The 57204-nt window shown below is 40.8% G+C and overlaps 4 protein-coding genes across 6 annotated transcripts; 3 read left to right on the forward strand and 1 right to left on the reverse strand.

Moving 5' to 3' along the window:
- Window positions 1-3347: 3347 nt before the first annotated feature.
- On the forward strand, window positions 3348-10145 carry LOC139910247 (neuroepithelial cell-transforming gene 1 protein-like). 2 transcript variants are annotated; one of them, XM_071897475.2, is made up of 12 exons: window positions 3348-3589; window positions 4690-4756; window positions 5066-5125; window positions 5417-5524; window positions 5636-5803; window positions 5906-5968; window positions 6068-6164; window positions 6273-6349; window positions 7358-7615; window positions 7832-8002; window positions 8125-8311; window positions 9068-10145. In XM_071897475.2, exons 1-12 carry the CDS (start codon window positions 3444-3446, stop codon window positions 9394-9396), a joined length of 1731 nt encoding a protein of 576 aa, XP_071753576.1. In that variant the 5' UTR covers window positions 3348-3443; the 3' UTR covers window positions 9397-10145. The 2 variants fall into 2 exon arrangements, with proteins under 2 accessions (XP_071753576.1, XP_071753578.1); XM_071897477.2 differs by lacking the exons at window positions 3348-3589; window positions 4690-4756 and adding an exon at window positions 4803-4875.
- Window positions 10146-14480: 4335 nt separating this feature from the next.
- Window positions 14481-20251, reverse strand: LOC139910230 (ankyrin repeat and SOCS box protein 13). Its single transcript, XM_071897453.2, has 6 exons — window positions 20072-20251; window positions 17986-18185; window positions 17055-17205; window positions 16232-16366; window positions 15826-16017; window positions 14481-15716 (listed from the first exon to the last, which is right to left on the reverse strand). The coding sequence occupies exons 1-6, from the start codon at window positions 20112-20114 to the stop codon at window positions 15559-15561; spliced, it is 879 nt and encodes a 292-aa protein (XP_071753554.1). The 5' UTR covers window positions 20115-20251; the 3' UTR covers window positions 14481-15558.
- A 6401-nt stretch (window positions 20252-26652) lies between these two features.
- On the forward strand, window positions 26653-46425 carry tasor2 (transcription activation suppressor family member 2). Of its 2 annotated transcripts, none has more exons than XM_071897451.2 (22): window positions 26653-27052; window positions 27358-27506; window positions 28078-28173; window positions 28273-28345; window positions 30858-30949; window positions 31461-31598; window positions 32106-32239; window positions 32380-32396; window positions 32850-32949; window positions 33053-33147; window positions 33247-33350; window positions 33507-33579; window positions 33981-34052; window positions 34225-36423; window positions 36855-37602; window positions 37816-38302; window positions 38932-42606; window positions 43430-43555; window positions 43651-43804; window positions 43901-44006; window positions 44206-44387; window positions 45532-46425. In XM_071897451.2, the coding sequence occupies exons 1-22, from the start codon at window positions 27019-27021 to the stop codon at window positions 45627-45629; spliced, it is 8952 nt and encodes a 2983-aa protein (XP_071753552.2). In that variant the 5' UTR covers window positions 26653-27018; the 3' UTR covers window positions 45630-46425. The 2 variants fall into 2 exon arrangements, with proteins under 2 accessions (XP_071753552.2, XP_071753553.2); XM_071897452.2 differs by having other exon boundaries at window positions 37287-37602.
- Window positions 46426-48024: 1599 nt separating this feature from the next.
- Window positions 48025-54556, forward strand: taf3 (TAF3 RNA polymerase II, TATA box binding protein (TBP)-associated facto). Its single transcript, XM_071897485.2, has 7 exons — window positions 48025-48367; window positions 48872-49114; window positions 49238-51060; window positions 51176-51258; window positions 51818-52088; window positions 53168-53274; window positions 53512-54556. Exons 1-7 carry the CDS (start codon window positions 48202-48204, stop codon window positions 53624-53626), a joined length of 2808 nt encoding a protein of 935 aa, XP_071753586.1. The 5' UTR covers window positions 48025-48201; the 3' UTR covers window positions 53627-54556.
- The last annotated feature ends 2648 nt before the right edge of the window (window positions 54557-57204 follow it).

The following is a 57204-nucleotide window of genomic DNA, read 5'->3' on the forward strand; positions in this document are numbered from 1 at the left end:
GGAAGAAAAAAGTGAAACATGATACGTTCTTGTAATGCCAAAAAAGTAGGTCATATTTGTATAAATTGCTGTGCTCTCCTGCTCTGAGTTTCATTCACTAAACCGGCTACAGCTGCTGTCCTGCTTCTTGTTATTCCTGCTTTCTTGTAGCTCCCTCTGTGCACCTCCCACCGGCCTGTTGACGCATAAATCATGAATCCACCTTAGCCTCTCTGTGAATTCAGTTCCCATGAGCTCTACCTGAGTATTGTGTAAACCATTTCTAAAGTTGAAGGCCGAATTCATGACAGGAGTATGGCACCCCCTATTGATGCACTGTCCATCTCATTACTGGCTTTATATAATCTCACTAGTCAGATTTCAATGTGTTTACATAGTGATTCATTCGACTGGATATATAAATTTCACTCTGAAATTTATTGTCTCAGCTTTAAACAAAAGGAGAGACAGTATGTGACAGCTGAACACGTGTTTTACATCATCCTTAGTTTTACATTACAGTTTTTAGAGGTTATTTGTAAATATTGGAGTAACCTATACTTTTTGTTATGATGGATTAAAAAACATCCAAAAATGATTATGTCTGTGTTTGTTATGTCTTTAATTAATGTCACGGCACCTGACACAGGTATAATATTTGTTTATTTACACAATAAATCGTTTCCATGCTAACTACATTTCTCTGGCCTCCTTCATTTCACTCCTCCCTGCCCTGCCACCCTTGTGGAGAGGACTGCCTTGTTTCTTCTGGCTCCAAGAGCACTCAAGGCTTTCTAGCACCATCTGAAATCAATTATAATGACTGGAGATCAAACCATCTGTTGCTCTAAGCTAACTCACAGTCAATCACTGAACTGTGTCTCAAAATTAAACAAGTTTGACGTCAATGTGCTTGTGCAAAATTGGACATAAAAGTTATTTTATAGCAGATACAGATACAGATACTGCTTTTATTATCAGACACTCTGATGTTTATATAACATTTTTTGAAGTGTCATCACCTTAAAGTTGTCACTGAAAAGTCAAATAAATGACTCAAAATATATACCCATGTGTTCATCTGTTTTTGTTTTTTTTTGTACTTTGACATCTTTGTTGCTGACCATGAACTTGTGCCACCACAGATTGTGTGACTTCTCCTTAACAGCTCCTCACAAAACCACATGATATCAGCCATCATGAAGCTGCCTGTCCCGGCCTACAAAGTGCCTTGGTGGCCGTTGTATTTGCCCTCCGCTACCTGGCTTTATAAAGACGCTCCTGTAGTGATGTCAGGCGCCGTATTTCATGTGACTGACAGGTATCCTGATTAAAGTGGAACGGATGGTGATGATGTGCTCATGAAGGACGGAGCTATAGGGTCCAAGGACCCATCGTGTCCCGTGTGACTGATGGTCAGGTCGCGCGAAGGTATGGCAGTGTGCCTCTAGAGCATAATCCTGACCTGTACAACAATGTAAATTATTAAACTGATGGTTTTATGGCATAGCGCCAACTTGTCTTCCTTTAAACTCATTGTTTATTCTTGATGAACAGTTGAACAGTTTGATGCAGGGTTTGAGCCAAGAAATTTGGATGGAAATTAATCTCAGTTTAGTTCTCGACCTTTTTGACTCGTGACCCCTTAATGAAGTAATGCCTACTCGCAACCCCCGTTACAGGCTACCTAGAATGATTTTGTCTTTTCAGGTTGTTCCATTTGATTATCAGAGTCATAGAGGCTTAAAACTATTCAAAATCTCTCAAGAAAAAAAAACAAAAAATAGAGAAAAGCCACAAAGAAATAGACTAATAATAAATCTGTATCGTAGAAATGTGTTTTTCCTATCCCATAAATCATCTCACATATCCCCCCCCAAATAAAATGATTTAGCGATCCCCTGGGGGGTCCTGACCCCTAGGTTGAGAACCACTGCTCTAGAGCATAATCCTGAACTGTACAACAATGTAAAAACTGATGGTTTATGGTTTATGGTTACAGCGCCAACTTGTCTTCCCTTAAACTCATTGTTTATTCTTGATGAACAGTTGAACAGTTTGATGCAGGGTTTGAGCCAAGAAATTTGGACGGAAATTAATCTCAGTGTGGTTTGCATCCAATATATTACATTTTATATACTTTTTTCCCCTTTATAATCAATTCAAAATTGTATCTGAATTGTAGATGTCAAATGTAATATGCGTCAGATGCAAAAAAATAAAAAATAAAAAGTTACAGGCAGGCATTCTGATGTAACATTCATAAGGGTAATATTCATATTCATAATATTTACATTTCTGTCTCTGAGCACAAACAAGTTTATGAATTCAAATGAGACATTTTTCACATACTGTATGTTCTCTGCAATCTTACACATAGTTGTATCCTTTGATCCCTCCATGTTGGCTCATGAACACTGACATTTCATATTAGACTGTGAGGATTTGTGCAATCAATCTCCCTTTAAGTGTTGACAAGAAATTGTAAATTGTGGTAGTTTCAATTATATTATTGATTTGAGCTGCTCATGACCAACTAAAATCTGTCTCAGAAACACTACTGCTATAGTGATAGGCCTAAAAACTCAATTAAACTTATTAATTACTCAGACTTATAAGTAGATTAAAGGCTTAAGAAGCCCTTTTTTTCACTGTTTTCGTTCTAGAAGCTATAAATAATGTGATGGTTAAGACATCAGACACATCCATTAGTCAGTTTTCACATTAAATTTCATTCTAATTCTGTTCTACTATTCCACTTCCATACTTCATTGGCCTACTTTTTGCATTCAGAAAGCACACTCACATTTTCTTCAGAAAATGCAAACACTATTTTATTCTTTCTCTCTTTTGGGGATAGTTAATAAAACAGTGGTTATAGAGGAATTTTTCTCCTGCATGAGCAACATCACTCCCATTCAAAATATGTTATCATGACTGTTTGGGGCAAGGAAATATAGAGATTACGCTGATCTGTCTCATGCACGAATTTGATAGCATATCCCTTGCTCAATCTCACCGTCCCACACAGACTTTATACATATTTTCCAATGTTTACACTGAAAAGATTGGCTGGATTTTCTGCAATGTAGTGAAATTCAGTCATTCGCTGATAACAGTTATTTATAAATCATATCTACTTGGAGTTATGTAGATACACAGTTGAATTCTTTCTCCTCAATCCCCATGCTTTACAAATGTCTCGCTAGCCCCTCCCACCTCACGGTATCCTAGTAACAAGTGCCCCGAGCCGTCTCCTCATTGGTCCGTTTTCAAGAATCCGCCATATTCAAACTTCCGCCGTCGTTGTCGTCGTTTCGATTGTGTTTGTGCAGTTGTTGTCATCGACCCTCTGTTTTCTTTGTACATGTCGGGCCAGTTTCCAGACACATCGACTCTGTCTTGATTGTTTAGCTATATTGCAGTTGTAGTATAACTGTTTTTAAAAGGGAGCCCACCACAAAATGGAAGAAACCGAGGAAGTTATTGGAAGCGCGACGGAGAACAAAAAGCAGAGACTTCGCAGGGTGCCATCGAGGACATCCACCACCAGTATTATCAGTGCGGCGGAGCCGTCTCCTGAAACAGCACGGAGAAACAACTCCAAAAAGTACGTTTGTGTCTACAAATATGAAAAATGTTTATTTTGGCAGCTCCCTTAGCGATATAGCGAGAGTTTAGCCACCCCGAGCTGCTTTATTGTTATGATTAGCCGGTTAGCTAACTGACAGGGGCAGTGCTGGAAACTGTAACGTTATTTACCAGTAACGTTATAGTGGGATGTGCAGCAGTGTGACCGTCCTTGGCCTTAGCAGCAGCCTCTCTACGTTTACCAAGAAGAAGACATTGTTACTGTCTCTGTAACTGCTTTGTTTTGTCACTGTAACGTTAACTGACTTTCAGGGTTGGAGTCATTAATTAATTGAGTTGAGAATGCATGGTAAATTCCAATTTAATTTCTGGAGTTGGAATTGCACCCAGCTGTAAGGAAACAGAACTGGAATGGAATTGGAATGACAGGAAACAGAATTGAATTCCATTAAATTGCATGAAATTCCACTTCTAAGAGAGGTGTTGTCTTGACTTGCTAAACATTATAAATTAGGCTAAACATTATGAATCAAATAAAAGACTGTTAAACAAATAAAATACATTCAATCATAATGCACAGTATGCATTACAATTAGGCTACGTTATGCATCAAATTCCACCTGAAAAGTACCTTTAACATTTTATGATATTTTAATTCAATCTCATTGAAATTTGGTAATGGAAATTTGAAAAGGGGTTATGGAGAAGTCATGGAAACGTTTTGGAATTTAATCAGTGAAAAGGTGTGGGAACCCTACACCTTTCCCCCTGTAGCAACAGAAACCAGTCCAGCTCCTCATAATCACTCAAATCTCAAAACTAGTCAGATGCTTATCTTATTTGAAGTATAGGGGAGATGACATCCATATTATTGACAGATTGTAATGCAGTCCCTATAGATTTTGGGGCTAATGTTATGGAAAACAGTGTTTTCCCTGTCTCTCTACCTTCACCATTCAAATCTGATTGAATATATTATCATAAGCTAGTTACAAAGAATTAGTTACCCGTAGATGAGTTTGATTTAAATTAGGCTATCACTAGCCTACAAGTGAATAAACCCAGTTTTCATTGTGGACGGCCATTACTTATTTCCCTGACCTGCCTCATCTCCTGTAGACCTCCACTGCAGAGAGGCAGCTCCTTCACCTTCCTCACTCCAGGGACACCATGGGACTTCAGTCTAGTGAGTCACTATTGACAACATAATGCCAACATGTTAGACTTCAGAGAATCAGCCCTCGCACATTATCTATTTGTGTATTGGATGAAAATAATGTCATGACTGTCATAAGGAATTCTCATGTGATTTATTAATCAACATTATTATTATTATTATTATTATTATTATTATTACTAGTCATAGTAGTGGTAGTTTAATTTTTGGGGGGTATGACAGTGATTATGAAATTTATATTATTAGACCTTGCTGCAAATCTCTTATTTGAAAGCTCATCTGACTTAGTAACCGGTGTGTGTTGTTACTTTGCCACAGAAGAGAAAACGCAAAGAGAAGGACGATGACACAGTCAGCCTGTCCAGCTTTGACCTTAAGGTGAGAGTCACGTCAGCCTCCTCTCTGTCCCTCAGTCCAGCACCCTTGAATGTGTCCTGACGAGAAACTTAAATCCCTCAGCATGACTCAGGTTCTAGCAGCAGACGGCCATGAGCGCTCTGGGTGTTATGAGGTCAGGATAATCCCGCTCTCCTCAGACTGACGGTGCAAGTGCATGTCTGAAGGCGTGAGAGTGAAGAAAATTAATCTGAGCCGGTTTGTCCCTAGTCATGCACTCAGTCTTACCTCAATCAAGTGGGACTGAAAACAGTTTGTTTCTTTGATTTCCAGGAACCTAGTAACAAGCGTGTGCGACCGCTGGCCAAGGTCTCATCCCTGGCCAACTTGATCTCTCCTTCAAAGAATGGGGCAGTTCGGCGCTTCGGCCAGACCATCCAGGTACATTTCCCTCGACACTGAGTCTAACAAGTTTACCATCAACTACTTTAAATAAGTATACTTTCTCTCCATTGTGTCTGATTATAAAACAATTCAAATTGTGTTCCCTAGTCAATGTCGTTACGCGGTGATAGCAAGTCACCGGGGATTTCCCTCAAAGCCAGCAGCAAGGCAGCAGGCCCCACTCCCACTAAACGCAGAAACAGCACACTGTGGTCCGAGACGCTGGATGTCCATCAGAAGAGTACATTCTCCACCAAAGAGATCAAGAGACAAGAGGTTGTGCAGTTCGGTTGTTTTTAGCCCTCATACAGTGAGCTTAAAAGTGCACAGAGCACAGAAAAATAATGATTATATTTCTCTTTTAATATTTCTCTCCAGGCAATTTATGAGCTTTACAGAGGAGAGCAAGATCTCATCGAGGATCTCCAACTTGCACGAAAGGTTAGAATATTAAATTTAAAATTAGACAGAAGAATTAAAATATTAATGCTCCCTTTGTCCACCCTTTGGCACTCATATTGCTGCTTTGCATACATTCAGGCATACCATGATCCCATGCTAAAGCTTTTCATCATGACTGAGGAGGAACTGACTCACATTTTTGGGGACCTGGATGCGTACATCCCCCTGCATGAGGGTAAGCCATCACTACCCAGTCTAGGAGTCACACTGCTCCAGTTGTTACCTGTTCATTTGTGCTTGTTCACAGGGGTTTGTGATCATGTGTGTGCTTTTGTCTCTGTAGACCTACTGACGAAGCTGACAGAGGGAACTGGCCCCAATGGGACAGTGGGTCAGATTGGACAGATAGTAATAGACTGGGTATGTACGGCACACAAACGCAGCACATTACGAGAACATATTCGTTTTATGTTTATCACACAGGCATAACATTCTAAAATTCTGTCAGAAAATAGTATGTGGACACAATTTCAGCATGTACAGGGAATAATTGTAACTAGAGCTGACCAATTTAAAAAAAAAAAAAAAAAAATCAAAATCACAATATGAACTATTGCAATTTCCAAATCGCAGAGGCTGCAATTAATTGCTAAAGAGAGGGACATCCCAAATGGACTAATAAACAAGGCATTTTAGAGCTGCAGGTAGTCGTTGGTCCATGAATCAAGTATAACTAGTCCCTACCCGGGGATGCGCGTGCCACAACTCCGCACAAATAACCGGGGATGCGCGTGCCACAACTACGTGCAGACTTCCAGGGATGCGCGTGCCACAACTCCACGCAGATAACCGGGGATGCGCGCGCCACAACTACGTGCAGACTTCCAGGGATGCGGGCGCCACAACTCCGCACCATGCTCTGCACAGATACCTGGTGATGCGCGCTCCACAACTACGTACAGACTTCCGGGGATGCGCGCGCCACAACTCTGCGCAGACTTGCTAAAAAGGCGCAAAAACAGCGTAAATTTGGGAAAATGGAAAAATCTGCTCCGTCAGTCCCTGCCTATGCCAATGCTCAATGCCCATGTGCAGTTTGAGATTGATTGGCCAACCCGTTGAGGAGCAAAATGGATGCGGACAGACAGACAGACAGAGATTTCCTCATTCTATAGTAGGATAGTAGGATATTGGTACCTTTCATCATACTCAAAGTCAGCAAATCCTGCACACTGACATCTTTTTTTTTTTTTTTTTTAACAAAATCACTTTTCTTTAAGCAATTTTAAAGTTCTAAAAAATGTATGACAAGAAAAACTTGTGATATTAATCGCAGTTTAAATCGCAATTACAGTATCCTGTCAAATAATCGCAATTAGATTTTTTTGTCAATATCTTTCAGCCCTAATTGTCACTGTGTCTTCTCAGTTGCCTGGTCTGAATGCTTACAAGGACTACTGCAGCAACCAGCTGGCAGCCAAAGCCCTGCTGGACCAGAAGAAGCAGGACAGGCGGGTACAGGACTTCCTGCAGCGCTGCCTTGAGTCGCCCTTCAGCAGGAAGTTGGACCTCTGGAGCTTCCTGGATATCCCGCGTTCACGCTTGGTGAAATATCCACTGCTGCTGCGAGAGATCCTCAGACACACTCCTCCTGATCACCCAGACGTAGCCAATCTGGAGAGAGCAGTATGACATCTATGTTACTGATTGTTGCAGTCACACACAGTGTTGTTATTTACATTGAGCCATTGAGACTGATAAATGACATGGCTGTAGCTTAAAATGTTATAAATTAATCAATGATAATATACTGTTTTTGTAGTAACAGCACATTTCACTGGTTATTATCTTCTTGTATGTTTGCCAAATAGACAACTGATAACAATCCTTTTAATTGTCCAGATTACAATAATCCAGGGAGTTCTGTCTGACATCAACATGAGGAAAGGGGAGTCAGAGTGCCAGTACTATATAGACAAGCTGGAGTACCTGGATGATAAGCAGCGGGACCCTCTCATAGACAACTGTAAGACCCTTCTGTGTCATGGTGAGCTGCGGAACAAGAGTGGCTCGGTGAGAATTAGGGTTATCCTCCATCATGTGCATCTATACATAATTACATACATAATTCATGTATTATATATGTTTATATAAATATACATAATCTCATTCTCTATTTTGATGTTGCACCGCAGAAGCTGCATGTGTTCCTCTTCTCTGAGCTGTTGGTTCTGACCCGGCCGGTGACTCGTAATGAGAGGAGCTGCTTCCAGGTGTACCGGCAGCCCATCCCGGTCCGGGACTTGGCTCTAGAGGACCTGCAGGATGGAGAGATCCGCATGGGGGGTTCCTTCAGAGGGGCTTTCACCAATGGGGAGAAAGGTGGGTTGAATCTGCGCCTTACCTGCAGCCAGAGTGTCTGTAGTGGCTCAGCGGTGCCCTTTTCTGTTTTGATGCAACAGATCTGTTTTACAATTTGAAGGAGCTAACATTGAAAGGTTTCTATATACTAGTAATGACTTTGCAACCTTGCGTGGTGAACACACTGATCTCTTGCCTTCTACTGGAAATTCATTCATTCCGAATGGGAGACTCTGTTTCTGTTGCGTTACTGCATGAGGTTTGCATTGCAGTTGCAAGTGTTGCATGTGTTGGATGTATCCTACTTTTGCATTATAAAGACATGCGTCAACTAAACCGGATGTTGTCAAAATGTCAGCAAAAGTAGTAATACATATAAATAAATATTAAATATAAATTAACATTGCATGGTAATAAAGTCATACACAAAACATTAAGATTCAACATTTATTGTTGAATATCCATACCAAAATATTAAATGTTAAATAAAATAAATAAATCATTTTCCCTCCATAATAGTACTTCATTGGAGGGAAACTAGATAATAAAGCCCATACAGATCTTTGTTCATATAATTCGGGAAATCCCAAAACCACGGCTATGAGACACTCATCTGTCCTTGTTGGACAACTTGTCAAATGCAGATAAACCTTGCGTGCTGCTCTGCACAGTCTGTACGTAAAGACAGTGCAAACAAATGTATGTTATGGAAACGGTATCTGTTCACGCCACTAGGAGAGTCTTTTTTATTAACCGACTGTGTTCCTTTGCCTTTAGCTAAGAATATATTCCGTGTGAGCTCTGTGGATCCGTCCCACGGCCAGTCCCACACCCTGCAGGTCAATGACATCTACCACAAGCAGCAATGGCTCAACTGCCTACGCAGTGCAATGGCCCAGCACCAGGCGGCTCCACTCAGGGTTCAGGAAGAAGCCGTCAGAGCCAAGCGGCGCTCCTCAACTATCTCAAACGGCATCTATGACGAAGAGGCGGATGAGAACTGTCCCCATGTCTCGGGCGCTGGACTCGGCCTCCGGACGCACTCCAAGACCAGACTGGATAAGAAGTTCCGTGGCTCGCTAAAGAGGAAGGAAACTGGGGTGTAGACAGTCAGCCGGAGCAGCGGCTGTGGGGTCTTCTCAGACAGGCACATGGACAGTGCATGTGGAAATTTGTCCTGGACTTGGGTCATGTGGGTATGCCAATGCATCTCCATGCAACCACTGTTTTAGTGCTTTTGCTCAGCAACAAGCCGTTGACAATAAGTCGGTGTCTTTGTAGCAGCAGCAAAAAAACCTATCCAATCACTTCCGTCCAGCTGTATATCAAATTTTAGTCTTATCTCATTAAGAAGGTGTATTTAGTTTACAAAAAAGTGAGATGTGCCAATGTGACTGAATTGTATGTTTACAGCAGTAAAATGTGTGTGGAATTAGGGTTTTAAGTGTTTTCGTAAGTTAAAACAATTAAATTTTTTATACCACCTGTAGCTCTTAAGAATTTGTTTCATTGTTGATTCCAAACTCAACACAGTGATTCTTCAGATTCTCAGTTTTTTTTGTAATCGAAAATGTCTGTACATGGTGTATCTATCACATAGACAGCATGCACAAAATTGTCAGTTGAAGTGTATCTTTCAAGATAAGGGGAACAAGAACTTAATGTGACAGTTCAGCTGTAGGGGTTGTGATGCGCAGTGGAGGAAGCACCGTTTAGTGATGTGAGAAACAGTAAGTTCCTTTCAGATCTAGATATGAGATGATGAGCAGAACACTAGTGAGAACTGACAGACCTGGGATTCGATGAGGCAAAAACATTTCTTTAAAAAAATGACTGAAATAGATCTAGTTGTATGTGGTGAAAAGATGTTAAATGAAAATTAAAAAAAACATCTTGTAATCTGTACTTTGAATCATGAGTGATTTCATTTCCTGGGTATGATCGACTGCAAACTTGCATGTTAATCCTCTCGGCAACATCCTCTCAATCGCACTTCGACCCCACTGAGTCACTAAATCATGTAGACTGCTCACTTCCCTTTACAGCCTCCAGATAAGTGTTGAACATTAACCCATTGCAACATACGTCAGGCATACACAGGAAGCTTAGGAAAACTCACTAATTTCCACGTAATGTTAAAAACTTGACCTAGATATAATTTACTCCATTTGTTGATTTAAATGTTTTCCATTAATCTGACATACTGTCTTCAAACAGCAAAAATTACGGACAAAATAAAAGGTATGATGTAATGATGAAAGTAATGATTCATAAATTTATAACATAACCTACTATATTTGCATTATTGTATTAATGTCTTGACAAACATCTTCCAGTTTGGCTCAATCACACTATACTCTATACTATGTGAGTTTGACTCATTTTAATCCTTCTTAGTCCTTATTATCAAATGCTAAATCATGGCTTGGTAAGAGTATACTTATATTTGTTTGTGTAATATCATGTGGGCTTAAGCTGCCCTCCAGTCAATGCTGATGATGGCCTACAAGGGCTTTATGAAGAGTGAAGAGGAGGCTGCGAATGGATCTGCATTGAAACGTTGACTTGATATGCCTGTAAAACTAGATACATCTAGATAACTAGATAAACTAGATTTACATCTCTCTTATTCTGCTGGTGGTTGTTGGGTGAGTTTCCTGTCACGCTCATCGTTGCGAAACCTGTGATTGTCCACTTCTGCTGCATCTCCTTTCCTCTCAAAAGTAGAGGAAAGGAGATGTACCTCCTTTTTTTATGTGGAGGACTATAATCCAGTGTTTAAAATCTATACGGTAAATTAAACAAAAGGACCGTTTAATGGAGTGTCATTAGGAAATCAAGGTTCTTAAGAAACAAAAATAAATAAAGCTGCACAAAGAGCTAATAAAGTGGATGCAGTCATTGAATCCACTCTGCCCTGGAGCGGGACAGTCCTCAGATATGACAAAGGTTTCCCCCCTTCACCCTGGAAGCAGCTCCAGGAGGAGAAGAGACATAGGCGTACTGACTAATACCACCTGGCTTAAAAGTACTGCTGCAGCAGCACCCAGCACATTCCCTGGAGCCCCTGGTAAAACTCTTACTGTGGACTTTGACAAGGGCCTACAACCCTATACGTTTGTATTTTTTTTTTCTAGTTAATTTTGATAGTTTGGACTGGGTGGCGGGTTTGCGTCTCTTTGTACCAACCATCAGTTCTTCAACGAAACCGGGTCTCTTCGTACCAAGCAGCAGCTCTTCAGCAAACCGCCATCGCTGACCGCCAGACCACACCTTTGGAGCGGCTGGCAGGTTGGCTTCAGCGGGACGCAAACCACGCCTCAATTGTGACCGCCAGACCACCGTTTGGCTCGCAGGCTTGCTTCAGCGGTAGGCGAACCGCGTCTGTTCGTACCAACCACCACCTCTTCAACGAACTGCCGTCGCTAACCGCCAGACCACACCTTTGGAGCGGCTGGCAGGTTGGCTTCAGTGGGACACGAACCGCGCCTCTTTGTACCAACCACCAGCTCTTCAATGAACTGCGTTCGCTAGCCGCCACACCACCTGGTCCAAACTATCAAAATTTACTAGAAAAAAAAAAAACTAAAGAGAAAGTTTCCAAACACGCCCATCAAGTGTCCAATAGCTACTGGTCTGAAATGACATGTAAAAAGGTTCCCAAAGAGAGCCTCAAGCATCAGCTTTACCAGCACCCTGGGGAGCATACCTTACCGTAGTAAGGTATGAAGCTCAAGACCTTAAGCGGGGCCTTTTATGGCCTGGGCTGCTGCGAACATGTCAGAATTCTGATTGTGATGTCATCAGTGCAGCTGAGACAGGCTCTGATTGGTAGAGCAGAGTCCAGCTCTATCCAATGATGTCATAATCGGTTAGAATGGCGAAGTGAAGCCGATTGAATGCCAAAAATGAGTTTGGATTATTTGAAATTATATTTTGCCTATTACGTTACCTTTTCAGTACGAATGTATGTGAAATAAGTCAAAATGTATGTGCAATTGGATGTCACATGCTTCTTAGGTGTGTGTGTGTGTGTGTGTGTGTGTGTGTGTGTGTGTTTGTGTGATATAGGCCTAAATGTTATCTAACAGTCTTGAAGCATAAACACGCCGCCAAGCCTCCAGCCGGTCCAGCTGCACCGGGATGAAAGTGGCGAACAACAAGAGAAATTAGAGAAATTGTGTGGCTGAGTTCAGAAAATAAATAAAAAATAATACATGTATTTGAATAGAGTTAAGCTATCCAAGTAGTCCATTTTGTCCAACAATGTCTGATAGGAAATAATTGAAGTATTTGTGTGAAGAATTCCCTCTAAGTCTCATTTTTCTGCGGCCGTCACACTCTCTCCTCTTTCTTGTCCTTCCCAATTGCGCAATCCTTATAAGCAGCTTGGATGCGCGGGCCCCCAGCCCCTTGACCTTCAGTTGCCCCCCCCCCCCCCCCCCCCCCCCAATGTTTTAGACACAATTACGCCACTGCAGTGAGAGGTAACTGAATTTTGTGGACTTCAAAATGCAGAAATCATGTGAACTAAATTTCTTCATCTTACTGGCTGGTGGGGGTGGAAGGGTTGGTGAGTCCAGTCTGCGTTTCATTAGCCATTTAACCAGCCCTCCTTCACTTCCCCTCGGCACTTTAATACGTAGCACCATAAGTAATGCGGGTGGCCACTTGCAGAGCAGGGGGGCAGGGTCCGTGGGTCCGTGGGTCCGTGGGGGAGCAGAATATTTTAAATGGAATGCACTTGCCCTTAAGCAGGCCTAATAATTAATAATAAGAATAAGTAATAAAAATGACAGAACAATGAGTAATGAAATATTGCAGATGAGTTCATTTCATAAATATGTCTAAATCCTCTAAATATTGTTTGTTTACTTGCATTTATATTTATCACCTGTTCGTGCACCGGAATTGACGGACGATCACAATGCATCCTGGGAAATATGCGCTTGTGAAGTCTACATCGTTGTTGACTCGCTCCCTCGGCCCTTGAAGGGTCGATCTCAGAAAGTTAATTTGAGTTATCAGAGTAATGGGACGATACTTAAGATGGCGATGGGGAAGTGCCGAGGGGAAGTCGACGAGGGCCGGTTGAAACGACTAATGAAACGCACCGCAGCTTTCTCTCAACGGAGTGGTTGTTCGCTGGTGTTTAGGAGATGGTTTTCTACTCGTTACTTCCTGGGTGCAGAGATGTCCTGCCAGTGACCATTCCCAACACCAGAATTTCATTTGGGCAAATCAGGCAAATGTACGCTGCCTTAAATTACATGAGATGCAGTTCTCCGTGGCTCTTCTTCATTTAGGCTGATAATATGGGTGTATTTTTAAATAATAATCACATACTGGCTCGCAGTTCAGCCAGATGTGACTTCAAGGTGCTTCTGCTAACATATACAATATTACATGAGCTTGCACCATCCTATTTGTCAGACGCACCATACGTATATACCACCACATTCATCACGCTCCCTTTCTTTGGAAGTCTACCTGCTGCGATTAGAGGCAAATTCTACTCATGTATTTAAATCCAGGCTTATTTATTTTCACTATCATTTGGTTAACCTCAGCTTTGTACAATTACTTCATAGGGGAAAGTTTGACTAGTTAGCACTAGTTCAAGTTGATGGGAATTTAGTTTGTCTTGTTTCCCTATCTGTGTGCACCTATTCATGTTGATATGTGTGTTTGTGTGTGAGTGGGAGTAAGCGAATGAGTTCATCTGCTGCGTGCAGGTGCGTCTCTTATCTCTTATTTCAGGTTTTAACATGTCTTCTCATCTTGATTACTGTAGCTGTAGTCGGACTCAATATTGTGCAACATGCCACATAAAGACTTCAGAGGAAAAGTGATCACATTACACCAATTTTGGCATCCTTGCATTGGTTGCCTGTCACCCGCGGTCAAGGTTTTCATAACTTTTAAGGCTGTCTGACTTTTTAAGCCCATATGTGTCGCAGGCCACAGCCTTGAAGTGATAATGAAACAGCATTTTGAGAGCATCTTGCTTCCTTAATTTGATGCATTTCCTGTTGAAACAGGATATGTAGGTGGACATAATGTGGGGAGGGATCAGTCAAAACTGTAAACCAATGGGATATCAGTTAGGGAGAACAGCAGTTTTATTTGATGGGAGGGGTGGAGGGGCAGCATTGTTAAAAAAAAATCTGTGATGGTTTTATTGGTTGGAATTTTTATTTACACCCACTGGTACAGCATGAGGTCACCATTAAAGATACAGGAAGTAAATGTAATGGGATTCTGATACGAAAACACAAGAAAACATTTTTTGTACATTTTATTTGGCATTTATTGTTAAATAGGTGCATATTATTGTATGGAAAATTAGCTAACGATGTGAAAAAGTCACTTCTATTTCTTTTTGTAGAATTTTGATGTTTGGGGTCCAATAACACTGTTATAAACTCCACTTGTTTCCAGCAAGTCAAAGTAAGTTGGAGTGCTTAATTTCTAAACATTAAACAATTTCTCATGTATTTTTGAGTGTATCACATTAAAACTTTAGTTGTAGCAAATCAGCTTTGACCTACTAATAGTCAAAACAACAGGATCACTTACAAGTTAAATCTTGTTAAATCTATAGGACAACTTGCATATCAGAAATTCTGAGTGCATTTTAAACTCCATAAAAGTCCCAGTCTTTGACCGTTTGATAGGTTTTTACAGAGGTCTTTTGATCGGGGAAAAAATTTTCACTTCCCTGAAAAACACTTCTTCTAAAAGTCTGTGCATACGACAACAACACAGAACTAGATTGTTTTAAAATAGCCCTGTATTTATCTACTTATTTACACAAATTCAATTGAGTCAGAAGATTTGAATTATTTACATATTCACATTAAAAATAAATAGTCATGGAATATTTACAAATACATACAGTACTACAATCACAGTGCGCAAACCGCTGCATACCGAAACACTCAAATACTTAGTCAACATAGATTGCTCCCGGGTTACAATGGCTTACTGAACTCACACTTACTTGACCAATATGAGTAGACAAAGTTTACATTTCTACATATTAAAGTGAATGATCAAATGAATTTGTTTGGCTAAACCAGCCTTTATAGTTTGGATATTCAAGCTGATAAAATCTCTGTATGGTCTGGCAGTATTTTCAAGAGTTTTTGTGTTACACTTCTGCCAAATTTAACATCCTGTTATATGACTTCCTGGCAGAATAGCAGAACCAGCGAAAGTAATCAGTCTCTTTGATCAAGCCTTCTAAGGACTGCACCTGAAGTTTGTTATAGGTGATGAAATTCAATAACTGGAGGTGGCATGTAAGAAAGAAAGCTTATGATGCGATTGGGCAAGCCAAGTTTGGAAACAACTTCAAGCGCTCTTGTGCCGAGAGCCATCCTCACAGCCACTCTGCTGATCTGCTGGAGACTGAGAGGCGTATCTGAGGAAGAGAAAACATTACAGGTGATATTTTAATGCACTAAATCACTCCATGTTTTATATGCCTCCAGTGACAGAACGCATACTATATATACTGTAAATGAACTCACTCTCATAGAACTCAAGGCAGAGATAAGACGAAGATCCTGAGTTGGTGTAGTGGATAGGTTTTTTGCCCAGGTTATCCCTGGCATACACACTCCCTCCAAACTCCACAAGTAGGTCAATCAAGCTGATGTTCTTGGCTTTGGCTGCATGATGAAGGGCCGTCTCATGTAGCTTGGCAGCATTCACATTTGCACCTTGGGGACAGAAAGAGAAAGCTGTATTAAGTGAGAGAAGTAGCTCTGTTGTCGCCAGCATTCCTGCTTATAAATGAAGTATAAATGCCACAGTGGCTTGATGAAGGAATAAATGATCAGTTACGGTAAACATCAAGAAAACAACTTTTATAAAGGCATACATCACGGGCGCAAAGCCACTTTCATAGTTTGCAGAAGACAAACATGGGCCCACCTGCATTGAGGAGTACTTTGGCGCAGTCATAGTGTTGCCTGGCACAGGCTACATGGAGCGGGGTTCCAAAGTGACAGTCATGGGCCTCCATGAAAGCTCCTTGATCAATCATGAGTTGGACACAATCTGAATTACCTATCACAAAACATATGTAAAGAGACAGGCAATAATTATATCACAGTTTAGAAAAAACATAAATGTACGCTTTGGTCTTGGTGATCAGCATACTATTGACCTGATACTGCAGGGACAACAGAATTCCAGGGACCCACACCAAGATAGAGATAAGATAAGGTAAGATAAGATAAGATAGCATTTTATTGATCCCCTAGGGGAAATTCGGGTGCCACAGCAGCAATTAACAGAGCAATGTCAAGGAAGTACAGGAAAGGTAATAAAAAATAAGCAATAATAAGCAAATAATACAGAAAAGGTCATAGGAAAGGTAATATAAATAGAGCTATAAAATGATAGTGCATAGTGTCTAAGTGGTGTTGAGCATTAATCCTGTGCAATAATTGGACTCCTGTGCCCAAGTCACAGTTTGAGAAATGTCGGTTTAAAACTTTCGTGATATTCAGTTAAACTTTCAAATCAAAACTGCAACATCCTGAAGCCCTTGTAACTTTTAATGGCCTCAGAGTGATCACAGCCAGTGCAACGTGTGCTAGATATGGATAAGGTTTTGTCTCACAGTCCCTCTTATCATTGTGTTGTTCGTTTCATTGCTACATCATGAATGGCTGTGAAGCAAATATATCTTGGTAGACAGATGCATGAAACACAACACATCTCTGTGTACGTGGAGTGTAACAAGACACACCTCCCATGCAAGCCTCATGAAGGGGTGAGAAGGTGAACAGCGGAGGGTTAACTGTCGCTCCATACTCCAAGAGCAGCTTGACACATTCGAGACTCCCGGCCGCACAGGCATCACACAGCGGAGTGCTGCCATCGATGTTACGCGCATCCACCTGTGTGGCACAGAGCCCGAATAAGATCACACCCATGTCCCACACAACCAAAATCATCGCCGGCCAAGAACAGCAACAACTAGGCTTGATTCTTCTGTGAGGCATTTTTGTGGTGGGAACAATCCTGGCAACCACTGTCCACACAATTCTCCTCCATGCAGAGCTGTCACTAGGGATGGGAATTACGTTTAATAATACTGCCAATTAAACTTAAGTTATATAACAGACTACCCTACTAGTCTTAAAAAAATAAAGAGGCCAAGATGGTGTAATTTGAGATCTATTTCATAATGTTTATTCACACACGCACATCAACATGCATACACACTCAAATACTGCTAATCTAAATTTCAATTAAAACATGTTTCCTATTTTAAAAACTGAATGTAGGCCTACGCTCAATTTGCAAAAACACACTGAAACTAGCTCATGGCTTAGTAACGGTATAGACTTATCATTAATACTTTTACATTTTGCCATCTTATATTAACATATATCTCATTCAAAATTATGAGTAAACACTAAAATGTTTGCTCAATTTGAAGATGAAAAATGTGCATAAAATTATGCCCATATTTATTGAAAATCCACATTGCATTGCCTAAATACCGTGGTAAGTAAAAGTAGGCCCATCTGATCAAATCATATTGATTTAGCCTCCACAAATTTTCAGTCTTTCAGTTCACTTGAATGGTCCGTTTTTGTTAAGGGACATAAGCCTATGAGTTCAAACGACTAGTCGGTTGAAGTCAACCATCCCTAGCTGTGACATTATCTCACCTGTGCACCAGCATCCAGCAGCAGTCTGACACACTGGGTCTGTCCCTGTATACACGCCTCATGCAGGGGGGTGATGGAGTCCACAGCCACAATGTTAACTGCTGCACCTTCGCGGATCAGCTGCTGCAGCTGCAGCGCCCTGCCTTGTGCGGCAGCCTCATGCACTGCTGACCGGTCCGTCCAGAATCCTAGACCATGAGCTGCAAACATGAGAAACACAACAAGAGTACCATTTTCATTCATATGAAAGATAACTTAGCAAAGGGTGTCTTCATCAGATGGATATGATTTAATTATCTCCATAATGCACTCTTGCTTTGTCTCAATTGGAAAATGGGGACAATGAGCCATGGAGCAGAGCTTTTTATACAATGTGGCCTCGTAAGTCATGAGTGCACATGATCACAGGTGATTGATCTTTAAGCAGGTATTGACAATGTGCAATAAAGACATTAAGCCATTAAACAGCTACATGACTAAAACATGATGTATTTCAATATTTAAAATGTATATAATTTACCTCAGGTAAATTAGCTGCTTACCACTCATAACCAAGTTGAGAACATGCAAAGTAACCAGGGGCTGGAAAGGAGCAGTGGTTAGCTTTACATATACTTTATTGCAAAAAGCAAATATGATGACTTCTTAGAAGTCAGCCTGACGGAACATTCAAAATGTATTTATCTAGTGTTTTGTCTCAAGGAACTTGATAACTTGGTCCAAAAGTTGCAACAACCTATAAATGTGATGGAGTGAGCAGGGAGTGTCCTTCAACTGAAAGCCCTGGGTTTGGGTTAGTAAGCATACTGCCGGCTGAAATGCTCTCAAGCAAGACATTGAATCATTTCCACTCCAGGGACCCTGAGCTCTGAACTCCCTGTGGAGGAGGGCAAGCAGAAAGAGAATCTCCCCTTCAGGGATCATTTGACTTCACGGAAAAAAACTTAAATGGCTATCACGTCAAAATGAATACATCTTTAAAGGCATCTTGTTTGCCAGCCAGTACAGACTGTGTTAGAGGAGACTCTTAAGGTGTGTGTCAAAATATGAGGTGAGCTGGCTATGTAATATGACATCCTGCCAATGTTTGGACAACTTCTAACATGTCTACGTAGTTGCAACATAGCCTACTACTTTGATTGTATGTTATTTATATGTAGTGTAATATTGAAAATAAAAGTACAGTAATTTTTCAGTATCGCATAGAAAAGTTCGGTTTGGCGTTGTATCCCATTGATTCTCTGTTGTCTGAAGCCGCTGTTCTGACAAACCGAGCTAGAAGATCTAGAACCGAGTGACTCTGATGGGACAGGATGGCCTACCCTATAGTCTTTACCACATTTACACAGGTAGTAGTCTATTCTGACACACTTTCTTACCCAACAGGATGGGCTACCCTAGGCTTTACCACATTTATAAGATATCACTTTATTAATCCCCTTGGGGAAATTCGGGAAGTAGCCTACAGGTAGTAGTCTATTCCGAGACACTTTCCTACCCAACAGGATTGGCTACCCTAGGCTTAACCACATTTATACAGGTAACTTAGTAACAAAGACTGATGGATGTTTTTGACCTGACAGGCTGATATACAAAGATTTTTGTTAGGGTAGGTCATTATGAGTGAGAAGCTCAGTTTGTCAGACTAGTCTGACTATATGAACTACTGGTAGCTCATCCTGAAGCAGTTTGTCAGAACACCTGTGCTAAAGCCAACTGCAATACACACCTTGCAAGTGCGTGTTGCAGATATTACACAGAAAAGTATCAAGGTGTCTTAGGTTGGCCTAACAAGCTTAGCTGCCATGCTCTCAAATTAACGTCAGCTACTTTAGGAAAGCTTGCTAGCTAACGTAACCTCCGCTTTCTTGCGACAGTTACTTAACCTAGCAACAACAACTCTAGTTAGCATAGCTAACGTTGACCCGTATGCACTTAGATACAGTTGACGAAGGACGAAAGCTACAATTCATTTTTTATGTACCCACTTCATCATTGATTTTACTCCATTTTACATTGTGATCATGCTTCTTTAGCTACAGCCAACACACGAGTTTGTCATCCAACTGTTAGCTAAGTTACTTACCGATGTCTCCAAACAAGGACGGTCTGGCCCGAGTGATCTCCATTTCATGACACCGTCTTATTCTCTCTTGACTTAACCACAGGTTTGATTCATTTCGAAACAACAAAATAAAGACAGCAAGGGCAGCATTGCTGCAAAACGCGTTGAATGGCCAGCTACCTAGCTAGAGCTCTGCGAGGGCTGCTGAGGTTCAGGCGGCGGAAACAAAATAAACAATACCTGAGAATTCTGGGATATGTAGGCGACTGACCTACAGCAGACAGCAGTAAAATGAAAGCATCAAAACTGCCTTAATTGATATGCAGTACAGCCTGTTATATGCTAATTAGACAACAGAACTGTACTGAATAATTATCTTTATGTGGATATCAACCCTAACCATTAGTTTGACCTAGAATTGTTGAAGAGATTAGTCTATTCTTTACTGAAAAGCGCTTGTAAACTCATGGTGGATCACACATTCTTGCTGCATTTATTACCCTTTCTCTGAATCTTTCGAAAAGGAGTTGAATCAATGGAAATGGACTGAGCCACAGGAAAAAAATAGAAAAGTCACAAATCAGGTATAACATGATCTATGTGCAGTGGGCTATAACTGTCCTTAGCCTTTAAAGCCATTTGTTTTTGCACAGTTAATATGGCAGCTTATATTTTTGATCATTTTATTATCATTTTATTTAGCAACACCTTGAAAATATAGGTGGGTTTTTTTTTTTTTTTTTTTTTTTTTTTGCAATAAAATGCTTTAACACCTACACAGTATTGCCGCAAACCTCTTTCCTACCTTCAGATTTTTTTTATACAGGTGACTTGCAGATTGTGATTTTTTCCCCCCTTTGAAAACTGGAGGGACTAAAATTATGTTGCAGTAAACTGGCTGAGTGGTCTTTAAGGCCAGAAGAGCTATGTTTCTCAACAAGCGCGAATTCGCAATAGCTGCGACCGCGTAAGCGCATGCGTACACGCGTGGGGAAATTTATGTAGACCAACCAATCAACCGACCGACCGACAGAGCGCGCTATAGAGCTGCGGGTCGCAGCTAAAAATGTTGAGATGAAATGATTCGACGTTGTTATCGATTGGAGTACATACAGTTTTGATCACAGAGAACTAGTAAAACAACATAATGCATAACTGCTGTTTTATTACAGACAGCGGACCAGCTACCAAAGACGCAGGTAGGAATGATTGTTCTTTTATCTAACTTAGCTAACTTTACCTGGCATGAGCAATCTACACGTAGGTTAAATGTCACTTGCTAATAAGTGTTTTGTGAATTGCTGTGTTTTCCCTTTACCTTTACCGTTTCAACGCGAGCTCCAGCATCATCTTCCCTGGGGACAGTACCATTTTTCAAGTAACATAAACTAGCTGAAAAGTTAGCTGGCAGTGTGTGAGATGGATAAAAACTGCAATTCTGCACTTAGAGGTGGTTTGCCTGCTTGCTTTTGGACTTGCTGCAATTTTGAAAATCCATTCTCTCTAAAATGGCTCATAGTTGAGTCTGGACACCTCATCACAAGGTAAAACAGGGTGGCATAGTGACTAGGGAGAATGCCGTTCAACTGCACACACCCAGGTTCATGATGCCCCGTGTCAGTGAAGCAACCATCTGCCCTGCTGAAGTGTCATTGAGCACTGAACACTGAACCCCTACCAGCTCCAGAGAAGCTGTTCTGCAGCTCTGTCCTGCCCTCTGATCCTCCTGTGGAGGAAGGGAAACAAAAACTTTTCTATGGGAATCAATAAAATATTCCATTCTGTATATTGTAAAATATCCCAAACAGATATTGTTGACCACAAAAGTGGTCGTAACTCAGTTTTGACCAAATGTGTAGTTAGTGTGGTTTTGCTTTGTAAGTAGATCAGTGTAGTTTAATGCTCTGGGAATAAAGGCTAACCAATCTCAATTTTAGGATTGAATACACGTTACACATATTAGGTTAGGCCATATGTTGCCTTTCATGTTGGGAGAGTTGGGAACACTGTGTACGTGGCCGTTGAGGGTTGGGAACACTTAGTGCAGCTAAATATGATACTCCTGGAAGTCCCCTTAACAAAGCATAATGGGCAGGTAGCCTTGTAGCTGGAATTACTATTCTGAGTGGATTGGGTATGACCTGAATGTATTGATTAACATAGCCATGCTGCTGTGCAAATGTCTGTGTGACTCTCTCTTTTAGTAATGTTATCAAAATTCCCACCTTGGCCAGCCCTATGTTCTCTCATCCCTATATGATACTTATTATTGGGGAGTAATGAGTTACAAACTCTGCTTTGTCTTTAACAAGTAATGTAGGCTAAAACATTGAGTCATTATCCAGTTAGCCTACTATCATATCACATGGTCTTGTCCACTACATGTAGGTCTGTTTAAAATATCTAGGATAGTGTATTTTTTTTGGCTGTGGCAGCAGGTGGCAATTTGCCTGGTTCTAACCAGACTCTTTGACTCTTTTTGAGTCTGGAGTCGGGAGTCTCTTTTTGAGGCCTTGCTGTTGCCTGCGGCGCGAGCGTCACTATTGATGAGGTGTTGTGATTGGAGCATTTGCTTTCTGAATTCTGAGTGCTTGGCAACTTAATGACACTACCTACCCTCATTTGAATGACATATCTGGCAACCAGTAAAACTTAGCACTCACAACTTAGCAGTTGAGCACATTATTCAGCTCCATCTCAGGTGTCTAGACGGTCACCTTCCAGCTACAGCTGGATTGGAGGTCTAGCTCAGTGGGCTAGGTGGCAGTAGCTACAGCGACCAGCCCAAGAGGTTTTTGGACTTTTTTGAAAAGATCAACAAAGTGCAGAAAATGTTAAGCAAATTGAAACCCACATGCACCAGCTAGGGCCTGTGATGTCTGTAGGCATGGCTCGTCCAGCAGAGGCATGAGCTGTTGCTTTGCCTCTGTCTTGCTGCCTGAAATGGCGAAGGTCTTCTGGCTATGTTAGCTTAGCATTTGAACAGAAGTTTCATTGTAGGGCGCGTCTTGGTTTGCCAACATACGGTTTTCCACATGGGCATTTGAGTTGGTAGATGACGTTGCATGATGATATCTTGCCTTTTTTCCTGGTTAACGGATGATTGGAGAAGGGACAGTATGAGGTGAATTGTGACTTAGCCTATTATTAGCTCTGCGCCTGTCTAAGAATGTACGTATAGATCTACCTCTTCTGCCTTAGGCTACTTTTTTGGCATTTTCGCTTTTATTAGATCAAACTGGAGAGAGACAAAAAAGATTGGGAAAGAGAAGGGGATTTTTATTTTTTATTTTATTTAACCTTTATTTAACCAGGCAGGTCAATTAAGAACAAATTCTTATTTACAATGACGGCCTAGCAAGAGGACAAAAGGACCTCTCGAAGGGTAAGGGGGAAAAGGGGACAACAACAAAAACACGCAAAAGAAACTAAACAAAGAACAATCCAGATAAGACTATCAGACACAAATGTTACATGCATCGCAGAGGCAGAGAAACCCAACACAGTATGGGAACGGGGAAATAATCAAAACACACACCAAACAAACAACCAAATAAAATTAGGCTACAAGTCATGCAAGTCATGAAGCAGAACAGACAAATTTCTTTGTCAGTTAACATGCTATAAAAGCCCTTGGCCCAATTCAAATCCAGGATGTTGCGTTTCAATGGTTTGCGCAGACCAGCGAGCCACCAGGACACCCCCAAAAATAAGATTTTGTATCGTCAGACACATGGCTATGTTTCCATAACACCCAGTATAATACCCATAGCTCTCACCAATTCCTGACCAATCACACGATCAGAACAGATCTTACGCTCGTTCTGCTGTCACTCTGTCCTCAGCGGCAATTTGACATAGCTATCTCTGTGCTCCGTAACAGCTCTGGTATCTTAAAACCCTGCACGGCTGTTTGAAAACAAGCACAGATCCCGTACAGACCCACGGCACATGTTCAATTTTATGCACTGAAGCACTGCGACACGGTTAAATTACCTAATTCCACTAACGTTACTTAAATACCACAAGGTAACGTTAAAGGCACCAGCCGTTAAAGTTTGTAGGGCAGCGAAGACGAGTTACTGTCTGCAAATCCCCGTTACTGACTGTGGAATGTTAAGTGTCAGTTTTGTTTTCACACCGGGAGACTCTGTGGATTGAGTTCAATGCTGCTGGTCTGCTGTCGGTACATCTCAGACAGACATGACGTGATGCGCACATCAGGCGCATTAGAGATCGATTTAGATCCAATTCTATACAGTGAGCAACTTTTGATTTGTGTGCCTCTGTATGGGAAACACTGCATCTCACAGTCAAAAACGCCCTCTAGAGGCCATCTGACGAAGCGCATCATCTCACTAAGCACTACCTGACTGACTGACTGACTGACTGACTGCCTGACCTGAATTTGCCTTGTGATGCCCTCGGCTGCGCCGTGGGAAAAATGTAATCTTACCATATAAGTCTGATCCACCGTTCTTTCAAGCATTCTCTCTTGGAGAATCTGTAAAATGCTGTACGACGACGCTGTTGCGTAAAGCACTATGGAATTTTCTTGTCTTGTACCAATGATTTTTTTTCTCCTTTCAAAATTTCAAAATGCAAATCCAATTTAGTTTTTTACTTTACTCTTGCATTGTAAATTCTCTGATTGTTTGAATGAGTGGAACCATATGGAACCCAGCTGTTCTCAAATCTGGGTGCTACAAATGAACGGCCAAAACACTTCCAGAACCATCGGGATTACCAGCAGGGCCGAGATCGAAAAGTGGCCACTGGTATGCCAGTCTTATTCCACTGGCAGGTACCACTCCTCACCGGCAGCTGCCACAACAATCAGCTTCTGTCGACATTTAAGTGGTACCTCCGCTGGCAGGCTGGCACGCCCTCTACCACCAGCCCAACTCCAACATACATATTCAAATAAGATATGCCTGAAATATTTAGGTTAACGTTGAATTAGCCTATTTTTAAATATCCTTGACTATGTTGTTGGCCTAGGCTGTTGTTAGCCTGGCTAATAGCTAGAGCTAGCCCAGCTGGCCGGACTAATAGAGAATTGAAAGACTAAGCTATATCAAATTGTCATCCATTATTGTAAGCGCTACACAAAACTACAATCGCTTACAGCTTTACCTGTTGTAAAATCACACTGGAAGAAAAAGCGTATCTTATGAGGTTGGACCGGCAGTAGAGGGCGTGCCAGATGCCAAGAACCTCCTTGGGTGGCATCTGCCAGCAGAAGTGGTATTACCACAGAACTTGAATGGATAGAACGGTCTTTCCCATTCAAATCAACATTACTGGATGGTTGTTCCGGCGGCCATTTTTATGTGTACCGTTGGGCTAGTTTCCGTATGAGCTGACTTACGGCAAGTTGCTAAGGCGAGAAGTTTTGCAGCAAGGACCAAAGCAGTGGAAAACTGGCATTGGAGCTGAATTAAGTTGTCACTCATGCCACCACTAGGTGGTGCTCTTTTACAAGTTGCTGCTGTCTTTTTAACTAGGTCAAAAGTTTTGACATCTGTGCAGTTAGTGGACGTGGTTATAGTTGAATTAAATTGTTTCAGGCCATGTCCATTAGCTGTTTGAAGTTAGCGAATGCTAACTTCTTCTCCACTAAAGGTAGGCTAAGCTATGTTAGTGTGTACCATTTATGGGGCTATATTAAATTAAGTTGATGATGCTTACCAGCTAGGTTTGCTAATATGCTGATTTTGACGAGAAGAGCTAGCAGATGCCATATACCTACCGACCTGCCGCTGGGCCGCTGACTCTGCCTCCAATGGGTTGCCGGTGGCCCACCAACTGTGTGCTATCTGGGGCCTATCCCCATCCCCACTATCTGCTGTGGCCTTGCATGATTTGGTTGAAAAAAAAAAATTACTCACATTGTTGCAAAAAGTCCAGGCTGGTGAAAATTGTATGGCACCAATTAAACTTAATTTGCGTATTCTGTAAACATTTTTGTTGTTTTGTTATTTTTTGTTGTTGTGTTTTTCTTTCTGTCATATAGCCTGTTTGATTTTTAAATGAAATAATGTAAATTTTATTGATTGACTTTGACTACCCATGAAGACTAGTGTTGGAAATTAGCTCTGTCTGTATACACATATAGGCCTGCACACTGCTTTTGCAACGGTCATCTGCACTTCTCCCTTACAAATAAACTCGTAGGCTAAGCTAAACTAAACAAATCTTCATCAATCCAAATTCATTAAAAACATAGTTCAAAATTGACACAAACGTTTGCCTAAAACATAATACCAGTAGGCCTAACGTGTCGATCGAGCAATTTTGCTCAATGATTCACAGCAGCCTAATGTAATCATGCTAAATATGCGTTAAAACCACAGTCTATGGTTACAACTCATAATCTCGCTTTACTGTACATAACCATAAACTGATACACATTGTATATCACACACGGACAGTAACACACCTTTGATGATCAGATTATGCCCGTTTGCACAATTGTTGTTAATATTCACTAAATAGTCACGGGATTAAGGGAGAAAACACACAAATGAGAACTGAACCGGAGGCGCAAGCCTTGGCAAAGCGACAACTGCCTCGACCAGACTGTGGAGGCTTTCAAGATGGATGCGTTCGTTTAGAGAGGTTTCTGTTTCTTTTTCGAAACCACGTATCCAAGCGCTGGGTCGCGACAAGTAATTAGGTGATCGTGAAGCTATCAGTATCAAACGGTTTTAATGGTATAGGACGACAAAAGTGGATTTAACTGGATATATTTCCTACGGGTTGTATTCTGTCGTTAAATTGGTAACTTCCTGGTTGTCGCAGTAATATGTCTGTAGAAACTGTCGCGAATGGTGAACTGACTTTCAAAAGATTGTTGACTACAAGGCATATGGGACGTTACTATTTTGTTGGAATGTTTAAAACCAACGACAAAAGTTTTCATCGAAAGGCAAAGGGAGAGCCACAGATTTCCTAAGTGTTCAGCAATGGAAAATACGAATGGTGGTGCCTCGATTAAAGGTGACGATCGTTCCTGCCCTCGTGTAACTTTCACTTTAAGCTGTACAATAATTTGTGGATTGGGGGGTTTATTTGTTTTGGTCACTAATCTTGAGACGGAGACCATAGGCTACATTATTACGAGAAAGAGCATTTAAATAGGTCGGTTCCCTGTCCAGGAGAACTGCGTTTCTAGGCTTGTGAAATAATCAGGAAACTTTTTTTTTTTTTTTTTCCAGGCAAAAGCGAAAACACATTGGCTTTAAATTCGCTAGTAGCCCACCACTCGTGTTTCATGCTTTTTATATCCCTCTGTCCACTTTTAGGTGTTTTGGTACCTGTGCCAGAAAGTTCAGAGTTATTTCACAACAACATTCTGGCCCCACTTCAGAGTGCGTACTTGTATGAGGAGTCAAAGCAGTCTTTCAGATACAAATCAGCCTTCTTGATCAACAATCCCACACTGGAGGAACAGGTAAATCCATATTTTATTCTCCATGTCCCACCATTTGATTTATACACACTTAGTAAAATGGCCGTACTGTTGTAATTTGATGTTTGCTGTCTTTATGGTCTTAGATTTTGAGGGGGGTCTGGCTGCAGACCTCCACTGTCAGGCCAGCTCCAGGCTCAGGTCTCTTCTTCGTCAGTTATTTTGAACACTGCGTCATTAGAATGAGAGAAGAAGAGACCTGAGCTTGGAGCTGTTTTCATGTGAACTTTGAGATTAAGAGTAATTGTAAAGAGTCATATCACTCAGTCATACCACTTTCAATCAACAGCAGCACTGTTTTTTATGCTAAATGCCAAGGATATTGCTAAATATTTAAGTATGTCATCCTATTAGCAGTGGCTACATTTATGTTTAGGTGATTTAATTTAGCTTGTATGCTTATCAGAGAACCTGGGCGAAGAAGAAAAAGAATGTTACATAATAATAATAATAATAGGAACTAAACCTTTAATGCTATGAGTGAAACCTCAGTGAAATCAAATGAATGTCTGCAATGAGTTTCAAAGTAATTTTTCTGCCTTTTTTATATCAGTATAAAACCTACCGAGCAAAGAGAAGAGATGCAGGATACTCATCAGAGGATCTGAAGGAATCATATGGGTTTTTGCTGTTTGATGACGCAAACAAGGTACAGAAAAATAACTGTGCTGACCATAGAAACATTGTCTCACAGAAGAAAGCCCAATCATTTTGCTTGTATTAAATTTCAATTTTTCTTTGTTTAAAGGCTAATATACTTGGAGAAACTGGTGTGCTCACTGGAAACAGCACAGGCACAACTCTCGGAGATCCCTCTAAGGGTAAATAGTGTTTTCGCTTTTGTTTCCAAACTGACATGTTTCAACCTTGCCAACCCACTTCCACCCCAGTGATTAGATCGAGTACGCAGTGTGCGTACTGTAAGCAGTGAAAAAACAAGATGTCATGTTTCTGTAGAGAAATTACCCAATTATTAAGGTATGCATACAATCAGATTTGTACCATGCAACTTAATAACATTGCTTGCCATATATATTATAGGTTACTTCAATGTGAATGCATGCAAACATTCGTAAGTCAAAAGATCAAGTACAGCAATTCTCTTACCAAGCTAAGGATTGGTCCATGTTGTGTCTCTGGTGTCCCCCTGATTTTGAAAGTGAAACTACGCCCAACAGTTATATCAGTGCATAAAAATGAAACTGGAAGAGAAATTCTGCTGTGAAACATAAACTAACCCTATAGCAAAACAGAATATAAAGTGTGTTGGAGACCAATAGACAGAAGGGGAATAACTAGCTAGTAAAGTTAATAAATTCAGCTTAATTGTAGCATGCTTTCCTGCTGCTCCTGTTTTTTTGCTTATACATCAACCTCAAGTTTTAAAGTGTTACTTAACTAGTCAAGGTCGGATCAGTCCCTGGCTTTGCAGGTGGGAGAGATATGGGAAACAGATTATCTACAACTGTACAAAGTTTTTGTCTCTTATCTCTCTGCCCAGCCTAGGCTGTGATAACTGGCAGTTATAAAGTAAAAACATTGGTCAAAATCCTTTTTTGTTGAGGTGTTACATCTCTGAGCTGTAGTATGAAACCATATTGGAGAACCATATTAAAACAAGAATTCCAGTGTGTCATATGTAATTTAATGTAGCAGTGTTGCTTTGGGATAATCCTGTTCTTGTGCACATTGCAGTACTACTAAAACAAATTCTCATTAAAACACATTAATTACATTAAGAAATAAAGAATATTAGGACTACAATTCTTTATCCTTTAAAGGGAGATTTGGCAAAGTTATACTGATATTTTAATAAGCTTTTTCTCTAATATCTGTGGCAGTTTTCTTAGCTTTGGCAGCGCACTACTGAATAAATACAAAGGAAACACTGAATTTATCAATCCAGTTTTTGGATGTTGGATTTACCTACTTTTGAGATATGAAACTTTTTGTTTTCATTGGAGAGAGAACTTAACAGAACGCCTCTCATTCTCTTATGAAGCAACTTATCCTCTTGAATGTACATCGGCTATCTTGCATACCTTAGGTCAAATCAGTACAAAACTGTATATATACAGCAAACAGTGCTTAACAAGTTGCCTCTTGGACGATTGAAGTCAACCCTATTGGATTTTCTGCCATTTTGATTTTTGGCTGCGGCCACCAGCTAGTTTAAATCACTCTGTCGGCCCAAAAACGTCTCAATCAGTTAAACAATATTGCTGCTATGTTATGAAATTTGTTGGATACAGTCCAGCACTGAGTGTTAGTGAATGTGATCATGGTGAGCTTGGTTTATGTTTGCATATTGTCAAGGACATTGTTAGGCTCAACACAAGCAGGACAGCAGCGGCTAGTGAGCCTATGTGTATCTGACACAGCCACAAATTGAGGGAAACTTTGCAGATGATAGAGAATTAGAGGCTAGTAAGGGATTGGGTCAGTAGCTTACTCGAATCAAAGTAACACTGGGCATATTGATTATTTCAAGACAGCCGTGAGTTTTCATGAAATAATGTCACTGTAGCATTGTATCTTGGCCAATCAGAAGGCACAGCCAGAACTACTTGGTTTGTAGTGGCTCATAGCTCATAGCTGGATTTGCATGGCCATTATGGCATTTGGTTTACACATCCCAACCTCTTGATGGGACATTAACATAAATTACATGCAAAGCTCACCAAAAAGGAAGCCGAATAGCAGCACTTGGAGTGCTTTGCCATTTGTAATTATGTAAGTACAAAGATGGAGGCATATAGGCCTTAACTGCCACTGTTTCCATGAATGTCAAAAGCTAATCTTTGAACTTAAATATTAAGCTCTTGACCCTTGTTTTAAAGATTTAACTTCTTGCTTGAAACCTCTTGTGGCTACAGTATGTGTGTCTTTCTTGGTTATGGCCTATTAGACCATATATAGTGTTGTTCCTGTCTAAAGCCCGGAGGTTCAACAGCATGAAACGTGTTTTTCAAGTCGGTGTGCAGTTGACCATAACTTAAGAACATTCACATTTACTTTTAGTGGACATTGTACAATTGGTGACTGTTTAGTGAGTGGCTTGGTGCCCTGATTCATGAAAATAGTTCTCAAAGGTGTGGTGTGCCCTTGGCAGCTGTGTCAGACTCACTTTTCAAGGTGTGGCTTTGCTGTTGGAGGAGTGTCGTTTGTTTGGAAGACTGCTTGAGAGTTATGAGTGAAGCATTGTACCCAAAGGATAAAAAAGTTGTTTTGTATTTAAATGTATCCTCAAATACTGATAAATTGTCCTCCCTATATTTTCCATACATGATATGGAAGCACATTTATGAGTGAAAGGTTCTTGTGTTTACTCAGGTGTGTATATATCAACGTACTCTGACTGCCTGGACCTCAATCGCTGGTATCATGGGAAATCTGGCTACATTGCCATCATCAGGCTGACAAAGGTATTGGAAAAAGAAAATGATAAAATGAGTATAGAGATAATTGGGTCATTGTGTTCATTTAACCTCTTCTACCCTACAAACGCATGTTGCACAGCTAAGCTTTGTTCAAACTCACAACTTTATTTTAAATTGTAGTCCCAAGTTTTCCAAAGATACCAAATATGTCATGCTGAATTACAGGGAAATGTGTATATAATGATGCACCAGACATCTAGATTTTTTTTTTTTACATCTGATGTAATGGTGCTACCATAAAAATGGCATCTTGGCTTTGAATGTTTCACTCAATATAAGCAGCTAGTGTTGGAACCAAGTGTTGGAACAAGCAGATACAGAATATGTATGTGACATTGTCATACAGTATGGAAAAAATGTTCTAAATCTATGTTTCTAAATGTCTAACTTTGTAGCTGCTTAAGGGGAAGTGGAAAGTCAGGGTGCAAGGGGTTTAAGAAAAAACTGTTTTCTATGAAACAATTTTCAAATCATCTTCCTTTGTGGTTTTCAATAGGGTCGAGTTAAAACAGTTTCAGAGAACTACACCCAGAACCTCACCGCACCCTCTGTGGGATTTGACTGCCATGTGTCAAAACAGTTGTCAGCGGTGTCTGCCAACACCAGCTCCTTCCTTGCCTTTGAGAGAACCCAGGTGAGATTCACACTCTCCTCATCTGACTGGTACCACAATGTCAGCAGCAGTTTTAATTTGCAGATGCAGTTATTCTGTTGAGCAATTCGATGGGGGATGAAGGCGGTACACTTGTTAACACAGATTGTTCACTGCTTCCCCCTATTTATACAATTATAAATGTACAGAAAATCAGTGCAAACAACATGCTAACACTAACCAACGACTAACCTCATATCACTAGTGGTATCAATGCTCAGAGAATTTACATTTCCCACCACCATAGTACATGGTATGCGGGACATTATGTCGTATGTGCCGTGTGTTTGTGTCTGTGTGTAGACACATTCTTGTGAACACAATAACACAATAACAATACATGATAGAAACTTCATATTTACACCACAGGTTTCCTTTATAGATGATCTGATTTGATTTTGGAGTACCTTGCTGCATAAATGTGCATATTAATGATAAGAAATTGTGGGATATTGGGCAGCTGAAGTGCCTCTTGCTTTGGTCTTGCAGTATTACATGTATGAGCTGCTACATGATGGAAGTAGCAAAACGGCCCAATCTCCCAGCCATGCCTGTCCAATTGCCATTGTATCATTTTCATATGCGGATACCAAGGCAACAGCTTTAGACCCACAGGAGAAAAGGTACTGTAACACTACAACAATACTGTACATCCTGTGCCCTCTGTGTTTTATAGTAAATGTACCACACCAAATACCATTTCATCCATGCAGAGAATCTTTAAGCTGGAAAGTTAATTGTGTTTCCCAATTTCTCTTTTCAGTGAGGAGGAAAAAATCGGTAGGTAATATTTAATTAATGGCAAACCTGGTAGGATTTTCTCCATATTTATCATTGTCAAAAGCAATACGATAACCACCATCAGTGCTTTATTCTATAGTCCCTCTGAGGTACTTTCTGTTGGCGTACACCATGTCCTCTTCTGGCTGTTTTTGTTTTGCAACTTGCCAGTCTGCCATAAGGGATTTTTCATGAGTAATTGAACCCAGGAATCTCTGAAATTGTATCAAATAAAAGCACTAAACAGCTCATTGGGGCCACTGTTTGAAGAATGTGTCATCACAACTAATACACAGCAATATATTAATGATAATCTCCTACACTTAGTACCTTTTTAAAATGATTGTCAGTCATTTGTATGAGGTGTCAACATTCTCAATTCACTGCAAATGGACCATTTCTGAACATGTATATTGTTTTTGATAGTTGTTGTATGTGGTAATGTGATTCCAGTGTGTCACTATTTACCCTGGAGGGGTCAGCTTCAGATCAACACCCAGTTCTATGATGTTGGACTGAAGTCCACAACAGGGGCCTTGATCCCTGCAAAACTGTAAGTTAAATGTGAACCATGCAATGTACATATTCTTAATTGACTCTCTAATATCTCGTATCATATAATCTGTTGTTTTTTATGCTTTGTCTTGCCTTTGAAGGCCAGCAGTGGTGAAAGTTGACCGAGCCATTTCCATGTTGGATCTGAGACGGTTGTTGCCGAAGGCCGTCTTTGAAACCTGCTTCTCTGGTGAAGGTACTAAAATTTTAGAGTATATCTGGATGAATGTTATATTATACCTAGTATTAACAAAGAATTCTTAATGAGCTTGGTATAATTTTTGCTGTCTTTCAGTCTCTCTGGATGACATATGCTGCAGTCTGTGTGAGTTGGTTTCTTCTGAGGCAGAAGACTCCTCGCTCTCTCTGCTTATCCAGCAGCTCAAGGAGAAAGACCTAGTGAGTTTCTGTCATCAGTCAATTGATCAATCTGTCCTTGTTATTTTCATGTCAATTTGCACTGCTTAATAAAATATTGTTGAATTTTGCTTGTTACATTTTTATATCTGAAAACCTTATCTGATTTACGTACTGAACACACCTATTTTTGTACAGGCTCTCACTATTCAACTGAATGATGGCGGTTTTCTTATACTGTTACATTCGTCCCACTTCCTTACATATGATGGTAAGATATGGCAATGTTTTACTCCTGACATACAGTGTTATATGTTCTTGTCATTCACTTGATAAAATTACAGAGAATTCTACCTTTATGACTAGTCAATTTTATTGTCCCAGATGGGCGATTTGTGCTGCAGCAAGTATAAAACACATATCACAACATAAAACATATAGTATCACATAGAAACATTAAAATAACGTGACACAGGTGACTCACACCACTGCACCAAAGTTCATTCCAGATCCATGAAAATAGGCGCAAGTGTCCATTCCTGCCCATGTGGCTTATAATAAAATCATATCATAGACTATTGTATGTTTTTCAAGACAGTAATTCAATTTCAGACCAGCCGCATAATTTTTTAATTTAAAATTCACTTTCTTAAAAAAATTTAAATTTTCCAGATGCTGGGTCCAGTGCAACTGAGGCACTACAAGGCATGTTTGTGTTTCCAGAGTCACGAGCAATACAGAGAGGTGATGACAGCTTGCGTTAAGCAGTGGATATTTTTATTTGATTTATTTCTCATATATAAATGAATTGACATTTTCCCTGTTTAGCTGCACCTTAAGTTTGTTCATATGTAGCATTAGTGGCATTCATCAATGCAAAAGTAAATTAAACAAGCAATTTCTTGTTTCATCACAGACACAAAAGGTGGACAGAAAAAGCCTGCCATTTCATCTGAAATTCTTCGGGTTCTGCCAGCATTAAATTATGCAGAAAATGAAATGGAGAAAAGATCCACCCCAAGTGAGGAACTGTGTGGACTACTGGCACAGCATATGCAGAGCTACGCAGCGCTGATAAATCCTGGGCTGGCAGCAAGTCCCTCTAGGGAGGTCAGCATCTTTCCAGATCAGTATGATGTGCCTGATGCCCTCAAACAACTCTACTCAGCCCCAAAGTGGACTAACAGGGCATGGCAGAGCTTCAGGTCATACCTAAGCCAGCCAGTCTCCTTTCAGTTGCCAGTGTCCAGGGCCTCGGAGCTCTTGGCAGCTGGACAAGAGGAGCGAAGAGAAGACCTTGATGACGAGGTCTACATCTGTCTGTCATCTCCCGAGGAGGCACCAGCCTCTCCTGCTAGCATGGGGTCACAAGACCAGTTCGGAGGCCAGGAATCCCCTGCACATGTTGAGACATTTGTGGACAGTCATATAGAAACTGTTGAAGCAAAGAATGACTCAACCATTATACCTCCAAATGAGGTGCCAGATGATTTGCAGGCCGGAGATGCTACCAAAGACATTGGGAAACCTGGCCTAGCAGTGCTGACCAAAACTGATATTCTTACAGGGGCAAAAAATCTCTTTATTTCTCCCACATCAAGTGACCTCCCAACAGAGCTGATTGTCAGCATTACCTCTGCAGAGGGAACTGCAGGAGTCATTGATGAGGGTCTGAGTATGATCAGTGCTGTGTCAGCAACAAAGCATCATGACATTGAACTTTCTGATTTATCAGCAGCCAAATTACAAACGGCAGGTGTCAACTCTCTGAATGATAAGACTGATAAAGCTAAAAATGCTTTAGATCTGCCTGAGGTCGGTAACAAACCGACCACAAAAACGCATTGGAAGAAACGACGCAAGGGTCGTGGCAAAGGGAGTAAAAAGTCATCTAAATCTTGTGTTCAGACTTCCAGTTTGGAAACAGTCAAATTACCAGTGGAGGCTGACAACTCTATGAGTGAGAACCATGACAAGACCAAGCACCCATCAGACCATTCAGGGATGAATAAACCCTCAAAAATTGATTGGAGGAAATTACGAAGGCGTCGCCGTAAAGGTGGAAAACTGTCATCAAAAAACAAAAAAGTGAGATCTGCTGCAGTTAAACTCATGGAAAAAGAACCAGAGACCATGGAAAGCACAATTTTAACAGAACATGATGCTTATCCTCTGAGAAAGAAAACAGAACGATGGGACTTGAAGCCAATCATCACCAAATGTGGAAGAATCTTGGTTCCACATGGTGCTGTAGATTTTGCTGATCAGATAAGGTCTTTAAAAGATACGCACAAATCTTCAAAAGATGAACCGTGCCCTGACAAAATGATGGTTGAAGCCCCTGTGAAAGCTCTTGAAACAACAGAAATAGAGCAGGAGCCTAGCCCTGCTTTAGAGACAACACAGGAAAAGATGGAGACCACAGATGGAGGCAGCCATCTTCAAAACATCGTTGTCAGTCCTATTAATTCTGAACACAGCGAGTTGAGACAGTCAGATGATGACAATGGTTCAATCACTTGGAAGCTGGACACTAAGGACAATTCTTCAGAGAATGTAGCAGAGGCAGTTGGCGCAGACACTCTTCCCTCAGAAGCTGTTCAAAAAAAGCACACTGATACTCCCTCCCCAGTAAAGAGTGCAAAAATGGGTGCATTGTTGCTTAGTAAACTAAAATCAGTTCTTTTAAAGGGAAAGAGGAAAACCCCTCACCTTATGTCAGAAGCAGTGTCCCCAGGAAGTGCACAGGGTACTGAGCCTTGTCTCAAGAAGAGCAGGGGTGACTCAGACATGGAGATGTTGAAGACTAATGATTCAATTAGATGTGTCCTGGACACAAGCATGGGTGCTGAGGAAGTTTCACAGACGCTGTCAATCGACCCAAAGTTTGCAGAGGCCCTAGGCTTGACCCCTAAAGCGATGCCAGATAAGGTGCAGAAAACTCAGTGTCAGGATACTCAATTGAGAAGAGACTCATCAAGCATACAGGAACAAACCATTTCAGACAAACAACCTCAGACCATACAAAGGCCTTCTTCAATTTTAATAGGGAAGGGTCGGATGAAAACACTCAAAAAGCATCAAGATGTGTCCTCAGAATACATAAAAAAGAAATGTAAGTCATATCTCAAAATTCTGATATTTATAATGCTTATTCTATTCATACCACCGTTGTGTAAAATGTCCTCAGGATTGTAAATAATGGTTGACATTGCTAACTGACTGAACCCTTTCTTGTCTCTTTCACTTTCGCAACTGCCCATGGTCTGCTATAGCTGCTATTTATTGCTTTTGCTTTTCTCTTGCTTTGTGTTAGCATTTTGCCAATCTCAAGCATCTACACCCAAAAGTAGCATGATTGTCTCAATAAAACAATCCCTTTGTTTGGAAAAAAAAAAAAAGTAAATTTGATAAAATGGCATAGCTTGCATGACTAGTTCATAATTGTAATATATTGGTATAATTGTAAAGTATTAATTGCTTTCAATATGCTACTTTTTTATCTTCATGCAGTTTCTCTTTTTCTCCTCTGTTTTGTCTTCACAGGGTGGTTGCATTTTCAAACAGCAGCTTCTTTTGCCAGTGAAAAGCTCAAATACAAAGCTTGTACTAGGAACAATTCAGTCAGGAAGAATCTGAAGGAAAAAATGCACACTGCTTGCTCATCTACAGATGCTTTGACCTTACTTGCTGACTTGGCACTCAGTGGCAGTAATAACCAGGTTCCACAACAGCCAGACCCGGCACTTGAGAGAAAACTTGACTCAAGTTTGGATATGTGTGACCTTACAAAAGATGTTACCAGTGCTGAACAAGAGTCAGTTCTTCATGCTCTGCTGAGGCAGCCTGCTGCTAGGCCCAGTCTTAAATCTCCTTCACCAAAAGGTCTTATGGGAAGCAATGATGTGGTTGTTTTGATATCTAAAGAGCATGCTTACTCATTGCCCCCATCTTCCTCTCTACTGTTGGGTTTGCCAGGCACTTCCTTCCAGGTACCCCCTTTAAGTGGCTCTGCAGGACTGCAGCAGCATCACCAGAATATGTATGGTGATGAAATTCAAGCACTACATGCCATTGTCTGTCAGGAAGACAAAAGTGGACACAAACATGGGGCTTCAGCATACCTAACAAAAGACATGGTCCGCAGGAGGAAGTTCAGACACTCCCGCACCTTTGTTGACAAGGATGGGTCTATCCAAGTTACAAGGCAGTGGAAAGAAAACTATGATTTTAATCTAGACAGCAAGTTTACGAACGACCCTAAGGACAAAACTGTCGTCAGAGCCTTGCATGGGTATGTACCTCATGTTACTCATTTATACTAGGAATTTCAACACAAAGTCAAAAATGTAAAAAAAATATATATATATATTCAAATACATTCAAGGTTACACTTGTATCTAGTTGACAGATGTGTGGTCTATCTGGTAGAATTGACTTAGTCAAGATGACATGTTAAATCAGTTATTCAAGAGTAAGAGCTAATTTTTGTACCTTTCTTCGACAGCCCATGGGATTTCAGCATTCATGACACCAGTGAAGAGGTGCGACTCATCGTCCACATGTGGATAGGTCTGTTTTATAGCCGGTCAACAGCCAGGTTCTTTCATATTGACACAAATTTTACATGCCCGTATTCAGAAGAGAGTGATTGTTTGGAAATGTCCAGTGGAATCATACCAGCTCCAACTCAGTCTGAGGTCAAGGCCGATTCATCTGCTCCTTTACCTACTATAACTTCAGACACTTCAATTTCTAAAGTTTTGGACCTCAGCAAAAAAGATACACCTGTGGTGAACCAAGGATCTGTGATTTTGGACCTTTCACTGAGAAACCCCAGTGAAGAGATTGCCACTTCTGATCCACAAGTCAACAGAAAAGAGATTGCTCTGTCTCGTGAACAGACAGAAGCTATTGAAACCTCTAAAGCACCCAAGCTGTTAATGGGACCACATGAAGCAAGCACATCATGTCCACATCAAGCTGAAAATCAGGCATGTCAGGTTTGGTTTTAATGTTACTTGAATATTGATGACATTATTAATTTATTATGCACTGAATGATTTTTTTTTAATGATTTTTTTCCATATGACTTTAAGATGGTCTTTTGATCATAGAGCAATCTAAGGACCAGGTGAAACTGGAATACAAGCTTTGGTTATCTGGTAATAGCCATAAAAACATCAGCAAAATGTAGCCACTGCTAATGCTAAATGAATGGAAGTCATATGGGCAATCATGACCTGGTTAAAATATTGTGCAGAAATACCCTCCTGTAGCATAAGATGCGTTACAGATTATAATCAGTGATGGGAAACTCACAGACCATAAGCCACATATAGGCCTAGCCCCCACATCAGTTTCTCATCTATCCATGCAGTAGAAGGCACCAATGCCAAAACCGAATTTTAACCACAATATTGAGACTCCCATGAAACACAGCATTTGGTACTGTTGGAAAGATGAGTTTCTGCTACTGACATGTATCCTATTGTACTTTTAATGTACATCATCAAAGATGCCTATCAGTTTGAACTGGTTCATACACTATTCCCAAAGACCTATCTGAATGTCACATAAAAAATAATTTATTATTGATTCTGTTTACTCTTTCTCTTTGCAGTCTTACAGAGAGAGGGTAGACTCTGTAGACATCAGTGAGTTGGATGATGATGATGATGTCAAAAGCATCAATGAGAATGAGAGCAAACGTCCCTCACAAAAAGCTGATGCAATCTCTTCTAAAAGTGATGGAACCTTCATTCTCTTAAGTGAAGAGATGGCAAATGTATGCATTCAGCCAGAGAATGTTTTGCGAACTCTGGGAATTGTGCATGTTTTACAGGGATCAAACAATGAAAAGACAGAAGTGAGAGATTGCGGTGAAAATCGTGGAACTACAGAGATGGATTTGGTGCAACAAGTTGGAATTGATTCGGCCAAAACCATGGAAGACAGAGAGGTCGATTCTAACTGTGACTCTGCTGATCTGGTTCACACAGCTGAGCATGATGAAAATGAACGCAAAGATAAACCATATCAAGAAGATCATGTAGAATCCTCTCCACCAGTGATTCATATAAGTGATGATTCTACAAACAAGGAATCGAATACAGTCTGTGATGCAAATCTTTTGAAAAATGAAGCGCATTTAGCTGAGGAGGAATCCAAAGCACCCTCACCAGACCAGGATGAAAATGTTAATGAAGATAGGAATCATCATCCAGTACATGATGGTAGTGTCATTGGAGATGAAGTTCACCTTGGAATGGAACATGGAATTGATGTGAAAGACAATTTTGTTTCAGTTGTGAATGCTGGCAGTGATTTGAATGATAAACCATTACCTAGGATGTGTGGAAGCCCTGGTTCCATAGAGGAGGATTGCAATGCCGAGTGTAATGGCAAAGTAGCTTTGGCTAAGCAGCCACCTCAGGTGGATAGTGAAAATGATGCCCGCAGTGATTCACAGTTGAGGGTGCCATGTGCAAATGGCAATACCTTCACAGGTGAAGATGCCATTTCAGTACAAGTTCCGCATGCTGCACTTGACAGGCCATCACACATGGAGAATGTTGCTAATGAATCTGTAGATGAGGTAACATCAGAAACCATTAGTGATATTTGTTCAGCAGATGAGGTACATTCCAAGAAGGCAGCATTACCCATGACTGATGAGAACACTCATTCAGTAGGTGACTCTTGTACAACTATTCCCCAGACCACAGATGGTACTGTAGAAGAAAGCCAAAATGAAGTTAAGGCAAATTTTAGTGATGTAAGTAGTAGCGATAATGAAGATCAGGATAACAAATCAGTTAAATCCGATCAGTTAGTCAATCCTATCAAGTCAGTTGATTTCCATGACCAATCTCCATCATCTCACAGTGAGGTAATGCAGAATGATCAAGTAGAAATACCATTGGTAAAAGAAGCAGATGTCAAAAAGGATGTAAAAGATGAGAGATCAGAAAAGATGCATGGTCTGGTTGTAATTCCATTCATTGGAATAGAATCCTCCAGACAGGATACCTTAGATCCACAGGTCTTGAACCTCCATGACGAAGAACTGGTTCCAGGCCAGGAAGAAATACCATTTATCAGAGAAACTAATTACCATGAAGGTGTCCTGCACACAGAGGTGTACAATACATCTCAAGAGCATATTGAAAAGACTCTATTGTTTGCAGGTAAAGTGACACCAGTTGTTGATCTTAGTGAATCCAACCAGCCAATGGTCTGCAGGGAAAGTGGGTCTGATGACAGATGCCCTACCCCAACTTTGGATGAGAAACCATATGATTACATGCACCATCCTGACCCTTGTACTAGTACTTCTGCTTCTAGTGGTGATGATGTCAAAAACGTAACTCGGAAAGATCTTAGCAGATGTTCAACACCTACACATGATGAGTTGCCTCTTGAACAGGAACTTTGCTCCGAGTCCAGAGTTAACAGAGATCCTAATCCTGGTCTTTCTCATCGTGGTCTTTCTCTTGGACAAAAACAACTTCATCCTGACCTTGAACTCAGAACTCTCAGAGTTCTAAGAAGCATAGACAAGTACCTCTGTAAATCTAGCCACATTGACAAATCCAGCCAGTTGGAAACAGCTGACTTGCACCTCTCTTGGGATCAAACCCCTAGCCCCAGCAGCAAATGCGTACCAACCAATTTAGCCCCAAGCCACATCTCAACTTGTTTGAAGGAAAAAGCCTTACATCATTTTAAATCACCTTTCAAAAGTACATTTTCAGCAGAGGAAGAACTTTCATTCCATGTTCAGTTGCAACCAAAGGAAACAGACTCATCAATTCCTGAACACTACTCTAGAAGAACAGAAGAATTGCAGGACACTTCCTTTGGGCAAGATTCTTTTTATCCTTACAAAACTTCTCATTCTTCTGAGAGTTTGCAAGCTGTTCACCCAAGTATTGACCAAGAGAAACATAAAGCATCTTTACAGTACAATTTAGGTCATGAACCTCGTTTATACAGCCAGCGTCCTGTCATGGCTGTGAAACCATCTAAGAGTGATGAAAGTCAAGCAGATTACAATGCCAAAGAAGGGCAAATTGATACCTCTGTGATTTCCACTATTCCAAGAAATAAACAAACTAAAGTCCCTGTTGTCACAAACACCACACAGAGTACCATGTTCATGGAGAGACAGACAGAAAGTTTCAAAGGAATGTCTGAAGGACTAAATGAGAATGAGAAAGAAGCCATTGAGTTTTCTTCAAAGGCAAATTGGGTATCTAATGATCAAGACATAGTTGGTAAATTTAAGTTGGATGAAGCTAAACTTGCCATTCTGGATGCTTTGTATCAGTACAAAGAAGGGGAGATTTCAAACTTAAACAAGATTCCTTCATCATCTGTCTCGATGCAGTCCGTTGAATCTGGAAAAAGTTCCACCAGGATTGTTGATGGAAACCAAGATTTGTTGAAACACTGTTTAGTGGAGAAAATTGGGCAAACAACTGAAGACATTGAAGTCGATGAGAAAGACCATTCAGTTGCAGTGTCAGCTTCAGTTTTGGATTACAAAGGGAACACAGTGACAGATGACAGTCTTATTCTGGATCCCTCAACAAGCACACTCAAATGTACAGTGTTTAACTCCAGCAGAAAGAGACCATACTGTTTAGTGGAGCAGCTCTCTCAGAGGTGCCTAGAACATGACCTGACTCAATCTTCAATGGAACAAGAGTGTCTCATCTTCTCAGAACAAATGAAACAGCTTCTGAAAAAGAGTAAGAGAGGACCCAGCTACAATCAGGACTACGATAGATCAAATTTGTCTTGCACTAGTCCTGTGGCTGTGCACTTTTCCAGTCTCGAGGAGCAGGAGGATTCAGTGGATCACCTGGAGGCGCTCCCATTGCTTGTTGGCCAAAAAATCAAGGTAGACATGCCTGAGAGGAGAGGTCTGGCGGACACCACAGAAGAAGAGAACACCTTGCATCTTCAAAAATTAGCTCATGGAAAAGGCAACCCAGCAGGACACGTTGGGGTTTCTGACGTGACTGCAGAATGTGCCAGGGTATACGAGTCCATGATGAATGATGTTTGTGCCGGCAAAAAGCTCCCATCAAAAACAAAGGGCTCCAGGATGGATAGTGGTTTCCCAAAGTCTGATTTAAGTGACAATTTTGACTTCAGTGGTCAGACGAAGAGAGAAATGTATGAGAGCTTTCACAGTAATCTGAATTCGGTTGTGAGGCAGTCCTGTAAAACCAAGTTCAGGTTCTACATATTGGTGACAACAGATGATGCCTTCTTTGATGAGACCAAGGTAAGATGAATTACCCTTCATCTATGTTCAACAAACTTATGCTGTAGTTTTTCTTATAAATATTTATTTGTACAAAGATATACTATTGATTACCTACATTCCCAAATTGTTTGTGAAAATCTTTTAAGCCCCAAGAGGGCGCTGGGTCATCATGCTTATAGTACTCATGTCTCATAAAAAATGCTGAATTTAATATAATTTGCCCCATTTCATGTAATAATTGTGGTGAAAGAATATTTTAAGTGATGTTTTATTGTATTGTTGCACAAGCATCTGTCTTCTATAGTAGGTTTTAGCACACATACCATGGTGACATATGCCTTACAGGAACTGGTACAGTTCTTGTGATAACATAAATAGATGCATATACATGAACATACAGTATAGTAGAGATATGGCCAACAAAGTATTGGAAAACCTTGGGGAGATAAAGTAAATAACAGGGGTATGGTTGGGGCAGGGGCTATGGGTGGTTGTTATTCCAGTTAGCTCACATGCAAATATTGAAGTATGTTTCTGTGTTGTCTTACAATGTGGCAATGAGTTTTTCTGTTTTTTTTGTTTTTTTTTCTCTATGTATGTCTATGTTGAGTAATCTCTCAATAGGTTAAGCCAATGTTCAATCAACCATTTTAGCAATTGTTAGTGAGGTAAGCAAGAAGTTCTTGTGGTGTAGGTTGATAAATTTGAGAAGTTGGCAAGCAGACGCAAGGATGGTGTCATTGGGCTGCCAAAATTTGACATTTGACAATCAAAATGTCAGAAAAGAAAAAAATATATGGGTTTGCTTCAATGAGATTAACTCCACTCTGACATTCAAAAGGCACAGTTAGAAGCAGAGGGCCACACTGCAGTACAACCATCCCAGTTCTTCCTTGGTGAGGATAGTTCTTCATCACCTCTACTCATCATCCTCAGGAATGAAGATATCGCAAAGCACATTTGTGAGGTAATACAGCAACTGGTGTAAAGGATCATGACAGCGCTGTGGAAACATTTTTTTTTTTTTAATCTTTTCATCAATCTGCTCACTGTTTTTCTCAGGTTCCACACTTGCTTGAGCTGAAGAAGTCACCAGGTGTACTGTTTGCTGGAATTGACCAACCAGATGATATTGTGAACCTCACCCATCAGGAACTCCTCACTAGGGGTGGTTTTATAATGTTTGAGAGAGCAGCACTGCAGGCCCTTAGCCTATGTATGAACACTTATTACTGAATGTCAGCATTTTGTTCTTAGAGATGTTGTCATATAGCAGCTTATAATTTATCCCTCTTCTAATCTAATCTTCAAGGCAACATGAAAAAAATGTCACAATTCGTGGAAGAGCTAAGCAAAAAAGGGAAGTGGAAATGGATGCTGCACTACAGAGACAGTCGTCAGCTGAAAGAAAATGCAAGGTAGGTGTTGCTAAAACGGTTGCTTCTTGCTTTCATTTCCCTATATGGTACTTCACTGTTCTCAACATTTTTATATTGAAATCTATTCTTAAATATCTTACAATATTTTATTTATTTATTTTTACTAAATGGCAGTGGATGTTATAGGAGATAAAGACAGAGGTCGCTAAAATAACTGAATTGCTACTTCTGTGTCCAGGTTGAGTGCTGAGGCAAAGGAGAAGACGCACTTCATAAACTGCTGCAAAGAAGCTGGAATAGTGGAGGTCTTGCCTTACCATGAGTGTGACCTTATGTCAAGGGATCGACCTGACTATCTCACTTGTCTGGTCCGCTTGCAGGTCCAGAATATATCATCCCGTTTCCCTGTTTTTATAACTGGTGAGACACTAATGCATTAACTGTACCTTGACATTCACAGAGCTCCATGAAATTGTGGTTTTAACTTATTAAACATGTAGTTTGTAAGATTTTATGCATGTAAACATCTCTAATATTTTAATATTTTACTATGAATTGTGCATGATTGTTAAATTAAGCTCCTATATGAAAAACCCATAGGCATAGTTTTGCAATGCTGCAACGCTTTCCTAGCATATTGGCCCATATTCATAAAACTAAGTGGTAACGGTGCAAAATCTGCAGTGCATTAATTTGAGGTGGTTCATAAAGTTACTGTGGCGGAGACACTTTACTGGGGCCTTATTGTCTGCAGTGGCCCAGGTGAAAGCCAGTGAAAATCAATATGTAAACTAAGTGTTGCATATTAAACATCCCCAATCATCCACACCCATGTGAAAGCGCAATGGATTATGAACTAGATATGTAAGAAAGGCAAAGAAAGCCGAAGTTCTCACTAGCAGAACTCGGAGGTTGTGTCTCACTATGCAAAATTTATTAAGCACTAACACCTGTTTCCATGGATGGCACTGAAACACATTGACAAAACATAGCTTTTAGAGAGATTTTGTTTATTAATTAAACTTTTATTAATGTAGGTAATCATAAATTGGAACTATACCGCCTTGCCAGAGTAAGTGGTATTTTTTACGCAGTAGTGTGCTTTTATAAATCGCTTACGGGACATGCAAATGATCAGAAGTGGGCGGTGGCGCCAAAATGGCGCAAGCGGTAAAACCGAGGCTGTATGAATAGGGACCGCCACGTTATTACCTACTACCACATGGTTAACCCTGCCGATGAGTTTTATGAATATGGGCTTGGGCTTGGTCTTGGCTGGACATTAAAAAAATACAGCTTAAAGCACATAAGTCTCTCTCCCAGTGGAATGCAGCTAATGGTGGTTGTGCAGAATGTATGGGTCTGGGTAATTTAGCTAAAAGAGGATCATAAGCAACAACATTCTCAACATGCTTTTCCTGAAAATACATAGTACATCTTCACTTTGCACTAATAATGCATTATGTGCGAGTTAACCCATTTAAGTTCTAGTTATTGTACAGTGCAAGATGTAGTGTTTAATTTAAGCCAGGATGAAATAACACATTTTTCCTCATTCTTACAGATACAACAGCAGACGGCGCATTTGGGAGAAATGGAATGTTAACAATGAATATCGACTCTTTCCTGACGATTTCTCCCAGCGAAACATTTACCATCTAATGAACTGCAAAGGTTAGATGGCCATGCTAAGTTCTGGATTCTGGTAACTCAGTTAAGACAGTTACATCGAGATCAACAAAATGATGTCACAGTTAATGAAAATCACCAGTAAAGTGGTGATTTAAACATCCTACAGTAATTACTCCTCATTGGTACCTCCAATTATTTAACTTTTTTCTAATTAGAATCCAGCTTGAAATATTCATTTCTGGTGTGATATTTAGTTTTGTCATATTGATCATTTGTAAATTCATTTATCATTCAGTTAATGAATAGTGACAATGATGCCAGTATGTAGGCAGGTGTGTATATTTAATTTTTTGTATATGGTATTTTTATTATAAAAATGTTAAAAAGTGATTTTTAAGTTGTACATTATATTTTGTCTTTTTTTTTTCTTTGATCCTAACTGACCTGGCACTTTAGTAGCACCTTCAGTGGTGTTTCTTCAGTGCTGTGTTTTCATGGTCAAAAGACTGTTCACAAAGATTGGCTTTTTGAGGTAAAATAAATGAAAGGTGAATGTGGAGGATAGTACATTGCCCTAGCATTGCAAGGAACAGTTAAATTAGGGCAGTGAAGTTGTTTGTGTTACTCATTGAGAAGGGTTATACGTTGACTGTTAAACTTGCTGTTACCTCTTGAATGTTTGATGAAAGCTCAACAGTTAAAAATGATTGCTTCTCTTCTGCTCATGTACTTTTCAAACGCTAGATATAATGCCATGTTCAATAATTTCAATGAAATTGTTATCTTTGTACAGTGCAGCGACTGAAAATAAAAGCAATGACACAAACCTTTAAAATTTGTGATGATTTAGCAGTTTCAGAACCCAAAAACCGTCCCAGTGATCCCATGTAAGATGGGAAAATATTTTTTCAGATTTGTCCATAATTTTTAGGCTTAAAAAAAATCATATATGGTGTACGAGGAGTCTGCACTTTGACCCTGCCTATTCTATCCAAAGAGCATCCTCAGAGCAATTACTGTAGAAGACCACAAATATTCACTGTTTACAATGCAAGGATGATGAAGTAAATCTTACAGTTGAAGGAACTGTATCAGATGTGCAGATGACTCAACCAAAATAAAAATAAAAAATACTATTTTAGGTTCACTTTTGGCAAGGGAAACCAAGATCAGCTTTACCAGAGAAAGTGTCCCTCAAAGCAAGAACATCAGAATTTGAGTTTGTTTCTCCTTTAGGACTTCAGACTGTTGTTTGTCAGTGTCATGGGGTTTCTTCTGTTAGTGATTTGCTAACGTTAACTGCAATTCTGATTCTTACTGTAATTAATTCTAGCCTTGTTTCCAGTCCATTAAAAGCCTTTGCACACATGGCCCCAGAGATTGAAAATAACCACATGACTGCAAGGAGAATGGAAAACTGAGCATCTGGGAAGTTTTACTGGGATAGCATAGCCTAGTTTAAATCAATAGTGTAAACTTAATAAACATAGGGAAGGGAAATGGTGGAAAGGCATGAGTCATGGACTAGACAGCCAAAGGGTAGATTACAAAATCCAGCATTCATTGTTAAAACCAACTGCCTACATTAAGCGATTCACATAATAATTTACTGTAGGCTGCTTTAGTTGTGTTAATAGATTTAAAGGCTGGGTCTGATGATGGGTTATAGACAAATATTTAAATTCAAGCAGTTAGGTCACCAGCGGCAGATTAATTGTGGGACAACATAACGCCATACGTTACCAGCTCGAGTAACGTTAAATGTATTTTTAATCGAAAATAATGAGTAAATGTTATTCTTCCGCCAAACAATGTAGTTCTTGAACAGGAGCTAAATAAAGTGAGTGTTTTCGGTTGGCGCATTAATATACAAATTGACTTGTTATGTGGTGACCAGGTGTGGGGTTTTTTTATCAGGAATTTTACAATGGCTTCGAACCGAACGTGACTCAGCTGATCAAGTGATGACCTGAACTAGCTATCTGTTTAATAACTTTTATTTTTTAAACTGCAGCACACAGTTGCTGTATCGGTTAACTGAACGATCAATTATTGAACAAACCAAACAAACAAATTATTTACAAACCAGTAATTTAAGAACAAAAAGAAAAACGACTAACATTAGCATGTTTTGTGAATGTATGTCTTCGAAGTGTAACGTTAGCATTCCCGAGCAAGTGTCCAATTGAAATTTTTGAGCCACGACAAGACTGAACACTCATACGGTCCAAGAGATTCACTGCTGGAGTCCGTACACAACTGCGTATCAAGAAGGTGTTTTGGAATATGCGTATACTGCAATGTTATGATTAAATCTGTGTTCCTGCGCACAGTCAGTGATGAATCCCTCGAATACAGCAGAGGTCTGTGGGCAGAGGCATACTTTGGCGCATGCGCAATCGAAATTTTGGGGATGGGTCTGTCGATGGAATCAAGATGGCGACTCTGGCAAAAGCGCCAATATATTTACTAAAGTAGATGTCCAAATTTAACAACCATACCGGGTTTTCTCAAGCCCCTCGCGGGTTCCGTGAAACATGAAGACCGGCAGCATGTTTTGGAAAAGGGATTGACCGGAATAAGACCGTAACAAGTCAGCGAGATGTGCGAGAGCTATGCCCGCTCGCTGCTGCGTGTTTCGGTGGCGCAGATCTGCCAGGCATTGGGCTGGGATGCGGTTCAGCTCACTGCCTGCGATCTGCTGTCCGATGTCCTGCATCGATATATCCAGCAGTTGGCCAGGGGCTGCCATCGATACTCTGAGCTCTGTAAGTGTTACATTACTTCAGCAAATTAACCTGAAATAGACGATCACGTTGTTAACTAATGAGCCTATCCCGCTATGTGACTAGCGCCCCCACAGTGTAAGGCCTAGTAGCTAGCACAGACTGGCTGTCAAAAAGTACAGTAGCTAGCTAGCTAAACAGCTTCCATGTATTGTTATTATTATGGCCGCCATGCTTGCCAGTTGTGGTAAACACACTGGCTGGTAGCTTGTGTCACATATATCAGTTACCCATTAATTTATTAGTTGTATAACGCTTCACTCCATCAGTTTGAGTTGAGCAGAATGCCTTGCTTCAGCTCAGATGTCAACATCAGCCAGGGTCACTCCCAGTATGTGCTGCAGTACTTAGCCAAAAACTTTGGCCCCAAACTTTAATGAGGACCAAAAAGTGTGCAGTTTAAGTGGTGTTCAGTGTTCAAGAAGCATACTTGCGTATATATGTATACGCTGACGCTGGATCTCTTGTTCTGATGCATCTTTTCAGATGGACGGACGGATCCAGTGTTGGACGATGTCAGCCAGGCCTTCAGGCTGCTGGGGGTGAGTTTGAGTGAACTGGAGGACTATGTCCACAACCTGGAGCCTGTGGGCTTTGCCCATCAAACGCCACTCTTCCCTGTCAGCAAGAACAATGTCCTGCAGTTCCCCCAGCCTGGTGCCCGAGATGCAGAGGAGAGGAAGGATTACATTCCAGATTACATGCCACCCCTGGTCTCCTTACAAGAAGGTCAGTATTTATAACAGTTGTATACTGTTTTGTGTGTGTGTGTGTGTGTGTGTGTGTGAATTTCCTGGGAGATCAGCTGAAAAACAGGCCTTAACTGACTACTTTCTCCCCTTTTCTCTCTAGAAGAGGAGGAGGAAGAGGTCCTCGCTGACATGGGCACCTCAGCTGAAGCTATGCAGGTGCCACTGGATGAGGATGAGGAGGAAATGGAGGAAGATGAGGCAGTCAACGATGAGAACCACCCACTGAAGAGGCACCTGGACAGTCCTGATGCAGCTATGGGCATGATGCCCACTTCCAAGAGACCACGCATGCACCCTGGCCTCAGCCCAGAGTGGGGGGTTGAGCCCAGGGAGCCACTCACCTCCCTCAACCCACAACGTGTTCCCCCAGGCATGCTGCCTTCTCACGATAGCCTTGGCTCCCTTTCCCCTGAAACACCCTCTGGAACGCCGTCCTCCTACAGACCTCAGCCGGTAGTGCCGAGACACTCTGATCATAAGTCCCATGGCACTCCAGGAAGAAAGCCTAAGGTCTCGTCCCCCGGCAGACCACGGACTAAGTCCCCTAAAGGGGTTATTGCTGGACCTGTGGGTGGCAGCCCCATCCGCTCTCCGAAGTCTTCTAAGGAGAGGAAGAAATCTCCAGGCAGGACCAAGAGTCCTAAAAGCCCCAAGAGCCCAAAGATGGGTTCTGCCAAAGCATCTCAACCCCAGAGCAAGGCAGATGGTTTGCATAAGCTACCCCTGTCAGCGCTAAGCGAGAGGATGGGCAAAGAGAACATCCATATGCGTCAGAGTATGGAGGACCGGGAGATAGCCGAGGCTCACTTCAGGAAACTGGAGCCTGACAATACGGCCATCGATGACTCCATTGATGCTGTGATTGCCAGAGCATGTGCTGAGCGGGAGCCCGACCCTTTTGCTTTCTCCTCGGGCTCCGAGTCGGAGAGCAATGGGTTCTCCAGCCCCAGGCGACTCACCATCATGGAGCCTCCTACACCGAAAATCCAGATTACAGTAAACAGCTCGGTAAAAGACACGCCAACACTGCTTCACCTGAATACAGGCCCTGGAAACTGGACTATGGATGACTCGATCAATGAGGTGATCCGAAAGGTCAATCAGGGGGGCCCGTCAGCCACTCCTCAAAACCAAGGAGAGTACATGTCGTCAGGATCAGCTTCACCACCCACTCCTGAACCCCTGCTCAAGGCCTTTGAGGAGAAGAACAAGACAGTGTCAACAATAGACATCAAGAAGAAGCTGAAGAAGGAGCTCAAAACAAAACTGAAGAAGAAGGAGAAAGACAAGCCAAAAGATAAAGACAGGGACAAGGACAAGGGCAAGCTGAAAGAAAAGAATAAGGATAAGAACAGGGATAAGAACAAGGAGTTTTCCAAGGAGAGCAAGATGCCCTGGAAGGAGTATGGAGGAAAGGATGATGAGCACTTCCGACAGCGAGACTTTACTGGGTCTGAGGGTTCCTTGAAGATCAAGTCCAGAGACGGAGATGGCCCTAAGAAGGAGAAGGAGAAACACAAAGACAAAAAGAAGGATAAAGAAAAGAGTAAGAAGGACAAAGATAAGAGGGACAAGGGTAAAGACAGGGGTAAAGACGACAGGCAGAAACTATCTGCCCTGACCCCCTTTGGACTGGGCGAAGTCGCACCACTGTTCAGCCCCTCCGCCTGCTTGCGCATCCCCTCCATGCTGCCGCCTCTGCCTCCGATCCTCCAGGATAAAGACATGAAGAGCAAGGAGAAGGACAAAAAGAAAGACAAGAAGGAGAAGAAGAAAAAGAAAGACAAGGAGAAGGAAAAGGAGCGAGAGAAGGCCAAAGAAAAGGAGAGGGAGAAAGAAGAAAAGAGGAAAGAAAAGGAGAGGGAAAAGGAAAAGCGAGAAAAGGAGAAAGAGAAGGAAAAAGAGAGGATTCGATTGGAGAAGGTAACCTGTTTTTTTGTTGTTGTTTTTTCAGCAGTCAGTATGTACCTGTAACAACACAAGGATACATTGGTATGTTACTGAAATGTGCTGTACTTTGTCCTTCCTGTTTCCCCAGGTGAAAGTGGAGACCCCCACCCCTGTACCATCTCCAGTCATCCCCAGACTGACGCTCAGAGTGGGAGCTGGCCAGGACAAAATGTAAGTGTTGAATGTGTTTTTGAAGTGATATGTACCTTGGCACTTGATGTGAGGTCCTCTTGCTCTTGTATTGTGTATGCCGGTATGTACTGTGAAACCCTGAACATTGTTCATGTCTCTGCACCAGTGTCACCAACACACATTCCTGTACATTTATTGCACTTGGCAATTAACATGATTCAAATTTTGATTGATATTGCATACATTATATACTTTTTTGTTGTTGTTAGCACAGTTTTTATTGTCTTATTTATAAGAGATTGAGATCGGTGTACAATACAAATTTAAATTACAAAACAAAGACAAAAAAAAGTAATGGATAAATATAAGTAATGGACAAAATATACTTGAGGAAATATAAATATATATATATATATATACAGTGTATATATATACACATACAATACATAGACATACTGTACTGTATATGCCTGCATTACATACTTAAAGGTAGCACAGGCTCCTGTTCATATTAAAGTTTGTGCCATTAATTTCACCCTTATTGATATATATATCTTTTTTTTTTCTGTTTCTTGTCTGTGTTTCTGTCCATCACCAGTGTTATCAGCAAGGTGGTTCCAAATGCGGAGCCCAAAACACCAGCGCCCAAGACCCCCGCTCCCAAATCTGGACCTGGAAATCGCCCTCGGACACCTCCACCACCCCCAATTCTCTCCCCAGTTGTACCCTCTCTGGCCCCGCCTGCCTCGCCGCTTCCCCCTGCTGCTGCCCCTTCGTCAATGCTTTCCCCCACCGCTCTGCTCTCCACAGCCAGTTCCCTCAAGACGCCAGTACGCAGCGTAGTAACTGAGACCGTCAGTAACTACGTGGTGAGTGCTCATCCTCTACACTTCTCAGCTTCATATAATGGGCATCCCCTATAATGAAAAACCAATAGCGGGCGTCCTTGTAATATGCAACAGCATAGTTACTGAGGTGTCAGTGTATAGGTTTGTTACAATACTAAAATGTGGAACTTTGATACAAAACCAGTAAAACTTCCAATATTGGATACCATTTTCGATACCGCTGGGGGGGGGGGGGGGGGACGACACCTGAGGCATGCAAAATAGTATAGCAATTTTTTAATGGACTATAATTATTGCTATTTTTTCTGATAACAAAACAATAATTAGTCACCCTTAAATAGTTTCAAGATCATTTTCGTCAGCTTGAGTCGGGTAAAAACAGACAAGGCTCTATCCAACAGAGCAAACAATTTAAACAGTGAGAGAATAATGGTTGGTGTTGCACAACAGGCACAGAAACAGACCTGAGTGTCTGTGAATGTATCAATATCCATTACACAGTTTTTTATTTGTTTGGAAAGGAACACTAGCATATGAGTGTGGTCGTCTGTCAGCCTGGATTGTCTGCTGGTCTGCCATCATGCCTGCTAAAATTATTCAACGTGAAGCTGAAGACGGCACAGAGAGAGAGAGAGAGAGAGAGAGACTGTGTGTGTGTCTCCCTCTCCCTCTGTGTGTGTGTGTGTGTGTGCGCCTTTCTTTTTTTCCACCATTCAGTTCAACAAGTCAACTTGTGGTCCCATTACGTGCGAAATAGCGAGGCTGGTATCAAATGTATGCCGCACTGGATATTGATATCATTTCAAAAATTCTGAATCAATGCGTGTAGAAAAATCAATACTTTTGACAACCCTACTGCATACAATAACAGTATGTTTGTAAAGCGTGGTACATCTTCAAGGGATCTGAGAAACTCTGCAAAAATACATGTAATGAGTTTCAACTACAACAGGTTTTCTTCAGTAAATAAACTGCACTTAAGATCAAAGGGAATTCATAGTTATTCACTTGCTTTTTAATACCTCTTCATTGCCTATAATGACCATTCCCTCACTGAGCAGCATGTTGCTAATACTTTCTATGATCTGAATTTATCCAAGATCCGAGATGAATGGGGAAACCAGATCTGGATCTGTCCCGGATGCAACAAGCCTGATGATGGCAGTCCCATGATAGGCTGTGATGACTGTGATGATTGGTACCATTGGTAAGAGACTTATTTCTATATATTAATTTCTGTCATATTGATTCACTTTGTACCATGTTGTCTAATTACAAGATCACAGTTTTGCACATTTGACAAATAATGACCAGCTTTTGCCAAACTTTACAGCCTTAATTCACTGATCTGTGTTTGTGCCTGTTGGTGGAAATCTGAGATGAATTGCATGTGATCAGCAACCTGCATCTAGTCAATAACTGATCCATCCTCTCCTCTGTTCAGGCCTTGTGTTGGGATACTTACAGCCCCTCCTGAGGACCAGCAGTGGTTCTGTGTTAAATGTGCCAGCAAGAAGAAGGACAAAAAACACAAGAAAAGGAAACACAAACTGCATTGAGACTATGCAAAAAGCACATATTTTGGACTTTTTTTGGACTTACTCAAGCCATCGTGGAACACTCCTGGCACTGCTGTAAAAGAAAAAAAAAGACATTCAACTTGTGGCTGATATTCACTTCTGATTATTTTTTTTGAATGAAATCAGTCATGATAAGATTGTGACTTAATAAGAGGAAAAAAAAAAGGCTTTAACCAGCACATATCCAACCTCAGTTCTCCCGTGGGCTCCATGGTCACCCTTTCCATCACTAAATGGTTTCCTTGAGGCTTTTGTTCAAGATAAAATTAGGAGATCATGAAAATCTTGGTTGTAAAAGATCAGAGCTCAGCATTGTCACAGGGCGGAAACAGAAAATAAACTACATCCATATTCGTTATTTCTGTTCCATTAGTGTTGCCACAAAAGGAATGACAGATACCTGTTTAACCTCTCCCTGGTTTTCTGCAGTATCATTGAAATGTCATGTATATAAAGATGATGGCATTGTCTGTGTATAAATGTGTAAATACCAACTTCCAAGCCAAGTGCATTTCGTTCTTAGGATTCTGACTTGTTAAATCCATTTTCAGATATTGGTTTTTAACTTGAATGATTTTCTGTAATTTCTGTACATTTTTTAAATTGAAAGTTTGTATTTTTATTTTTCTTCATATGGATTTGTCCTGGAGTTATACTGTAGCTGTGCTTGTAATGTAATTCATTTCGCTGATATTTCAATATTAAAGCTGAACAGTCTGTGTATTCACAGACTTAAAAAAACGTAAATCTCATTACCATCAAAAATGTTTATCTAGATTTTCTGTAAACCGATTCTCTGTATCCTTTTTTTTTCCATCATGTTGTCTTTAGCTCAGACAAAGATTTTTCTTCCCTTTCCCCCCTCTTTTCTCAGTAGCTGTTTGTTTGGATGCGTTGCCTTTGCTTCATGAAAATAGATTGGAAATATTTTAACAAACCAGGTTTCAGATGTTGAATTTTTTCCTACTCACTTCAGAGTCGATGACAAAACAATTCAGCTTGCGCTCAGCATAGTGTGTGTCTGGGCTTTTCCCATTGGTACATGTGTAGTCTGTTACTGCTCAAGTTTAGGATCCTCCCTTTGCAGCAGTCTGTTCAATGCATTAGCCCAGATATCTGAGGCTATTCAGCTGTCTTGTCATTTAACACTTCACATACATGCCTGCATATTATGCGGGAGAGTGCTTGATAGTCAAATTGCACAGTGACGCTCATCTAAGAGACTGATTGTGGACTTAAAATGAGTTTTGAGGCACTCACTTCAAATTATATAAGTTGAGTGTAAAATTGTCAAAAAACTCGGCTTCTGCAGGCCCATTTGCAGCTCACTTCCTGTTTCTGCCTTTCCCTGAACGACCACATGGGGTCATTCTTCATGCACAGAGACTGAGTGTCTGCTAGCTGCTATGACATGGGACAGGAAGTAGAATTCACAGCGTGCTCATCAAAAAATCATGGTAATGAATGTAAGAACTGGAGCAAATGTCTCCTGGTTGATGGCCAATTGCATGTAGAAGCCTTATCATGCCAGCATGCCACAAAGTGATCACATTTAAGATCAATCAGCTCCTGCAGTGTTGTTTTCTATGATGCAACATATAGGATCCTTAAGATAATGATTACTGTTGGGACTGTAAATGAAATCTACATCTATGAAAATATTTAGACTGAAGTTTAAATGGGTAAGAATGCATAGCAGGAGAGTGAAACGTGTTAGTTTTTCCAGTTGCGACATTTTTGATGTTATTGGTTTTGCATATCAGGAGGGGAACTTATCTATGTTCTCTATAACAGGGTTTTTATCACCAGACGTCCATGACTTCGGATACACTCTGAAAGGTCTAGATATTTAACAGAAGACAGCAGTCACAGTAATCAATAGGATAAATACTTTGGCTGTCAAACACCTTGGATTAGATATGGATGCTTGATATTAGCTAGAGTTAGAAAGCATGTGACTCATTCATTTGTTGCGTTCCTTGTGCTCAGATGGCTTAGTGGTAGTGAAGGTGGATCTAATAGTGTGGAATACAGTATAGGAGCTCCTCTTGCTCGCTCTCTTCTCTCTTCTCTTTATCTTTGAGTGTGTGTGTCCCAAAGACGGCCAAAATGTAAATCTACTAAAGGCCTTATGATAATAAGTCAAAGAGGAAGTGAAAAATGATAGGTGGCCATAGAAAAAGGGAAGTCAAAATGAGTTCTGCGCATGCAAAACAGGCTGACATTTCTCTCTGGTGGCTTTCTATCTTGCGAAATGTATTCAACACTCACATTCAACACCATGCAATCAGTCAGTTCATACAGACTTAGTTGGGAAATATCTGCAATAGTATGTCAAACACTTCACTGTTTCACTTGTTTGTTGTTCACAAATGTTAGGCTATACAAAGTTTTAAGGTTTAAAAAAGTTCTTTGGTGATAAAAAGCAGAGACTATGTATGGATTGAGATGTGAAGAAGGTCACAGACAGTAACGTCCCGTAACGACCATGACTGTCTAATGTTATCTCCTCTTATGGTTGTGGGCTTCTCTCCCTCCCTCTGCCTCTTCAGTCACACACGCTGGTGTCAGGTCTCATACACTCACAGCTTGTTGCTAGCATCTGTTAGATCATAAATTTTTCCTGCGAGGCTGTATTACCCAACGCCGGCAAAGAGAGAGCTGTGGAGTGTTTGACATATAAAGGATTAGGCCTTTATTTATTATTAGTTAAAAACTTACTCAGCTAATCAAAACCCATCTAGATTGCCTTCTAAACTGAATATAATGCTGCTGTAATACAGCACATGCTGCTCAATTATGTAAACAGCTGATACATCTGAAATTAAAGAGTCGATTTTGTGTGACATATTACTCTTGTGTTAAAACTCATATAAACCCTTGGCATTACCTGGTACACAGTACAAAGCACAATGTGTATTGAACCATGTCGGTTTCAGTTTTAACCAAAGAAAACACAACATACAGTGACAGACAGTATCTGTTTGTGCCATCAGTCCCATGAGAGGGGAAAAGTGGTAAAAAGAGAAAGCTGTTGGTTGTTTTCACTCATAAAGAAGCCACCTGCTGTGCTATAAACACATGCTGTTATTAGACTCATCACATGACAGGCATGGGTGCATTTTGTCAGACGAGGCATGCACTAAGATTCGGTCTGAAGAACAAGCCCTTTCACATTACAATGGATGTGCACAGGATGTGGCTGCATGCTCTCTCGCCTCACCACGAGGCTTCTGTGCTGCATTTAGGTACAGCTTTTAGAAGTTAATAGTAATATAAATCTATTTCATGTGTCACACACATTATTTTACCTCCAGAATCATTTTTTTTCAAGTAGAATGAGGTTTGAATTGGATGTTAAGTCCGTGAAAGGAACATTACCATGCTGAGCATTTTTTAGAGGTTTCACACAGTGGAGGATCAGAGCAGGAAGACGTTACTTTCAGTTACTCTGTGCTCTACATGATGCCTGTGGCACTGACAGTCATACTAAGCAGCAACACATCATAAAGAATGGGATTTCAACATCAGTGTTTAAAATATTCATGTCAGCGGAA

The sequence above is a fragment of the Centroberyx gerrardi genome, chromosome 4 (genome assembly GCF_048128805.1).
Source record: "Centroberyx gerrardi isolate f3 chromosome 4, fCenGer3.hap1.cur.20231027, whole genome shotgun sequence".
Lineage (NCBI taxonomy): Eukaryota > Metazoa > Chordata > Actinopteri > Beryciformes > Berycidae > Centroberyx > Centroberyx gerrardi.

Coding starts and splice junctions, on each gene's coding strand:
- tasor2 (XM_071897451.2), top strand. CDS start 27,019: ATGGAAAATACGAATGGTGGTGCCTCGATTAAAG. Junction 34,053..34,224: donor GTCACGAGCAATACAGAGAG/GTGATGACAGCT, acceptor GTTTCATCACAG/ACACAAAAGGTGGACAGAAA. Junction 42,607..43,429: donor CCTTCTTTGATGAGACCAAG/GTAAGATGAATT, acceptor GACATTCAAAAG/GCACAGTTAGAAGCAGAGGG.
- LOC139910247 (XM_071897475.2), top strand. CDS start 3,444: ATGGAAGAAACCGAGGAAGTTATTGGAAGCGCGACGGAGAACAAAAAG. Junction 5,126..5,416: donor TGTCCAGCTTTGACCTTAAG/GTGAGAGTCACG, acceptor TTTGATTTCCAG/GAACCTAGTAACAAGCGTGT. Junction 5,969..6,067: donor ATCTCCAACTTGCACGAAAG/GTTAGAATATTA, acceptor GCATACATTCAG/GCATACCATGATCCCATGCT.
- taf3 (XM_071897485.2), top strand. CDS start 48,202: ATGTGCGAGAGCTATGCCCGCTCGCTGCTGCGTGTTTCGGTGGCGCAG. Junction 51,259..51,817: donor GGAGCTGGCCAGGACAAAAT/GTAAGTGTTGAA, acceptor GTCCATCACCAG/TGTTATCAGCAAGGTGGTTC. Junction 53,275..53,511: donor TGTGATGATTGGTACCATTG/GTAAGAGACTTA, acceptor TCCTCTGTTCAG/GCCTTGTGTTGGGATACTTA.
- LOC139910230 (XM_071897453.2), bottom strand. CDS start 20,114: ATGGAGATCACTCGGGCCAGACCGTCCTTGTTTGGAGACATCG. Junction 18,186..20,071: donor GTCCTTGTTTGGAGACATCG/GTAAGTAACTTA, acceptor TCATGTTTGCAG/CTCATGGTCTAGGATTCTGG. Junction 16,367..17,054: donor TCATGAGGCTTGCATGGGAG/GTGTGTCTTGTT, acceptor GTTTTGTGATAG/GTAATTCAGATTGTGTCCAA.